At 33.9% G+C, this 72,089-nt stretch overlaps 2 protein-coding genes across 2 annotated transcripts in view; one reads left to right on the forward strand and one right to left on the reverse strand.

The window, feature by feature from the left end:
* Positions 1-29,489: 29,489 nt before the first annotated feature.
* LOC104094965 (protein RGF1 INDUCIBLE TRANSCRIPTION FACTOR 1) lies at positions 29,490-33,257 on the reverse strand. The gene is made up of 4 exons (XM_009600988.4): positions 32,840-33,257; positions 30,807-30,881; positions 30,597-30,737; positions 29,490-30,083 (listed from the first exon to the last, which is right to left on the reverse strand). The coding sequence occupies exons 1-4, from the start codon at positions 33,014-33,016 to the stop codon at positions 29,748-29,750; spliced, it is 729 nt and encodes a 242-aa protein (XP_009599283.1). The 5' UTR covers positions 33,017-33,257; the 3' UTR covers positions 29,490-29,747.
* A 33,405-nt stretch (positions 33,258-66,662) lies between these two features.
* Positions 66,663-72,089, forward strand: part of LOC104094966 (UDP-N-acetylglucosamine diphosphorylase 1-like) — an 8,138-nt gene continuing 2,711 nt past the window's right edge. The window contains exons 1-11 of the mRNA XM_009600989.4: positions 66,663-67,037; positions 67,354-67,408; positions 67,524-67,675; positions 68,988-69,027; positions 69,454-69,546; positions 69,618-69,727; positions 69,834-69,908; positions 71,004-71,043; positions 71,241-71,323; positions 71,433-71,510; positions 71,838-71,981. Of these exons, the coding sequence (XP_009599284.1) occupies positions 66,870-67,037; positions 67,354-67,408; positions 67,524-67,675; positions 68,988-69,027; positions 69,454-69,546; positions 69,618-69,727; positions 69,834-69,908; positions 71,004-71,043; positions 71,241-71,323; positions 71,433-71,510; positions 71,838-71,981 (1,038 nt within the window). The 5' untranslated portion in view covers positions 66,663-66,869. The remainder of the gene's footprint in view (positions 67,038-67,353; positions 67,409-67,523; positions 67,676-68,987; positions 69,028-69,453; positions 69,547-69,617; positions 69,728-69,833; positions 69,909-71,003; positions 71,044-71,240; positions 71,324-71,432; positions 71,511-71,837; positions 71,982-72,089) is intronic.

Raw genomic sequence — 72,089 nt, forward strand, 5'->3', positions numbered from 1 at the left:
TCCCAATCTTCTGTGCGACAGTTCATCATCATCATCCACATCACTCAAACATGTAAGATCCCTATTGTTTAAGGACTCAAAGTCGGCAACATAGATGTTTTTGAATTTTTTCGCCATTAGAACCACTTCACCAGTCACAGATTGGTGACAGTGCAAGGCTTTGATAAGAATTCCACTTGGTTTTCTTTGTCGCAGATTTGAGAGACACTCAGCATGCTATATTTCGGGTCATTCACATAATACACATTCTCAATTGAGTGAGTGGGTGTCTTTCCAACTCTTCCAACTCCCAGAATGTATCCCTTTTTGCCATAGCCAAAGGATACACTCCCACATTGCAAGGCTTTAAGTGAAAGAAAATCATCAGTACTTCCAGTCATATGTTTAGAGCAGCCGCTATCCATATACCATATTTGGTTGCTTCCTTTTACTTCTCCCTGCACAAGAAAATCATAGATTAGACTTAGGAACCCAAACAAGTTTGGGTCCCTTGTAGCGAGGAAAAGGGCGAATTAAAACCCTTCTTGTTCAAGTAGGCATCACACATTTTTTATTGTAGGGACCAGGTTCCATAGTAGTATATACTTTTTCAACAAAAACTTTATTTTTCTGTTGGGATTGAACTCTAATTTTACAGGAATCTTTAAAATGCCCGGTGTTACCACAATGAGTGCAAAGCTAGTTATCAGGGATAGTAACATACTTGTTATGTGGGTTGTAAGGAGCCTTTTCATTTTGGAACCCAATTCCCTACATGTTCCCCCCATTACTTTTATACATGAAAGTGATTGTATTAGAGGACCAGGTTCACTTTAGAGATTTATCTAGGTCAGTTTTAACCCTGCTTAGATCTTCCTGAAGTTGTCTATTTCTTTCAAGTTCAGCACGCAGACTCAATTTTACCATTTTGAGTTTATTTTCAAATTTAAGGTGTGCCTCACTCGCCACTTCCTTACCTTTTGAAGAGTTCATGTCATTCTCTATTGAAGCTTTCACAGAATTATTTTCCCTTTTTAATTCCTCCACTGGTTCCTTTAGATCCACAACTACTACCAACAAGTCATCTCTCTAATGCTCTACCATTTCAATTTTCTCAGTTAGAACATCTCTTTCATTCTTTAAATCCTCAATGGTTTCTTTTAAATCAACAACTACGACTAGTAAATCATCGCTCTCACGCTCTACCTCTCCTAATTCCACAGTTAAAATATTTTTATCAATGATAGGTTATGGTAAGCATCAATCAGAACATTTACTAAGGATACAAGCTTCTTTTGAGAGTGAGACTTCAAATTTCTTTGAACATCTAGAAAGTTTACCTCATCGTCATCATCATCTTCATCCTCGTCAGATTTTTCCATCATGGCAAAGATAGAGTCTTATTTAGCTACTTCGCTTTCAACGACCATCATGGAGGTGTCTCCTTGTTCATCATCTCCCTCAAATTAACTAGAGGAATCTCCCCATGCAGCAAGAGCTTGTTTCATAACATTATCAGCGATATTTTTTCTCTTGAATTTCCTTTCAGGATTCGGGTTCCTCTTGGCCGTCTTGTTTGTGTTGTGCTTGTACTAGTCTTGCTTGTGGAGAGGACAATCTTTGATAAAATATCTTGGCTTCCATCATTTGTGACAATAATTATAGCCTTTTGTTCTACTAGAGCTGTCCTTCTTCGAAATACCCCTATTTCTGCGAACCATTTTCTGGAATCTCCGTGTCAAATAGGCCGTGTCAACATCATCAATACTTGAGTCACTGTTGTATGCCTTGAGAACTAGATTCTTCTCCTTTTTGGATTCTCTTCTTTCATGGTCCTGCTTCTTCTTCTTCTTCTTCTTCTTCTTCTTCTTCTTCATTTCGTAGGTCTTCAAATTTCCAATGAGTTCGTCGATCGTCAGCTTTTGCAAATCTTTTGCTTCCATGATAGCATTGACTTTACTCTCCCAAGAACCAGGTAACACACTGAGTATTTTCCTGACCAGTTTGTTCCTTGGAATGATCTCTCCTAGAGAATGGAGCTCATTGATGATGGAAGTGTAGCGAGCATGCATGTCCTAAATGGACTCATCATTCTTCATCTTGAAGAGTTCATACTAAGTAGTGAGCATGTCGATCTTTGACTGCTTGACTTGGGTTGTTCCTTAATGTGTGGTTTGAAGAGCCTCCTAGATCTCCTTGGCAGATTTACAAGCCGAGATTTTGTAGTACTCGTCTGGTCCAATACCACAGACGATGATCTTCTTTGCTCGGAAGTATTTCTCTATAGCTTTGCGGTCATCATCATTGTAATCCTTCCTTGTATTTGGTATTGTCATTGTTGTCTCGCCAATGGTCTTAATAGGGACGAAGGGTCCATCACAAATGATATCCCAAAGCTCTGAATCTTCAACCACGATAAAATCATGCATTCTTGTCTGCTATCAGTCGTAGTATTGTCCATTGAATCTTGGAGGTTTGTAGGTTGATTGACCTTCTTCAAAATTTGGTGGAGTATCCATGTGGATCCTTTCTAGGTGTTAGTCTTATAGAAATAACCTGCTCTGATACTAATTGATGTAAACTAATAGTCCACCAAACTGTATAAAGAACCTGATTCTCTATCAGTTCCCACAGAACACACACATACACAGTAGTAAGTAAATAACACAATAGTATTTTATGTGAAAAACTCCCAACTCACGGGATTAAAAACCACGACCTACACTCATAGGATTTCAACTTCACTAACCGAATAACTTTAGATTACAACCTATGAATTAAACTCTTAATCCCTCACTTGCAATAACTCTATTGCAAGCCTCTTTGTAATAACTCTATTACAAAGCTCACCACTTTGACTAACTCTAGCCAAACACAAACACACGATTTATGATTTACAAGATATCCTACAAGATGTTTCTAACTAAGTTGAGTAGGAATTATAAGTGAATAACATTAACAAAGATACAACAATACTAAGGACACACTATGAACTCAGTGTTGGGATCTAGTCCTTTGTTCTGTTGCTACTTTGTTCTTCAAGCCTTGGAGTGAATGAAGGTGGCAACACACTTGAGAGAGACTTAATGATTTAAGATTTGTAAGTGTGTGTTTTCCCATGCCTCATGTTAGTAATATATAAATGAGGTCATTGGGATGATGTAAGCAAGTATCTGGTTCACAGCATGCTCCAAAAATTGACAGTTGCATTGTTGCTTGTGCAGTGCAACAACGCAACAGTTTTAACAGCCGTAAGGAGTTGACTTGTACTATGACCGGAAGAACTGATAGCCATTTGTTTCCTCTGCCGTTCATTTGACTGATATTATTGGAACTTGTGCCAGATATGCGACTTGTTGTTTTGAGCACTTGAGGCTTTGCAATAGGTTCCTTATCTGGTTCTCATATGAAGTTTGTTAAATTATCAAAACACAAAGGCACACAACTTATCACTATATAAATAAATTGGAATCGCTTATGTGTAGGCGTATATATTGACAATTTAAATAAATTGGTATTACTGTTGTAAGTTATTGTACATTAAACTTTAAGTTTGGTTTTACAAACAATGCATATATACTCTCCATTACTCTAAGGAAGGGAAACTATATCAATTCTACTGGTTAAAGTAGAGAAACGTAAGAACAGTGGAGGAAACAAGGAAGTTGAAACAAACATTATTGCTATTTTACTCGCCGCGCTTAGAAACAAGGAAGATACTCGCATACTAAGTTTACACCAAACTAAAGGTTTTCTAAAGAACAAATTAAAGTGAGATTACTTATATTTTAACCATAGTTAAGTAATGAAAAAATTCATATGAAAAATAGAAATGTATCTTGCATTCATTGATTAGGCTAGCGTAAACACTAATAACTCGTTTGGTACGAGGAATAAAAGATAATAAATTCCGAGATTAAATTAGAGATGAGTTTACACTATGTTTGGTTGACATAAAATCGTGGTATAACTAATTTCGAAATTAGTTATCGCGAGATTGTAGTGTTATTTTTATTCCTATGAGAGGATGAGATAACAATCTTGGGATAACTAATCTCAGGATAATTAATTTTGAGATAACTTGTTTCCCAACCAAACAAAGTGAACATAGATTTTTATTTTTTTTTCCATAAATAATCCCTGGCAAGAAAAGTGAAACCAGAAATACTCAATTGGGAGAGCATGTGATAGTCTTCAATTGATTGAAAGATCTTTCTTCATTTGAAGAAAGCAGAGGGACCTAGGAAGAATCAATCTTTAAAAGGTAGCAATTGAAGAAATGGCATAAAAATTTAGGGACCCAACAAAGAAATGATTGTAGAGTTCACAACATGAAAATACAGGAATTAGGGCCCCATCATTTTCGTATAAACTCAATTATAGAAAGTTCTTCATTTTCTTTTGTTTGACCATAGTGTTTTTGCTTCATCAATTTCTCTATTTCCATTTAGGTGGAAAGGGGACAAAAACATATCATGTGAATACTATGTTCTTTCCTGAATTTCGATCAGTATCATTTGGGGATTTGAACGACTATTTGACATATGCTCTTCTTCTTTAATTGCCATTTATGTTGTACATATGAACTATCTCTAATCATTTGAAGCATAATAATTTATCATTATGAGTTTACGATTTGTAATTGAGTCTGATAATGTTATAAGAAGAATAGCTGTGAAATTGAGTCAAATGTCGGACGATCCATGGTACGGTAATGAGGATTTGAATGAATTGATTATAATGACTATTGGTGATTGTTGTCATTATATGATATTACGAGATTATATTATGAAGTCTACAAGATGAGGTTTATGAATTTAAACTATAACTATATTATATGTTGAGTATTTAAATGTTTTTCATTGAATATGTATACAAAACTTATATATTCCAATTTGGTCATGAATTAATTTATTATTCACTGAGTTTGTTGATTCACCCTACTCATTTATTAGTATACAAACTCATGTGCCGACGTTGAGGCTGAGAGCTGATCAGTTGAGCCCCACACTTGTTCTCTGAGGCTATTTGCTGGGGCAAGTAAAGGCTATTTGCTGGGGCAAGTAAAACAATTGCTTTAGGCCCATATTTGTGGGCCTCATTTTTTGTTATACCTAATAAGTTATGTATAAATTTAAAAAAATGAAGTGAAAAAGATTGATTTTTTTCTTTAACAAGTATAGAGAAGAAGGATTTGCAACTGCTTTGATTTCTGCCAAGAAAATTACACTTGAAATGAATATCGAACCCGAATTTCATAAAAAAAAACGTATGAAATAAAGGGAGTAACAATTTGATGAGAATGTTGATAAGAAAATATCAAAATCTTTCGAAGACTCCTTTGGAATAGATTACTTTATATATAGTAGACAAGACTATTTTTTTTTTACTTCAAAATAGATTTGAATAATTCGAAACATATGAAAATATTTTTGGTTTTCTATTTAGCGGTAAAAATTAAGATCACTGGATGATGAAAATTTGAAAAAATATTGTCGTAATCTTGAATGTTCCTTAAAGTATAATAATCAATTCGATGTTGATGGTTTAAATTTATTTTTGGAATTATTTAATTGATACACTCGGTCAAATAAAAAGATTTGATTCTTTTTCCAATGCCTATATTACTTATGGAATAATGTTAATAACTCTTGTTTATGTCGCTTCAGCGGAAAAAAAAAATTTAAAATTAAAATTGATAAAATCTCACCTAAGATCAACAATGTCTCAAGAAAGGTTAAATAGATTAGCTATATTGCCAATTAAGAAAAATTTATTTGGAATTATTGATTATAAGAAAATTATTAATAACTTTGTATCTAAGAAACGCTAGAAATATAGCTACCACACATAATAAATGTTCTGAAATAACTCTGACTATGTGTTTATATAAGAGCTAGAGAGGGAACCTAGCTGTAATTTACGAAACCCTGATGGACCCTCCCATTACGGGCCTCATCGGGTTGAGTCTACATTCATCGCCGGACTAGATCTACCAAGCACATAAAGTGCACGGCCCAACAACCAATTATCATACTTATAATTGGGTTCACGTTTATGGACTATCATCAAACCTAAACATTTAAATATAAATAAAATATTTAATAATGTAAACCCATTTTTCTTACGTAATATTCTAGAGTTTGCTTCATGAATTTCATATTAGCATTTCACTTGGATTGAGAATTTACTTAATCTGAAATTGGTTTATAGCATGTAGGGAATTTTTAGCTAAATGCTTATGTGTAATAAGTATAGGTTATGTGGTGGAGTTGTATTTTTTGGGGGGCGGAAACTCTAATTTTCATTGATTGACGAGGCTTTCTAAGATAGTTTACTGGCCTATCCGTGTCTAATTCCGCATCATGCCAGTAAGAAAAAATGCACATCAATTGATTTCTTAATCATTTAATCCAATGAAATAAGATAAATAGAGATTTGTTACCAAGAATGAGAGCAGAAACTTATGCTAATTTACACAAGGAACAAAGTTGATCATTTGTGGATTTAAAGATAGTTTTATTAAAGGATAATATGTGTTTGAGCAGAAAATTGATTGAAAGTATGTGTAATTAATCATATAAATATGACCTCATTTCTGGAGACAGTATCTTGAATTGGGTACAATGGAAGAAGCAACAGTTTTAACCTATTTGATGAGATGACACTCTAGCTAGTGATAATAGACCTGCAGACCAAAACTGCATAAGGTGATTTTGTTTGATGGGATGGTCCCCATTGCCCATAGGTCCATTTGCCCCTCCTCAGTCCTCTGCTCTCTCCTCAGTTATTCTGTCACAAACTGTTCATTGTTGATTTGAGAGCACTTGTTGACAAGCATATACAGGTAATATTAGCACCTCCCCCTTTTATCCAATCACTTGACTACTTCGACTTCCCGTTGGGTATGATATACTAACTTGGCGTTTGGACATAAAAATTAGGAGTATAATTTTTTATATATAGACAAAAACTTTTTTATGGACAAAATGGTAAAAGCAAGCGCTCAGTGTTTCATTTTCAGTTCTCGAACTCAAATAAGGATAAAATAATTTGATCCATCGTACTCTTTAGTGGTCAATTACACAGCTTTGATAAGAAAAGAAAAATGGTATATCTAAATTACCTTATGCACCTTAGAGTAATTCAAATAAGCAAAGATATAAATACGATTAAGGCTACATTATTCCTGAAAAAGAGTAGAATTAAACTTTCAAAAAAATTAGCACTTTTGTTGACTACAAGATATATAGAGAATTTCTTTGCACACTTCTAAAGGTTCTTTTTACTTCTCTTTAAGGCTTTGCTATCACACTTATATTAGACTATTCATGAAGTCAACTTTTTAGAGTAGTGAGAGTAAATAGTAATTACTAATTAGTTTGATTCATGGCATTTTTACAAGAGCTTACACTATTCAAAGGAAAAAAGATTGCAATAATAATAAATTCAGTGTAATTTCACAAGTGATACGTAGAAAGGGGATAAAATAAGGGGGAAAAAAAGGTGAAAACGAGGTTGAAAAGGTATCTCTATGTCCTCCCTTTTTGGTTCTCTCTGCTAGTGATGACAAAAGCCAAAGATAATATCACTTGTGAAGGGAGGACATATACCTTACCACAACAACATTAATAATCCAGCTAAATATCACAAGTGGGGTGTGGAAAGGGTAGTGAGTACGCAGATCATATCTCTACCTCGAGGAAATAGAGAGACTGTTTTCGAAAGATCCTTGGCTCAAGCATAGAGATACCTTACCACAACCAGACTAATAGCTTGTTTGGTCAAGTTACAAAAGTTAGCTTATTTTGAGAAGTACTTTTTTCAAAAGGCGAGAAACAGTTTGTGTTTGGCTAATAAATTTAAAAAATACTTCTGAGCAGCAATTAGTGTTTGGCCAAAACTGTTTCTGCTTCTACTTAAAATCACTTTTTTTTTCTAAAAGTTTGGCCAAATATTTCAATTTTGAAAAAAATATATTTTTTTTTATAGAAAAAAATTAAAAAAAGGTGTTCTTGGCTTTAAAGAAGCTTGGCCAAAGAGGCAAATAAATCAGTGGCTTTCATTTGCTTTAAAATCATCCTTTCTCATGTAAATACGATGTCCAACAATTAAATCCTAGGTCCATTAATACTAATTAAGTACCAACATTATTAAAGAAGTCTAAAATTGGCCTTTGATTAGTACCTTGGAATGCTCATTGAAGCCCATAATTTGCTTCTGTCTCTGCAATATGTGTATGGCAAGGTTATGGAGCTCATGACTTTGGAGGCCCATTTATCCATCCAATTTTTTCTCTATTTCTTCCTTTTCCCCTCCCCTATTACAATTTCTTTTGTCAAATTTTTTTTAATTCTTTCTTCCTTCCCTTTTCACCAAGGAGTGTGGTGAAATAAAAAAAAATCATTTGTTCTTGTCATATGTTCGAACTTTAGGAATAAAAAACTCAAGTAGAGAAGTATCCTCTTTAATAGACTCCATGTGTCCAAATCCGAACTAGTCCTATCTATTAACTTTCAAATGCCGAATGGTTTCAAGAAAAACTTTTAACTTTTTATACCATATAAATCAAGAATCTGTAGGAAATTTAGGTAAGATACGATCTTGTAAAACACGAACCAAGCACGACAGAATCTTATAAAATAAAGTCACTGAAATCTTTAAGAGTAAAAAATTAATGAAAGGTGGAGTGAGTAATTTGCAATAATGATCTCTTACAGTTCTTAATAAAACAGGGCATAAATTTTACATTTTTACTGATGCCACATTGGGGCAATATTTTTACATTTTTACTGATGCCACATTGGAATTAACTTTGAAAAGAAGAATAAGAAGAGAGGTATTTGTCGGGAAGGGGAAAAGGAGGACTCTTAATTGACCAAGAACATTATTGAATTTAAAGAATTCTCGTGTCTTGCGTATAATAATAATAATAAAACAAACGAAAAAGAAAAAAAATTGTGGAAGACAATTTGAGGTTATTTTTGACAGATGGCAATTCCCTAGTGATGCCACTTAGGTAGGCTAAGAAGCTTAGCTTGGTTCAATTATTAAAGGAAACATATGACAAGCATGTGAAATACATAGTGGAGCGGTCCTAATCACATGTTATAGTCCATAAATAAGTTAACATGTGGCTTCTATCCGGGAACTGTCACAAACCATATCACTCACGAGACATTCTCATTTGTCCTAATCATACGTACTAAGTTCAATTTTCTATGTTTAATTAGTTTAAATATTTTTAAAAATATTTTTTTTATTAAATTAATTTTCTTCAATTGGAGGAAAATAAAGGAGGAAAAATATTTTTCAAAATTCCTTCTCAATATTTTTCATCCTATTCCTCATTCCCATCAATCCATCTCCACACCCTCCCAACCAACTCCAACCCTCCCCACGCCTACCTACCCCACCCCCTCACCCCAACCCGCTACCCTATCCCATCCTAAATAAAAATATTATTAATAATACTTTTTCTTACATGATATAAAAAAATATTTTTTTCATTTCAACAAAAAAAATACTTTCCTTTTATAAAAAAATATTTTTTTTTTTATTTCAATAAAATGAGTACTTTCTATTATAACGAGTGTCACTACAAGTCAATCTCATAAAATTGCATCAACATATTGTAATTTTAATTACATTTATTCTACTCTTTTACTTTGATGAAATTATAATTATCTTCCTTCGAGGAATTTATGTGAACTTTCTCATCCTCTTGTCGTTACGATTTTTTTGTTGTTTTAATTTAAAAGTATGTCAAGGATAATCCTTTTAAAGATCAAAATCTTGATGTAGAAAAGATCAGTATTCTTGGAGGGAAAACTAAATATTAAAATGTTAGGTACTTTATAGATTTTACCATTTTGTTCATTTATATATTTTTGAAGTAAAAGTATCTACTAATTCTATGTTAATAAGTTCATTTGCAGAGTAAAAACATTATTATGAGATAAAAATCACTATCCTTATTGTCAAACGTTAGTAGTTCTATTGCAGCCGAATTATTTATTTTATTACTAATAAATTCTATTTATAGTTAACGAGAACCATACACAATTTATTTTACTCTCTAATCAAACATTAAAAAATATTTTCTGAAAAAAGGTTTTTCACTCACCAACCAAACAAGGAAAATAATCACTTATTTTCAAAAAAACATTTTCCACGGAAAACACTTTCCTCCGTACCAAACACACCCTAAATTCAACTCCAATGTCTCCGTTTTAGGATTTAACAAATAAGATAATGAAATTTCAGTACAAACTTTTGTTATTGTTACGACGAGCGAAAAGCAGTGCCTTCTTTTATAACCCTCCCGATTCGATTAACTATTGGTAAAATTAATAGTGAAGTACACCATTAATTTCTTTTAAGTCTATTATTTAAAATATATTTAAATTTTTTATATATTTAAAACTTAGTCAATTTATAAAAATTTGTGTACTAAGACGTCTTGAATTTTTAACTTGCTAATTTGGAATTCATGATTGAGTGTCCTAAATTCTGAACTGCTAATTTAAAATTAAGGACATAAGATTCGAATTTGTGGATATAATTTTCAAATTTTAGGACACAACGTCCTAAAGTTTGAACCTCGAGGTTTAAACTTCTGGATGTCGTGTCCTAAAGTTTGAGCGAGTTGGCTATTATTTAAATACATTGTAAATTATGAATATATTTTACAAAAATGCTTCTTACAATACAAAAATAAAAAAGGAAATAAATTCAAAGCTCTATGTCTATAAGTCCGACTAATTGAAAAGTTTGTAGTCAAATAAAAAAATTAGAATTGCTACTCATTTTGTAAAATATCTTTCTTCCCATTATTTTAACGAATTCAGAAAGAGTTAAGTTTTCATCTAATTCTTGATATACTCCCTCTATTCCATTTTAAATATCTCTATAGCTCTTTACACGTTCATTAAAAAAACAATATTTAGTTTATTAAGTTATTCATATTAAATGCTTTTTGAAAATTAAGCAGTATTAAGAAAACTATTACTTCTTTAATATTAATGGTATATAGTTGAAAATAATTAACGAATTTAGTCTTGAAATCCTGACAATTATTTTGTGATAAATATTTTGAGCTAGAACCGACAGTTACAATGGAACGGAAAAAGTAATTTTTTTCCCAACAAAACATCATTACCGGAGGTGAAAACTTTTCTATTTCAAAAACCATATAGAAAAGTGAAAAATAATTTGATACAGAAGTAAGAGGCATTTTCCTAGAAATTAGAAAAAAGGAATTTAACAGGTTGCTTGGATGGTTGTTACATGTCTTTTCATAATGTATCGTATTGTATTATATTGCATCGTATTGTATTATTTGTCGTCGTTTTTTACCCGTAAAACGGTACAGTTGAATTTATACGTGATTTCTAGACAAGTGAACTAATTTGATTCTGAAATAATGCAATAATTGACGAAATATATAATACTTAGCCTTGAAATGTAGACGAAACAACAGAGATAACAATTTCGGGAACACAGTTTCCGGGCACAATAATGATGAGATCAAAAGGAAAGAAAGTAAGATTGTATTAAGCTTTGTATAGAATGTAGTATAAGTTTTTCCAGAAAATTCATGTCCCCTACGATGATAACTCAGCTCATAATTTACAGCTATGTCTAAGGAAGGAGGTCATAGGATCGTGTCCTCCTTTAATGTCAATTATGAGGGTCATTGATGAAGACGCAACGGTGGACATAAATGCCAAATTCTCTGTAACTGACTCGCTCTTAATGCTGCAGAATATCCCCTATTAAATGCTACCGGGCGCAGAGCGTCTAACACACCTTTATGAACATTATCCTTTCCGGTAACAAGTGGAATGGTTGCGTTCAGTTCAGTTATTCCTATCTTGGGTTCCATGTGTCCTCCATTTAGACGACCACGTGTCATATCATATTTCACCCTATACAGATAGTCCCCTGCTTTCCGGTGACATAACTTTGTGTTAACGGGAAGTTGGTAGAAATACCTTTTTGGCGGGAATTACTATAACTCCCTCTAAAGGTTCCCGACAGTTGATTAGATGCACGTCTCTGCGCATTTAATACCCCGAACACGCGTCATTCCATGATTCAGCACAAATTTTGCCGATTATCGAGGTAATCATGGCCATGAATTTAGCCGCCAAAATTTTACTTATACGCCACATTCTTTTCCTTTGTGTTTCATAATTTCTCGAGCTCCTGATTTGCATCTTTGTTTTTCATTCTTTCTCTAGTTCTCTTTCCAAACACAAAACATTTTCCTTCTTCTTTTTCAATGGCTTTTTCCTCTAAGCGTGCTGGTTCTACAAAGTTCAAGAACAAAATCGAGGACTTTATTTCTCTAACGGTGGGTTCCATCATCCCAAGAAAACTCAGTACCACAAAGGACCTTAAAGAAAAATTTCCTACTGCTAACCCTCGTACATTCCTGTTAGTAAGTACCCTTCTTCCATTCATCCTTCCAGTATTCTTGCTGTGAAGGAAGACCGTCGCTGCCATGAGTTGGATATCATCGCTCCTGATCTATCGGAGCGAGTGACCCTACCCAAGAAAGGTTTTACATACTTTTACACGTATCCCTTTACTTTGGGTGTGTTTTCTTTGAGTGGGGAGCTTTATTCTGTGATTGCGGAGTTTTGCCTTCGCTACCAAATGTGTTTGGCACAGGTATGTCCTTCAGTGTGGAGGACGGTAGCCTGCCTCTGACGCTTATGCCAGAAAACTGGATAGGAGCTAACCTTAGCTCATACGATGAATCTTTATTCCCCCCAAAATCTTCCGCGGGGGAATGATAAACCTCTGCTTGCCACCATGCTTTGTCGTCTAGCATGGATGATGACAACGACAATGGGTGGGTGGAACGATTCGTTGTAGTTGCCACCAACGACATGATCCCACCAGTGGGTGGAAGGTTTGGACCGTGGGTGGATGGAACGGATCCCACCAGTAGTGGAAGGTTTGGACCGGTGGGTTCAGAAGATCTTGGACGTCACAACGCCCGAAACTCGTTTTGTGGAAAGAACTGGCCCTTAAATACGGGTAGAAGGCCAAATATTATGGTAATTTTAATTTACTTTTCTTCCGATTTTTGTATATGAAGCACTTGGTTGAACCCTTCTGAGTCTTTCATTAAATTAGGTCTACCTCGGGGCTCTGTTGCTGTCCCCGAGGAGGATATTTTAGCTGATCCTGCTGATGGAGTGAGGCTACTTCAAGAGGCAATTACTTGAATAGGTATCTCCAGGCCTGTTTCAGGCTCAAATATTTCTTTACGGAGTCCCCGGTCGGAGGATAAGCAATCAAAAAGAAGACGTTCCTCCGCGACCGGGAAAAAGAATAAGAGGGCAAAGAATGCTGCCCTAGAGTCATCTCCGGTGGCAATGACGACTGTTCCTCCTTTCGGAACAGTCATAGACATCGTGATGATTGATGATGAGGAGGAAGTTATTAATGAGGGAGCTTCTTTTCATAGAAGGCGATGATCTTCATCATCTCAACAAAATGCTCGACCTGTTGAGATAGTTACACCAACTGAAGACGATGTCTAGGCACTTTGGTGAGAATATGATTTGGTAGAATATTCAACTCCCATTTTTGGGCCCCAATTGTTGTAACCGGTGTTGCGGGGCTGAGTACCGGGTCCTTGCCATTTTTGGTTGCGAGCATTGATCTATGCCAAGCCTGCACTACTATTGAGTAGCGAGGATGGTCGTTGCAGTTTTACCCAACAAGGTCGGGATCGATTTTCACAGGGAGTTAATTGATTTGGAAGTAGGTATTTATCTAAATCTAGATGTGTGTGTTGTTCCTAAATGCACTTCCAAACATGATGGTGTTGATTCTACTTCTATTTCTATTTCTATTTCTATTGTATGCTAAGATTAAAGCTAAGTACAATATTTTTGATGATAGCTTTCAAGTGTTTAAAAGGACTAGGGTAGTGACTTCCGCCTAGGTGGATATCTAACGGGTATCAAGAATCTAGGGCGAGTTTGATTTGATTGGGGTCGTAGTATAGCTATCACACCCAAGTACTCACTCTATACCTCTCGGTAGTTTGAGTGATTTTGCCCAATTTGGCTTTCTCAAGTCCAAATGGGTATTCATGCAATACAAGTGATTTTGCCCAATTTGGCTTTCTCAAGTCGGGTATTACTATCTCTAGGTTTAACCCTTTTATTGGGGCTATCAATTTCTTGAGTTCACCCCAATTCCTTGTTAGCCTAGTTTTTCTAGACTTAGTCCCTCTTTCTCAAGAAGAGCCTAAGTCACAAAGGCATTAATCAGTGTTTGCACACTTGCTTTCGCGGCCACGTAATTCTGATCGCGGTCCGCATTTCTTCACTTCTAGACCTCAGTTGAACCTTGTTTCGCGGACCGCATAATTTCTATCGCGTCCGCGTGAGAGACTTCCGCGGCTGCATAACTTTGATGCAGACTGCCCTTCTTATTTTTGCTTGAATTATGCACTCTTTGAACCTTAGCAACAGCGGTCCGCGAAATTCCCATCGCGGCCGTGCAGGTACTTTCACGGCCGCATCTTCTTGTCGCGGTCCGTGTTCATGTTTGTGCTCAAAAACCATCTCTCTGATTCTTCATATCGCGGACCTCGAAATAATGGCCGCATCCGCATTGATACTTTTACGGCTGCACATGTTTTGTCGCGGTCCGCCTTCCACACCTTTTGACTCCTTTATGAGTTGATTATGGCTCATTTGGATCATTTTGAACAATCCATACAAGCAAGCATATTATGTTAGTTTCCGAGAATACCTTCACGCATTGTTGGCCCAAAACACAAGTAAAAGAGAGCAATTAATAGGCTAAAATTCCTACTTATCAAGCATCCAACAGCTAGCACTGCATTTGATGCAGCTGATTCTCATTCTTCAATTCCATCATCTTCATCTCCACCTTCACCAACACCAGCAACTACTACATCACTTACATCTTCATCCACTATTCGACCATTGATTGGGATTGTGAAGCGGTCGATGCAATTATAATTACCCAACTTTGAGTCGGGGTCGATTTCTCAGAGAGCTTATATTGGATTAGGTATATACTTAGACTAGGTGTATGACATGCCTAAAATGCACTTCCACATACTTAGTTATTTCCTTCTGCTTCTAAAATCTATGTTATTGTTTGTAAATGTAAACCTATAGAACGATATTTTTGGTGTTGTTGTTTTTCAAGTTTATAAAAGATCTAGGGTTATGACTTCCACCTAGGTGGTTACCTAACGGGTTGTGGGCTTTAGGGCATGTTTTATTGGTCGGGGTATAATATAGCAAGCAACACGCGATTACCCACTTGATACCTCTCGGTAGTTAGAGTGGTTTTGCCAAATTTGGCTTTCTCAAGTCCAAATGGGTAATTCACAAAACCGTTGATATATGCTCAAATCGGGTCTTATCTCTAGATTCAATCCTGTAATTGGGGATATCAATTTTTTGAGTTTACCCCACTTCTTGTTAGCCAAGTTTTCCTAAACTTAGTCTCTCTTTCTCAAGCAGAGACTAAGTCAATTAGGCATGAATCAATGTTTGCAACCATTAATTCCTAAATTCAAGCAAGAACTAGGCTAAATATCATACACCCAACCTTAAACAAGCCCTAAATCAAACACACATTAGGTACCCACACTAGGGTTGGGTCATAACCCTAGCTAGCAATTTAGCTACTCATAGGCAACAATGAAGAAACTAAGGATAAAAATAAGATTAAACTCATAATAAATGATAAAGGGATGAAAATCCTATGTTAAAATGATAAACTAATACAAAATTTCCCAAAGCAGTAAAGGAAAAACGGCTATTTACTTTCTAGAGTTCAAATTTAACCTAAATTTGACAAAAAGAACTATCTATACATATTTAAAATTATTGAACAAAATTGCCCCTGTGGAGGTTCTGCGGCCGCACAATTCTGTGTGCGGCCCGCACTTTGAAGCTGGGCTTGACAGGATGGACTTCTGCGGCTGCACAATTCTGGGTTGCGGCCGTACGTCATCAGATTTTGCGGACCGCACATTTCTGAGTGCGGCCACACTCTTGAATTTGAGCTTGACAGGAGGGACTTCTGCGAACCACACATTTTTTAGTGCAGCCACACTCTTGAATTTTGCGGCCGCACAATAGTAGTGCGGTTCACACTTCTTCATGGACTCAGAACTCCATCTCTCTGAACCTCATCTTCTGCGGCTGCACAATAATTGTGCGGTCCGCACTTTGCAAATGAATTTTGTCGGAGGTCCTTCATAGTCTGCGGCCGCACTCAATATTGTGTGGTCCGCACTTTGCTCTTTTTACTTGGTTTTAGTCCTTGTCCAAAAATACTCTTTCTTGAGTTGAATTTCATCGTTTTGGCTCTTTTTCCAATGCTCCTGCAAGTAAGCACATTTTATCAGTTTTCGGGAATACCTTTAAGCATTTTTGAGTTAAAACTAAAGTAAAAGAGTGCAAATAAGTAGTTAAAATCCCTACTTATCAACTCCCCCAAACTTAAGATTTTTGCTTGTCCTCAAGCAAATAAGGTAATTCTCACCTCTACATGAAAAAGAGTTATTTCAGCTGGCCTAAGTTGAATAAAACACACATCAATTGGGACCAACATTATCCACACATTCATGAGTTATCAATAAGGCCATGTTTTGAATGTTAAAGCACAAATAGCTCTAATGTGACACTTGAGCCTCAAGAGTTGACTTTACTCATCAAGGAAGTTCGCACTTTCATGTACGTCACTGTGGATCCCAAACTTCTCCTCATCTACTCTCCGTAAGCTCATCTCACTCAAGAATGTAGCACTCAATTCAATGATTCGTGAAAGGTTCGCTCATCACTCTCAAAAGAATGTCACAAGTACGGCTCTAAGTATCATATGTTTGCCCCTCATGTAGATCACCACTAATGTAAGCTTACTCGGCTTGAAATTACGTAGGGATTTTTCGGCATGTAATGAAGGCTTTTGGACTAAGGAGGGAAATGTTGGAATGGAACGGGTTCATCTTTCCTTTAGCACTCCATTTTCTCTTTTTGGCACATACTTTGCCGACTCTTTGAGTCATTTTCTTTTTCCTCAGGGGAACTAGAGAGACTTGACATCACTCTTTCTTGGTCATGATATTCATATTCTCCTTCTTTTTTTTCTCCATGCTTTGCACTTTTGCTTTCTTTTGAATCCCTTCAACACTTAAAATTATTCACTTTCATTTTGTGTTTTTCTTTTGTTCTTTCTTTCTTTTTCTTTTGCCTTTCCTTTTCTTCATTTCTTTTCTCTTCTTGTGCCTTGACACTACTTTCAAACTCCTCATCTCTCCCCCAAACTTATGTTTTCCCCATTTGTTTCTCATGAGTGCTAAGGAAAGCTCGGGTGCCAAGAGAGGGTCACTATAGAACGGGTAAAAGGCTTGTAACATGGTTATCGAATGAAAAAGAATTTAGGCTCAAAAGGGTTGACTAAGGATAACATCATTATAGGGCCATGGAAGGTTTCAAAATGGGTCAAGAAGAGCCTACAATCACTTTTCAAGCCAAGCAAACTTAGAATTTTGCCTAGAAACACATTCGGGGTAAGTTCTAGACTATTCGCATAGGTACTTGGACTTGTACAAAAATATCTCACCTCTCACACAACCGGATTGTTAAATAGGATAGAGTCGAGGGCCTACAACAATCGTATTCAAGATTGAAGATCGCTAATGGTTCAACTAAACCACCCGATGATTGCCTAAGTCAACACAAGAGTCACAAGGTCACTAACTAGAGCCATTTTTTCCAAAAACTTGTTTTTAACCATAAGTGTGTAGTTAAGTGTGTTGGTACCAAGTGAAGCATGATTGACCCTTTTTTATTCATTAACACTATTGTTTCTACCTAAATATAAAAAACGGACTCAATCCCTTAAGAAGGTTGTCATGCCATCCATCGTTGGGAAGAACCACCCGGTTCACACAAAACCCACATTTGGAAAGAACCGTGGCATTAAGAAAACCAAAGTCTTATTGCTCACTTAAATATAAAAATAAGCTACCGAATTAAAAATAAGCTATTAACATAAATAAGAAGCTAGAGTACTAAGAAAATAAAATAAAGAAGCTATGAAATAAGCAACTGAAAGTAAGACAAATGAATATACAAACAGAGGCGAATAGAATATATACATCAAAAGAGAGGGAGGAATATATACATAATGAAAGAGAAAATAAAGATAAAAGAAAAAATAGTATTAAAGTTATTACAGGCCAATGTCATCAAATCAAACCAACCAAAATAGACCACCCCCTGAATAAAGATAAGCATTGTCCCCAATGCTTAGCAAAATCAAAATAAGGGAGGGTAGAGAGTAAAGGAAACTCCTTATGTGGTCTCAGGGTGCATGGTAGCATCACCACCCTCGGGATCCTCCAACTGGATATCATCATCCTCTGCTCGGGGAACAATGGGGTTGGTGAACATATGAATCACCTTCTCGGGTCCGCACTTTAAAAGTGGGCTTGACAAGATGGACTTTTACGGCCTCACAATTCTGGGTTGCGGGCGCACGTCTTCAGATTCTGTGGACCGTACATTTCTGAGTGTGACCGCGCTCTTGAATTTGAGCTTAACAGGAGGGACTTCTTCAGACCGCACATTTCTGATTGCAGCCGCACTCTTGAATTCTGCGGCCGCATAATTATAGTGCAATCCGCACTTTTTCATAGACTCAGAACTCCATCTCTCTGAACTTCATCTTCTCCGGCCGCACAATAATTATGCGGTCCGCACTTTGCAAAGGAATTCTATCAGAGGTCCTTCATAGTTTGCAGTCGCACTCAAAATTGTGCGGTCCGCACTTTGCTCTTTTTGCTTGGTTTTAGTCCTTGTCCAAAAATACTCCTTCTTGAGTTGAATTTTATCGTTTTGGCTCTTTTTCCAATGCTCCTGTAAGTAAGCACATTTTATCAGTTTTCAGAAATATCTTTAAGCATTTTTGAGCTAAAACTAAAGTAAAAAAGTGCAAATAAGTAGTCAAAATCCCTACTTATCAGGGGCGAAACACGCCCAACTAGAAGAGAAGTATAGGAAAACTATTGAGCATAACAAGCTCTTTAGTTCAACTGTTTGCGACCTTGACGTCAGCCTCAAGTCTGCTAGGTCCGCCTGGGAAAGCCTTTCTACCGAGGTTTCCCAACTCAAAGAAGAACTTAAGCGTCGAGTGACTTCCCTCGTTGTTGAAAAAACTTATGCCATGTACGACATGTGGAGAAAAACCTTGGAAGAAGCCAAAGCTGGTATCATTGATTTTGATGTCGAAATTACTAAGGCCCGAGAGTTTGAGTTGGCTGCTAAAAATGGACTCCCAGCGCAGTCGGATGCTCCTGGTTCTTCTGGTTCCGATTTCGAATTTTCGGGAACTGAAGAGGGATCGAGTTGGCTGCTACATCTCCCGGGAATGCGGACACTTCTCTTCCTCATGGTTCAGGAGGCGCTACAGTTTAGTTTTTCTTTTCTTTTTCCCATTTTGTATTTTTTCCGTTTTGGCACATTCTTGTAAATAAAGACATAGTTTTTGTTCAAGTATAGTTTGAGCCTTACTTTTGTTTGAATATCCATTCAAGTTTTTAACCTCTGTACTTGCTCAAGAATTTTGCGCATATTTTTCTATTCGCACTTTAGTATGTGTAGTCTCGGATGCATTCTCCTCGAAGCATTTTGGTTCCGAGTATTATCTCTTTTACGTTAGGGTTTCTATGAGTATTTGCGCAAGTTTACTTTTTGTGTCCTTTTCATATGCAACTTCAGGTGTATTTTTCCCCGATGGAATTTTAGATTCCGAGTATAGATTCTTCCGGAACCAACCCTTTAATGTGAGGATTATAAGAGAAAGCCCTCTTATGTTTACGATGCTCTTGAAGAGGACGTCTCCTGTTCATTACGGCACTAACATTTGAAGTACTTGTTTAACTTTCAAATGACAAAGTTAGCTCATCGTTAAAACAAGAAACAAGATAAAAAGCAAAAAGATTTCATTTTATTCCTTCTATTTTCAAAAAATACATAAGCATTTTGCTATGGAGAAAAGAAATTGTCATTACTTATGGCTACAACTTGTTTCTACGGGGCTGCTTACGCAGTCTCCGGTCCTGATGATGCATTTAGTTTCCGAATATTTGTTCCCCGGTTGACGTGGTAGTCATCATTGCCGTACCCTAATATCATTCCCCCCAGTGTTCGAATGCGAAGAGTGCGAATTGGAATACTGAAAGTCTTGTATCTTCGAAGATTCCACTAATGAATTGCTAAATAATCCTCAACTTGGTAACACAACTTTACTTCCCTTCAGGAATGTATGCTATCGAGCGAAGGAATATCTAATAGCCCTCTAGTGGTTTGTACTCGTGAATGGTTGGGTAATATTTATTCGGTAGTAAACTTAACTTCCCAGTGGGAATTTGCTATCGAACCAAATATTATCTAACCATCCCTGAGTGGAAGCTTGTTTGTTTGCCTTGCTATCAAAGGTCTTATTGCCGCTGTCTTCATAATATTCTTTATGTTGCTGCCTCGTTAAAAACCTTGCAAGAAAAACCCAATTGAAAAAAAAAATTGAACGAAGGAAAAAAGACTGCAGCACATATTTTTCGCTTGATTAACGTTCATCAGCGATAGTATCTTTTGAAGTGTGCCACGTTCCAGTTGCTAGGAAACTTGTCTCCATTCTGGTTCTCCAACTCGTATGAACCTTTCCCAATGATAACTGAAATTCGGTAGGGACCTTCCCACGTTGGATCTAGCTTTCCCGCGTTGAGCTCCCAGGTATTTTGGGTTAATTTGCTTAGAACCAAGTCTCCTACTTTGAAATAACGGAAGTTGGCTCTTCGATTATAATATCGCTCCATTCTTTAATTTTGAGCTACCATTCTTACATGCGCCAAGTCCCTGCGTTCTTCGAGCAGTTCCAAGTTGATTAACATCGCTTCGTTGTTCGATGACAAAGTAGTTTTTGAGTTAGAACCGACACTTACAATGGAACAGAAAAAGTAGTTTTTGTTTTCAACAAAACATCATTACAGGAGGTAAAAACTTTTCTATTTCGAAAACCATATAGAAAAGTGAAAAATAATTTGATACATATGTAAGAGGCATTTTGCTAGAAATTAGAAAAAAGGAATTTAACAAGTTGTTTGGATGGTTGTTGCATGTCTTTTCATAATATATCGTATTGTATTATACTGCATCGTATTGTATTGTTTGATAAATACAATATTTGGATAGATTGTATTGTTTATCGTCGTTTTTGTTTACCCGTAAAACGGTACAATTGAATTTATACGTAGTTTCTAGACAAGTGAACTAATTTGATCCTGAAATAATGTAATAATTAAAGAAATGTATACTAGCCTTTAAACGTAGACGAAACATCAAAGATAACAATTCTGGGATCACAGTTTTCGGGTATAATAATGATGAGATCAAAAAGCAAGAAATTAAGATTGTATTAAGTTTTGTATAGAATGTAGTATAAGTTTTTTCACAAAATTCATGTCCCCTACAATGATAACTAGGCTCACTATTTATAGCTATGTCCAGGGAAGGAGGTCATTGGATCGTGTCCTCCTTTAATATCAATTATGAGGGTCATTAATGAAGACGTAACGGTGGACATAAATGCCAAATTCTCTGTAATGGACCGTCGCTCTTAATGCTGCAGAATATCCCCTATTAAATGCCACCGGGCGCAGAACATCTAATATATCTTTATGAACGTTAACCTTTACGGTGACAAGTGGAATGACTGCGTTCGGTTCGGTCATTCCTATCTTGGGTTCCACGTGTCCTCCATTTAGACGACCACGTGTCATATCATATTTCACCATATATAGTTTATAATGTCAAACACCAATAATATGAGAATAAACTTGTTATATTACTAAAAAAATACGAAGTAGAATTATTATATAAAAAAGTTCAATAAAGGAAAAAATAAGGTAACGACGAATTTAACGATACGATACAATAAAATTTAAGAAATAATCAAAATAAATTTTATATTTAAAGTAACAATAAGATACAATACAATATGTAATAACTATCCAAACAAGCTGTAAAAGAAGGCAGAATGGCCTAGTAGACTCTTATACATGTTTAGGTTTGTCATCTCGATCCTTATATTCTACAGAGTTTCATCTAAACACTTCTAGTTTATCAAAACCTATTTTCTAAACCTCTCTCACCGTTGACCGTGCTTAGTTGGCATTTGTTTTGTTGAGTCAGATAATTGCGTGGTTACACGCTCTTAAAAGCGTGTGCGTCAAATATTTTGATTAAAGAAATTATTAGAAAAATCATAAGAAAAAAATAATAAAAATAAATAAAAAAAGATTTAAAAAATTCCAAAGACCCCAACACCTTCCACCATAACCCCTTCCTATCATAACCCCTTCCAACACCTTTGTTCCCCTCTTCCTATCTTCTTCTTCCCATTCCTTTCCGCCCAACCCCTTTTTCTGCCCTTTTCCCTTTTATTAGGTTTTGATATTAAACAAAATTACCAACATTAAAATATTTTATTAATTCACTTTTAAATCCCCTGCTGGCCTCCTCCCCTTCGTCATCCTCCATTTTTAACTGTCATCCACCACCAATAATGAGGCTCTTCACTAATGATTTGCCACCGTGAAATATTTTTCGACCAATTAATTTCGATGAGTTTCTGAAGAAGAATATGAAGGTTTATATTGTTTTGGTAGGTTTTATGGTGTTTTGGGTGAGAGTGAAGGCAAAAAAGAGAAGAAAAAAAATCGACCCTGTTTTATCTTTATTTGAGATATGTTTTCTGCCTAAAATATGATTTCAGATCTATTTAGAGGGAGCTTTTGAGAAAATAGGATAGCGGAATAGATTATGGAATAGAAAAGGAAGGGAAGGAAGGAGTTTCATGGTGGCTGGATAAAATTTTCGGCCATGACAGTGGAGAACAATAAGAAGAAAGTCATGGCGGGGAAGGAAAGAAAAATAAATAAAAAGTCAAAAGAGAAAAATGATAAGTCAAAGTTATTTTAGGTTTTCTGTCTAACAAAAAAATAATCTGGCATATTTTTATCTGATGTGAATTCTGACATAGCGTGATTGAGAAACACACAACGTCAGAAGAATTTGAGAAACTCATTTTGATTAGATAAAAGTGTTTAGACGAAAATCTAAAAGGACCGGGATAACAATCCAGGAAAGTATCGGATAGGCTATTCTTTAATAGAGAGTGTACGGCAGGAATCTCACCTTTTATTATAACGAGGTGTGCGTTCTGCTTTTTGTGTCTTGGAGCCGTACTATGGCTATTAAAATAAATACAGTCTGAAAAAAGAATCAAGTGTCATGTAAAATATCTCGGAAATTTGGCTTTGTAATTCGTTACGAATAATATATTAATAATATAACCTTTTTCACGTTAAATCACAAGAGATAATACTACGAAAAATCTGTAAAAATAACCCAAGATTTTATTCAAATTGCAGTGATTATAGGGAATTATTTTCTCAAAATTTATTGATAGTGACATCAATATTCGAAAGTTTTTTTTTCCTTATTATGCATTTCATATTCTAAATTCATTGACTCAACTTATTCGAATTCATTAAAGTATAGTGTCGTGTGCATAATTTTTTTTATAAGTATTGTCAATATTTAAAGTGGTGAACAAATAATAATTGTTTACTAAAAAACACAATTCAAATCATATTAATAAACCACAATTCCAATACACTTCTACAATTTCCTACAGCTTTTTTGAGACAATGAAGCTAAAAATACTTTTTTTTAAAACGTGAGTTTGAACCTTTGACCATTATTTGGGATTATGAAAGAAGAATAAACTCAAATCGCCGCCCAACTATTCTCTTAAACTATCAATAGTCGGTATTGTATGTGTGTGCGCGTCTAAAATTAATGTGTAACCTATGTAAATCGGCTAGAAAATGTAAATATTGAACCTGACCAAATAATAAATACTTCAATGTCATGCGAATTCTATTTGTAAAATTAATAAAATTTCCCAACTGCTTATGCTAAGGTGCATTCGCCCCTCGAAAAGTATTCAAAAGTTAAAAACATTACATATGAAATGTATGTTTGGTATGAAAAATGTATTTCTCAAAAATGAAAATTGTCTCAGCGGCACCAATCCATTCACTTATTCTTAATATCGAAATCAAGATTCAACATATTTACGCATATATAATACGTCAAATGCACAGAGTATGTGTTAGGATCGGGTTATAGGGTAGTGCAAAATTTAGCCAAATAACGTTATAATAACAATAACAAAGACAATGCAAGTTGATAATAATGGCAACTAAAGAAGATAAAGAAGACACAAATTTAACGTGGTTCGGTCACAAGCGGAGAGGAACAATTTTACTATACCAATAAGAGTACAAAATTAGAGTAAATATTCTAATTAGTCCCAAATACCCCAAGAGAAAAACCTCACAAGATCACTCCAAAGAAAGGGTTCACACAAGTGTTTCACAACACTCACTCTCTTACAAAATACTCTATAATGAAATAAAGGAGGAGAAAGAAAGACAAAAGTGAAAAACTCTTGAATTGGTGTGTTTGCAAATGAGGAGAAGCTCTTCTATTTATAGCAATAAATCTTTGGCCTAATAGTGGATATTATGTCATGGCAAATGTCATGATCCACAAATTTTGTTATAATGGATATTATGTCATGGCAATTGTCATAAAAATTTGGCCATATTACAAATCTCCACCTTGGCCTAATTTCGGCTTATATATAGTAAATTTGCTCCACCTTCTCTGCAAAAACCCCAAAGGGCAAAATCATTCTTCATAAATGTCAATCAAGTTCACGCAAAGTTTGAACTTGGACACTAGAAGAGGTTTTGTGAACATGTCAGCATGATTGTCTCTAGTGTTGATCTTCTGAACAGAGACTTTTCCTTCAGCAATGGTTTCTCGAATGAAATGATACTTAATATCAATGTGCTTCGTCCTCTCATGATACATTTGATCTTTAGTCAAGTGAATGGTACTTTGACTATAACAGAAAATGGTAAGACCACCTTGGTGTGAACTCCGCAAATAGACCCTTCAACCATAAGGCTTCTTTGATTGCCTCTGTCACTGCCATATATTCTGCTTCGGTAGTAGATAAAGCTACTACATGTTGTAATGTAGCTTTTCAACTAATAGCGCAACCACCGATGCAAAATACATAGCATGTCAGTGATTTTCTTTTGTCAAGATCACGTGCATAATCTGAGTCTACAAAACCAACCAAAGTATTAGTATTTATCCCAAACTCCAAACGTGTGTTTGAAGTACCTCGCAAGTAACTAAGAATCCATTTCACAGCCTGCCAATGTACTTTACCAGGGCAAGCCATATACCGACTTACCACTCTAACTACTTGTGAAATGTCTGGACGTGTACAAACCATTGCATACATAATACTGCCGACTGCACTGGAATAAGGAACATGTTCCATGTACCTCTCTTCTTCCTTTGACTGCGGAGACTGAGCAGCTGATAACTTAAAATGAGCAGCAAGAGAGGTACTAACTGGTTTAGCATCTTTCATGCCAAACCTCTCCAAGTACTTCTTTTGGGTCGGGAATAATCTGTTGGCTTTTCGATCTCTTTTGATCTCCATGCCAAGGATTTTCTTAGTTGCTCCCAAATCTTTCATCTCAAATTCACTTTTCAGCTGACTTTTCAAATTGTGAATTTCCGTTAAATCCTTAGCAGCAATGAGCATGTCATCAACATAAAGTAATAAGTACACAAATGCACCATCATTTAACTTCTGGAAGTAAACGCAACTATCATACATGCTCCTCGAATAACCATGAACCAACATAAAGGAATCAAACCTTTTGTACCATTGTCTTGGAGACTGCTTTAATCTGTACAAGGATTTCTTCAACAAGCAAACATGATCTTCTTTTCCCTCAACTTCAAATCCTTTGGGTTGATGCATGTATATTTGTTTCTCAAGTTCTACATGTAAGAAAGTTGTCTTAACATCAAGTTGTTCTAATTCCATATCATGCATGGCAACGAAGGCAAGCAAGACACGAATAGAGCTATGTTTAACAACATGTGAGAAAATATCATTAAAACCAACTCCTTGTATCTGACTATAGCCCTTTGCAACTAATCGTGCCTTATACCTCGCATCTTCAACCCCTGGAATGCCATCCTTTTTCTTGAAAACCCATTTGCAACCAACAATTCTTTTTCCTGATGGCGGCTTCACAAGAGATCAAGTACCATTTTTGTGGAGAGACTCAATTTCTTCATTCATTGCAATCAACCACTTGGCTGAGTTAGCACCAAAAATTACTTCTAAATATTTTGATGGTTCTCCAATTTCTTCGATTTCCTGTGCAACTGAAAAAGCAAATGCAACATAATCTCCAAACCTTAGTGGTTGTTTACCTTCTCTTCTTAGTCTATGTTTGGCTATAGAATACTCATCTTCTTCTGGTTCAACTTCAGGAGTCTCAACTTCAGGAATTTTAACTTTTGTCTCAACTTCAGGAGTTTCAACTGTATTTTGCTCTAAAGTTGATGAGTTTGCACATAAAGAATATCAATCTTAATCTCCACCTGGTTTTGTGTACTCTTTCCTTTATCTGTATTATAAGAACTAGAAGACTCTTTTCTAGAATGTAACATAGAGGATTTATCAAAGGTTACATCTCTACTAATTGTAAATTTTGGTGTCGTGGGATCAGGATATCATAGTCGGTATCCTTTCACCCCAGATGCATACCCAAGGAAAATACACTTTTTAGCTCTTGGCTCTAATTTTCCATCATTTACATGCATGTATGCAGGGCAACCAAATATCTTTAAATCAGAATAATTAGCAGGAGTACATGACCACATTTCCTCTGGAGTCTTAAAGTTCAAAGGTGCAGAAGGAGCTCGGTTTACAATATAACAAGCTGTAGAGATAGCTTCTACCCAAAAGGCGTTTGTCAACCCAGCATTTGAAATCATGCAACGAGTCCTTTCCAAAAGAGTTCTATTCATCCTTTCTGCCACACCATTTTGATGAGGTGTCATTCTCAGAGTACGATGTCGAGCAATTCCTTCATTCTTGCAAAATTTGTTGAATTCATCATTACAAAATTCCAAGTCATTATATGTTCTAAGCCGTTTAACATGTTTTCTTGTTTGCTTCTCAACAAAAACTTTCTATTGTTTGAAATTTAAGAAAACATCACTTTTATTTTTAAGGAAATAAACCCAAACTTTCCTTGAATAATCATCAATGAAAGTTAACATATACCTGGCACCACTTTTTGATGGGGTACGTGAAGGACCCCAAAGATCTGAATGAATGTAATCCAAAGTACCTTTTGTTCTATGAATCGCTGGAGATTTGAAGCTGACTCTTTTCTACTTTCCGAACACACAATGTTCACAGAACTCCATATTTTCGGTACTTTGGCCATATAAGAGACCTCTTTTGCTAAGGATGGAAAGACCGTTTTCACTCATATGCCCCAATCGCATATGCCACAATTTGGTGATGCCAGAATCTGATTTATCTAATATTGAAACTGCTACAGCACCTGTAACAGTAGATCCCAAAAGAGTATACAACGTACTAGATCTGCGTGCTTTCATAATCACAAGAGCACCATGAGAAATTTTCAGAACTCCACTTTCACATGTGTACTTGCACCCAAGAGATTCTAGAGTGCCCAAAGAGATGAGATTTTTCTTCAAGTCAAGAACATGTCTAACATCGGTGAAAGTTCTCACCACACCATCGTGCATTTTGATTCGGACTGTACCTTTTCCAATAACTTTGCAGGCAGCATTGTTGCCCATCAAGACAACTTCACTTCCAATAGATTCATATGTGGTAAATAAATCCCGATTGGGACACATATGATAAGAACAACCCGAATCTAAAATCCACTCATTGTTAGATTTGAAACTATTATTAGTTGCTAAAAAATAGTTCCCTCAGTCTCATCGGCGGCTACACTTGCTTCGGCAGTGTCAGTATTTTTGTGCTCATTTTTCTTTTCTATATGCTTTTCTTTGTTTTTCAATTTAAACATCTAGAAATAATGTGACCTTTTTTATGACAATATTTGCACATGACATTTTTGTATCTGGATTTTGACCTTGATTTAGGTTTCTCACTACTTGAATCTTTCTTATTGGATCTACCTCTTATGAATAAGCCTTCCCCTTGGTTCCCACTAGTTTTTCTAGTAATATCTCTATCTATTTGTTTTTTTGATTTCAAAATAGATTTGATATCTTTATAAGAGATATTATCCTTTCCATAAAGCATATTATCTCTTATATGTTTAAACGACTAGGGTAAGGAAACAAACAATAACACAACTTGATCCTCAACTTTGATTTCAGCATCTATGTTACTTAAATCCATAAGAAGAGAATTAAAAGTATCAAGATGTGTAAGTATAGAGGTACCTTCAGCCATACGAAAAGTGTAGAGTTTTTGCTTTAGGTAAATCTTATTTTTTACTGTTCTTTTCATTTATAGGGTTTTAAGTTTTTCCCATATGCCTTTGGCTGAGCTTTCTGGTGCAACTTCATGCAAAACCTCATTTGAAAGATTTAAAATAATACTTGCTTTTGCCTTTTGTCTATGACGACAAACTCCTCGTCCGTCATTTTATCCGGCATCTTCTCTTTTTCTTGCAGTACCAAATCTTAGCCATCCTGAATTGGGATAGCTTCCATCTATAATTGTCACATTCCGAAGTTTGCACTTTGGTCAAATTTCTCAACATAAGACTTTGTTAGAGTCATTTTGGATATCTAAACTAACCCGGTTAGATCTGGCTTTGATACCAATTTGTTATGATCGGGTTACCGGGTAGTGCAGAATTTAGCCAAACAACGTTATAATGACAATAACAAGTGAAAAGCTCTTGAATTGGTGTGTTTGCAAATGAGGAGAAGCTCCTCTATTTATAGCAAGAAATTATTGGCCTAATAGTGGATATTATGTCATGACAAATGTCATGATCCACAAATTTTATTATAATGGATATTATGTCATGACAAATATCATAAAAATTTGGCCATATTACCGTACGGATAATTGCAGGACGAGCGAACATTTAAAATTATCTTTAAAATTATCTTAAATATGTTGAGACTGCGCCGTCCGCTCAAAAAGGAAAAAGAAAAAATCACATGTTCATCTAATCCAGTAGATCACACGTTTTACAAATCAAGTGGCAGTCATAAATCTGAATTAACATAAGATAATTGAACAATAGAGAAAAGAAATATACACATGTCACTAACCAACAATAATAATATATCCGGTGTATTCCCATAAGTGGAGTCTGACGAGGGTAATGTATACGCAGATCTTATTCCTATCTTATGAAGGTAAAAAAATTATTTCCGATAGACTTTCGGTTCAAGAAAAATATAATCACAGTATTTTAAAAAAGATATACAGTAGAAAAAGAGATATTGTAGTCAGTAACCACAACATAAAAATCATATAGATTTTAATCATATTTATATGTTCAAGTTCCATCGAGCCAGTACAAAATTGGTGATAATTAGAGAGCTTAAATATCTTGTCGAAACCTCTCTAATCATCAACCTATGGCTTGCAATGGAATCACTTCGGGGTAAAATTACACGCATAATCCCAGAGAACTAATAATACTGGAAATATTACAATAAGTACTAAATGGAGTAATTTATTAGCGGATATTCACTAATTAATTTTCAAGAAAGAGGAGATCTTTGAGGGGCTCCCTTTCTCCTATTGCTCAACGAAAGAACGAGTCCAGGGAAAAACCCACTGTTTTTCTTCTTATTATTTTTCACCATACGGGCATCATGTGAAATACCAGAATTGCCCATGCCATTATTTGAGCAAGATGAGCCTCTGCATTCTAATGGATCTTCTAAGATGGAGTTGGGAGTAATTTGGCTTTCCTCATCGAGCAAATCAGAGGTGTCCACGTGGAGTCCCTCAAATTGGGAGAGTGCAAAGTCAGACTCATCAAACCTATAGAGAATGTTTGATAGATCTTCACCTTGATACACCATATAATCAACCTGCATCATAGTGTTGCTTGCATTTTTAATAATTATTTATTTCACAGGGCTAAAAATGTAATATGACAGCATGCTTAGCCATAATTTTTCCATCCATATAAATATTTGGTAAGAATATATATGCGCCGACTATTTGTAGCTTGATGATACTTTCAATAAACAGTTATTCATATTTAAATTTCCATTAACATTTCTTTCTCAAAGAACTATGTCGTGTATGAGCAGAGGTAGATGGAACCTGAATTGAATGAATCTACTAAATTCAATATTTTTTGTATGAAGTATGACTATGTAATATAAAGACGTAATTTTTGCAATTTCAAAAGTGTAATTAGTTCAACAATCAAAAACTTTATAGTTGAATCCATCAAATTCAAATTTTGAATCGGCCTCTATCCACCGGATGGTTGTTTTGGTTTCATAATTTGTAGTGGGGCGGGGGCGGGTTGGTTTTTATGTGGGGGGGGGGGGGGGAGGGTGAGAAAGATAAAAGAGAAAGAATAGAAGGTGGACCTTGCAAGAGAGAGAACAAAAGTTGAAGGGATCCTGAAGAACTCTGTCACAGGTAAAACAAGAGTTGCCAGAAGCCTTGCATGACCTTGATTGTGCTCTCTGGTTCAAGAATATAACTTTGGCACTGTTTATTGTGTAGGGCTGTCAAACAAATAATAACCATTATCATATTATATAACTTTTAAATAAGAATTCTACAAAATTTAATACCTGAATGTAGGAACAGTCAATTAACTTCTCAAGGTCATCCAATCTTATAACATCTTGGTACACGTATCTTCTCACCTGTAATAGAAAAATACAAACCAAACTATTATATCAAGTTTAATACGTTATTCTTTAATTTTTTTTAATCTTTTTCCTGTCTCAATTCATAGAATAGTTACTTTACATCACCAAGAATAATGAGATCCGAGTACGAGAATAAATGCTTCAATCAGAACTAGTAGAATTAATCAAAAAAATTCAACAAGGATAAATTGAAACTGGTAATCTTTAAATTTTAATTAAACAAGCAATTTTGTTCGATAATTTTATTACAGTAAAGCTAACAGGGGCGTATGTAGCCCTATAACACCGTGTTCAATTGAACTCATAACTTTCGACGCAGAGTAAATTTAGATGTAAAAAATCACTAAAATCATAATAAATTATAGATACGAGCTTATAACTTTAAGGATATAATGAGTTCAATAGTAAGATCCTAAAAGTTGAACCCATATAGTTTAAATACTTAATTTGTCTCTTATGCTAATATAGAGAAAGTTGGCAGACATCTTAGTATTTTAAGAAAAATGAAAGAACTTGGGAGTTATTTAAAAGAAAAAAATGTCGCCAATTTAAATAAACAAGAAAATAAGGAATTTCAGTAAACGAAACAGAAGAACTTGGAGATGAAAGGAAGTTGATATTTACAAAAAAGATAAAATTAAGGAAATAAAGCTCTTCTTGGTTTATTTAGCTTCTTTTTTTTTGCCTTGTCCTGTAATTCATAGAAAATTCAAGTAAATGGGAAAGGTACATGTTTTTGGAACACGTTTTTCTATCCTTTAAATATCTGAAATTTCCTGTGAAAGTTCTCTTCATTAGCAATTTTCGTTCAAAACTCAAGTAGTAGAATTAACAAAGGTGTTAAGAACACTTTTGCTCTTAAAATAATTATGGGGTTAAAGTACTTATTTAACTAAATTTAAGGGGTATTATATCATTGATTATGTAATTCTCCTACCTAAGAATTATAAATTAGAAAAATTCTACTGTAACAACCTGAAATCTAATAGGAGTAGTAGGAAAAAGTAAGGTAGTCAAGTTTGAATCCAAGAAAAGTAAATGTGAATAAATGAACTGAAAGAATTGGGAGAGAGAAAAGCATACAGAAATGAGTACTGAAAATGTTGAAAAAGACAAAATAAACTAAGAAATTAATCTTTAATTTTGATTTTTGAGAATTGGGTCAAAACTGTCTTTGAAAGCAACAGGTGAGGAAGCTTTGCAGGGGGAAATTGGGTGTAAAAGAAATCTTCTAAAATAGGAAAGCAAACAGCTCCAAAAAGAGGGAACTATAGCTCCCAAACACACTACTTTTAGTAATTGACAACACAATAGAGAAATTCAGTATACAACCAAACATGAATCTTGGAGATTGTAAGTAAATATCCAAAACATTTACCCTTTAAGCTCCACAACTACAAATCCACTTAATTCAAGAAATCATTTGGAATATACTCATAAATAATTTCACAAATATTACTACCAACAACAATTAAACCTCAAGTCCAAGCAAATTGGAACGGTTATATGAATTCTCAATGCCTAGTTTAAATTCATCAGTTTAACAAATAAATAATTCAAAAGAAAATAACTTCTTTTAATTTCAAAAATATATAAAATAAAATAAAAAAATTCTAATGTTTTACGCAAATTAGAGACAGTTCCCTCCCTCTCACTTCCAACCTTCCACAAAGCAAAAGAAGAAGAGAATTAGAAATTTTGATATCACCTAACAAGAATTACCTTATGAAGCAAGCTTCTTAGTTCCCCAATTTATACTCTTAAAAATTCAAACTTATTCTCGGATAAATAAAAATAAAATTCAAGAAAATAACAAAATAGCACATATACAAGACATGTTAATAATAAAACTCTCAAAAAGGAAGCAAAAAACTCAAATGAATAATTAAAGTTTTATCTACTACATAATTATAGTATAAAGAATTTTTATGTGTAGAGAGAGAAATAGAGACCTGAAGAAGAGGATGAGAGTGATGAGAAGGAAGGCAGTGAGGGCAAAAGCTTTGACAACACTCTAAGCAGAAGATGTTTTTCTCATTTTTTCTCCTATTCCCGTGGACCCCACATCCTGAGAAGAATTTCTCAGCCATTAATCCTTCTAACCATGCAGGTTTCATCATCTCTTCCATCTTATGATCCTTCTTCTTTTTTATAATTTGTTTAAATTCTCTTAACAAATTAAAAGTAAGAAAAATAGTAGTATGTAGCTGCTATGCTATATGTAGAAAGAAGGTCTCAACTCAACAAAATTATGTATCTATGCAATTGTGTGCAATAGAATTATACTTATATTATATATATAGAAGGAGCTAAGTAGGGGTGATGGGGTTGGAGGTGTGTGGGTCTGAGGACTGAGGGGTGGCTATGGTACAATATGGCTTTTTGGTTTTAGAGAGACCCTCCATCTTTCTATTTATATTTATAATATTGCTGCTTCCAAGAAAACCACCTCTTTTTTTGCATTTCTTTAGTCCAGAGATTAGAATTTATAAAATATAGAAAAAAAAGTACACAAATTAAGAATAACATTATGGAGAACTGTATAGACAAATGGACTAATTACTATCATTTGATAGGTATACCACATCAAGCATGTTCTTTGAAACAAAAATCAAGGTGTATATCGCATATACCATCTTATAACAAAGGCGAGCATAAAAGATAAAGCGTTACTACGAATACCATTTGTTCGCTCTTCTCATGTTGTGCCCACTGCCCAGCATACAAGTGCGTGATCTAATGTATCAAACTCAAAACCTTAGCATATACATAGGTTCGGGGCGGAGACAGAAGTCGAGCTATGAGTTGCTCGAAAGTGTATTTGTACAAAAAAAATTATTAAATTTAGAATTCAATCATTAACACTTGAAGTCTCGTTCTAAAATTTAAAATTCATAAAATTGAAATACTAGCTTTATCTTTGATAGGTCAAAACTTAATCCAAATCAGTTTGGTTAGCAAGGGAATAACCTATGAATATTGATAGAGAAGGTTGCAAAGGATTGTGTCCGAACTTGTAGCATGATATTACTATGTGGTTTTGATGATCTTTCCAAAAGTTCAAATTCCTCCAATTATATTATTTTTTCCTTGTTGTAATTAAGTAAAGTTGGATTTGCAATGTCCAAAATCATAATAAAAAGAGTCGTCATAATTGGGCATGGTGAGGGATGACTATTGCAAAGCCATTAACTTGTGTGTACTTATCTCTGCATCCCTCCCCCACTCCCAAAAAAAACCCCACAAAGAAAATATAGGTATCATCATTTTTAGCCCGCGTCAGAAACTATTTACATCTGATAATCGAAAAAATATATAAAACCTGTATAAATTTTGTATATAATATACATAATGTATATATAAAAAATATATAAATTTTATATATTTTTTCGAATATTATTTTTGCAGCGGCTATACAGTGTCATTTTTTCAAGAAAAAACACACAAATCCTGATTGTGGGACAGGTTTATTTTGAAGCAGCCCATTTCTTGACAATCCTAGCACCTCTAAAGCCCAACACTCCTTTTTTTCCCCCTTAACCACAAGTGAAAGCCGGTGAGAATTGCATTATTTTTTCTTTGTGGCCAAATTACGTGATACATCAAACATATACAATATATTTATCATTTGTAGCTATATTTTTAGCAAATTTATCATTAGTACCTATATTTAATTTTTATAGCAAATTCATGAAATAACAAATTAATTATTTTGAACTGGAATAAGAGAGCAACAAGTTCTTGTAACTTAGTTGGTTAAAGTGCTTGCTTAGTTAGCGGAGGTCTTGAGTTCGACTCTCAAAAAGAGTATTTTATTTTTCTGTATTTCTGTATTTCACCTTAGTTGTATTCGTTGAGCAAACGAATACAGTCGATATAGGTTGTATCATTTATATACACCCATGTATACAATCGATATTGGTTGTATCCTTCGTATACACCCTTGTATTTCGTCTTGGATACAGTTGATACATGTTGTATTCATTGCGCAAATGAATACAATCGAGCAAACAAATACAGTTGATACAAGTTGTATTCGTTGTGCGAACGAATACAATTGACATATTATATTCGTTGCACGTTTGAATACACGTGATACAAGTTGGTAACAATTGAACAGTAGCTACGAATGGTAATTAGGCAAACTATAGTTACTAGGCTCTAAACTATAGTGCTTTATGAAAATTTCTCTTCTTTCTTTGGGTTCTTCATTTGTGGACGGGTCACGAATTCTAAAAGTAGAAGACGTCACTAATGTTTGTATTAGGGTAGGTTGTTTGAATTATATCCTTAGGAGTGCAGCTCGTACCCAAAACCTGCATGACTACAGAATGCTTGCACCGAGATGTCCTTTGGTTCTTCATTTGGGGTTGGTGGGGGAAGAGGAGACATGGGTTGGGGCGGAGCTAGAGTGCGGGGAGCGGGTTCGGCTGAACCCAATAGATTTGGTTCGAATCTTATATTTGTCTTAAAAAAATCCATTAAATATATACAAATTACTAATTTAGAACCTAGTAACTTAAAACGAATAGAATTCCGAACCCACAATCTTGATTTTTCTTGTTGAAGTAGACATGATTGATCTAAAGAGTTTACTTAAAAATATTTAAGTGATTTTGCATTACGAAAGATTCATATCATAGTTGTAGTTTCGATATAATGAACTTGAACTCTTTACTTCATTCCAAATTTGTAAAGCAAATTACAGAGTGGACCGATCAACACTATGCTGAGCTTTTAGTGAAAAGCCCACCTTGTCATTGAAAAATGGAAGAACTTTACTTTCTTCAGCTTTGAGAGAGTTTAGCTTATTTGTTCATCATTCATATAATGCTCTTTGGGAGGTAGTTTTTCAATCAACAAATAGACTTGCATAAAATAAAATAAAATTTAAAAAAAAAAGAGACTTACAAATATAACACTCACGACTAGGATTTGAATTAAAAACCTATTTGATTATTAAGGTTGTACGGTTAGGTTTCCGTTAAGCTATGAGCACACAAAAACCTTATGGTTGGTTAATTGTACATTTTGGTCTCTAGTCTTTTTATTTATGTAAATAAAACCCCTTTAATTATTTAGAATCTATATATTTGAGGAATATGATTGTGAGATAATTCACTGATAAATGAATATATATATATATATATATATATATATATATATATATATATATATATATATATATATATATATATATATAAGTTCCTTTAAAATAAAGAAACAAACTCAAAAAAGCAGAGATTTTAGCTAGTGGAAGTTATAGAATCTATTTGGATAGTTCTAATATTTTAAAGACTTACAAATCTTTTGAAAGTGAAAAAAGAGTTTTTCAATGAGAGACATCCTCAAATCACTTCTTCATTTAAATTTTCTTTTTAATGAAAAGCTTCTTAAAAAACAACTTAAACAATAACGCTCTTCAAATATTTTTGAAAAATCTGTTCTCAAACAAATCAGCTCCCAATTTTGTCTGTCTTATCACCTTTTCTTTTAGTGTCCATTCTAAACGTGAACCTCTGGTACAAAGGATGGTACACTGCATTCATTTCTAATGTTGTCCATTCGTAACTTATCTACTCCCTCGATTTTAATTTATATAACATAATCTAATTAGGCTGAGATTTTAAGAAAACTAAAAAATTGACGATATATGTCATAATGCTTGTATGTACATAAAAAAAATTAAAACTCGTTATTTTAAATATTCTTTAACAGTTTTGTAACTGTAAAATTTTTCATAAGGGTAAATGAAAAGTTCAAGATTAATTAAATTCAAATTTTAAAAAACTCCATTTTTTTAAAGGACTAGTAAAGAAATAACATCATTTTTAACGGGGGTGTATTATATATCAACTTACCCTTCTAAGGAATTCATCATCCACTTAGCTCCTTTGCTTCAATTGTTGTCCAATTAAGAAGATTAATTTAAGAGGGAAATTCCGTTTTATTCTTTTCTGTCTAATTTCGTTCTAATCATAATTTGTCTAATATTGATGCTATATTCGTAAGATCATTTCTTTTAAAAATCTTTCTTTTGCTCAAATACCCTGCCCAATTTTCTAAACCTTATCATGAAATAAAAGGAATTAAAGGATATATTGAACCCAAAAAAAAAAGGAAAAAAGAGGGAATTTGTTCAAATTTGAACACACACCTTGCAAGTTGCATCCCATTAGACATTATTCTCATTCTCTTTTTAAACAATATATTTTCACCTTTTTGTCAATAAACATCATTCTTTATTTTTTTTACAATTTATATAATACTTGGCATATTTGTCTCATTTTAGTTTTTCCTCGAAATGGAAGCTTAGACTGGTGGACAGATGACAAAGTTGTCCTTGTTAATAGTATTAATAATTTGTAATTTATCTTTTTATCGTTTATGTTAAACTTGTAAATCTCATTGAACTACTACAATAACAAGTGCACAAAATTGTTGTTGAATGACTCGAAAATCCAAATTAGTGTCCTTTTTTGTCTTTTTATTTTTGGAACTTGTGTAACTTAAGATTAAAAATTATAACTAAAGCAGTTGTATGTGATCGTTTTTTGGTAATGACGAAAATGTCAACCTATTAATCTCGAGAAGAATATGCCGTTAGAATTATACAAATTATACAAAGAATAGAACGCATAACGGCGAATCAAAGCATTAGGGAATTTCACAGATTGGTCGGTGTATTTTGTTGTTAATTTTACTATGCAAGAATTCTAAAACTTTAAATTTTTTATTCTTACCTTATTCTTGGACAAATAATAGAATCTAACTTCCTTGTAAGTAATTAAATTACTCAGGAGCAAACATTTAATGGTTGATATGATTCAAGTGAATTCACTATTTTAAACTTATATCACGGAAATATATGTGATTTTTTTGAAAAGTATTATAATATTAAAATTTAAACTTTTACTTCATTGAGTTGAGAACCTTAAACCCATCTAGCTTGAATTCAAAATTTATATAAGGGGCGAACCCAAATATTCTGGCAAGTAACTCAAAAAACAATGCACCATATATAAAAGGAATTCAACAAGTTATATATATATATATATATATAATTTTTTTTACTTATACATAGTACAATTTTCGAAAAAGAGATTCAATTGTCCCTTTGCGCTTCGCCATTGTCTGCATCTGCATGTGTGTTTTAGAGTTTCATGCATAATAAATTATGTTAGAACAAAAGCACTCCTAATTAGCCCATATGAACAAAATAGTTCAAACCAAACACCAAATTTCTTAGAGGCTTTAAAATGCTTTAGTAATGACAAAGCTTGAGCACTAACATCACATAAATAGGCATAATTTAAGGAAAAATTCTAGAGACGTAGCATCAATAGTTATTTTACACACATGGCCACTAGTAATTATATTTCTAGCTAATATTTTTAAACCATGTACCTATAATCACGCACCCAATGCATTTATTTCCTTAATGAAAACGTTCCTAGTACTTTTTAACATTTTTTCCTATATTTTCTCTTGAAACCAATCTCTAACATATTTAATGGTAATATATTTTCCTACTTTTTGGTTGGAAATCAATTTATTCCATAATAGATTTTCTACATTCCATACATGGATCTTTTTATTTTAAAAAAAAAGTACATGTACCTTTTAAATTTTTTATACAATATTATCTAGTGAAAGTATACATCTTTATATTATTCGAAAAAATAAAGTACATTTGTTTCAAGAAAAGTGTAATGTATATTTGATATATATATATATATATATATTATAAACCATGTAATTTTATATCATGATTATACCAAGGAGTACTTTCTTATTACAAAGATCAAAGGTATATTATTACCTTAGTATACACAGTATTTCTCATTAAATGGTATATTCTTAAAAGTGTCACAGAAGGTATATTCTTACATTAATATACTTATTATATACATGGCATTTCTAAAAAGAATTATACCATTTATATGTAATATAAGCATTATAACATATATTGAATTATACTATGTATATTAATACATTAGTATACCTCTAAAAATGAATTATACCAAGAATATATAATATTATAATTCAATAAAAATATAATATAATTGATTATACCATGTATATTACCTTTTCCTCTATATTAATATAATAGTATACACATAATTCCTCTAAAAAGTTATACTAAATATATATATATAATGAATAATTGAATATATAGTATTAGTTTCATAATGATTAAGTGAATAAATTGAGTGTAACGGTTAAAGAAGGGAGAGAAATATAATTAAAAATATGAGAAATGTAATGAAAAATATAATTGAGTCAATTTAAAATATGAGAGAGTGTGAAAAAATAAATATCCCATAATTTGTGTGTTTTGGCTGTTCATTAATTACATGCATAATCTCTATCTACCATTAGTGTAAAGAAAATTATCATTTATGGAATAAACAAAGAATAATATTATTTTCTTAAATATGTTTTAAAAAGTGATCAGCTGTGTATTTTTTTCCCCATTCATTTCACTAGTTTTACCAAGGCGAAAATTAATTACTGTAGAACTTTGCCGTGAATGAGACTAGATATGCGCACTACGAATGGATTTCATTGAATAGTAGAACACAAAGAGAAACTGGGCCTTAAAAAAGAGTAAATATCGAAAGAATGTATATTTTTAGCCACTTCTAAAATAATAGCTAATAAAATATATATTTTTATATATAATTTATATTCTTTTTAGGATAATGAATACAATTAATTTCATATGACTGACCAATTTTATATTTTACCCTTAAACTGACAGGAAAGGGGAAAAGGTCATTAGGAGAAATTTTGAACAAAAATTCTAAAATTAGGTAGTTGCGGTAGAATGGGAGAAAGTACACAAATAACCATTTGTCCTGAAAATTTGAACTAAAAACCTCAATTTTAGGATAATTCAAGACATTCGTGTCCTAAAAAATTAAACAAAAAAACTCAAATTCAGGAAATATTTGCTAATTCCTAAATAGCCTTTAGAGTGGCTACCTGGTGTAGGTAGAATGGATCATGTTTCATTAGCTTTGGGCTGGAATTGTGCGTTATGGAATGGGCTTTTCATTTTTTGTATTCGGGAATGAAGACTGAGAAAGCATGCCTGACTCTTCTCCCATTTCTTTCTTCTTCTTTTTTTATTTGTTTTAAATTTATTATTTTTTTCTTTTTTTCGCCAATTTATTATTTTTCATGTGAAGAGACTAAATCATACAAGTACATGAAAGAAAATATAATATAAACAATTAATATTTAACTATTTACCCAAAATTTGAGTAGTTTATAACACAGAAAAACGAAATATTTAGAATGGAATTGCTTATCATACACCAAAAAAATAAAAAACAGAGTTAATTCTATACATGGAAAAAATGTAAAAAAAATTCTTCTTAATATATCTTAACTTAAATAACTGAAGATAAAATGAAAAATATAATTAAAGAGTCAAAACATCAAAAGAAAATATTTTTCACTGTTGCTTTAAATAATGACATCAAAACTAATCCTGTGAATTATTAATACTAATTGAAGATTAATCAATAAATTATTTTAAATCTAAAGGTAAAATTTGGGTGTGTACAACTGTACATAATAGTCAAGTAACAACTAGGAGTACATCATTTCCCTTCCATGAATGATATCATCAATCACACCCTAGATAAGGAACTAGATTCACACATTCCCTAAAATCCTTGATATTATCGATAAATCCAAGCATGGGGAACAAAGTACCCATCTATCATCCTTCAAGAAAATATTATTAGCCTATGAATCCATGGCACACCTCAATACAGTGAATCTATATGCCTCACAATCCCCTAACAATTCAGACGATCAAAGAATCCAGAATGATACAATTATGGAAAGCGTGATGCTGGGTATCCCTACAACCAGTACTAAAGGCATCAAAGAAATAAATGTACTCGCCATGGAAATACCCTTTGATCAACTTATCGGGAAACGAATCCTACATCAATATTTAAAGGAGAAAATTACAAAACTTTGGAAACCTATTGAACCCATGAACAACCCTCAAACCAATCTCAATCACAACAGGAACCCTTCAACCTTCCTCCTAAGGAAAACGATGGCTCAATGTCCCCCATTTGCACTATAAATTTCGTTCTATTCCCTAACCTTTGTATCTCCACCCCCTCTTTCCAACCAAGACCCTCAAACTTGGATAGAACAGGGGCTACAGGGACACGCATCCTTCTTCCCAATGACCATCAATGGTCAAAAGGTATGAATTGTTCTACAAATTCGAACTTTCTAGCACAATTGACCTTGGAAGGAATGACCCTAACTATGGGGAACTACATAAACCATGTATGTGTGGCTAGCCAACATCCTAGACCCACTATCCCCAGCTCTAGCTCCTGCCCTTGTTCACAATATGCAAGCACACTGGAATCTCCCACACCATTTCAACCCCCTCAACAACATGGAGTTACTGTACTAACTCCCATTCTTCAATCTTGTCAATCAAGTGATGAACCATCCTACCTTTTATCCATGGAGACCAATCCCACGACACAATCTGATCCCTCTAGATATCCACAACCAACAACACCCTCACAACGAGTAAGAAAAAGATGATCAAGAGATAGTAGATGAAATAATAATTCCACGGGTCAGGGGATCGTTCACCGAAATTTCAAACATCATAGAAGCATATCTCATGTTATTCTAGGAGATGGAGGATAGAAAGTACATATTCAAGTGCCCAGTAGCTCTCTACAAATGCTCCATCGACATCCGACATCCAATCATCGAAGCAATAGGGAACTCTGCAGTAGTTCTGAGCCTGAGCCTGTCTCTGAGGAAGTTCACTCAGCTCTCGTAGTAGGGGCTAGGAAACACCAATCTCAACACCAACCAAGTTCTAATGAATATGCCAATGAGGCTTGATGTTTGGAATATTAGGGGTGCTAACAATGATGACTTTAAAAGAAATTTTAGAGAACTTCTTAATACTCATAATCTTTGCATGGTTGCCTATTTGGAAACTAAACATGACTGACTACACTATTCTCCGCGATGAGTTCCACTTCACTAACATGCTTGAGGTCCCATCCATAGGCTTTGCTGGCGGGATTGTGATCTTTTGGTTTGGAAATTTTTGGTTACTATCAACCTTATTAGCAAGTTGCACCAAAAAATTCATACAATGCTCCAGGTATATCTTAACCAACCTCCATGTCTTATTAGTATTATCTACGCTAATACTTCTCTCAATCTTCATAATAACCTTTGGAATAATCTCTGCTCCATAGACGACACTTATTATGGCCCTTGGCTAGTGGGTGAGGACTTTAATGAAATTCTTTCACAAAATAAAAAATGGGGTGGTAAACTCATCAACACTCACAATTCCTCATGTTTCTGGTCATGTGTAAATTATTGCAACTTAATTGACCTAGGCTATAAAGGAGCAAAATATACTTGGACCAACCTGATCTCATCCAGTTTCACTCATTATTTTGAGGTTATGAAAACGGTCGATGCAATAGTAATACCTAACAAGAGTCAGGGTCAAATTTTGCAGGGAGCTATTTGGATGGGTGTTATTAGTATATATCTTAGCGCGTAAGTTTGCATATCTAATTTGCACTTCCGCAATATTTGGTTTTGTTTAAAAATCTAAACTAAACTACGATTGCGATTCAAAGAATGAAACTAAAAAATTGTTTTTGTTGTTTTCCAAATGATATAAAAGGCCTAGGGCTATGATCTTCACCTAGGTGTTTGCCTAATGAGTTGTAAACTTTAAAGCTTGGTTTATTGGTCGAGGTATATTATAGCTATCAACACTGAAGTACTCATTCAATACCTCTTGGTCAGAGAGTGATTTTGCCCAATTTGACTTTCTCAAGTCCAAATGGGTATTGAACAAAATATTTGATAAGAAGCTCAAGTAGGGTTTTACTATCTCTAGGTTCAACCCTTTAATTAGGCTTATCAATCTCTCGATTGACCTAATTTCTTGCTAGCCAAGTTTTTCTAGACTATGTCTCTCTTTCTCAAGTAGAGACTAAGTCTAATAGGCATGAATTAATATTTGCAGCAATTAATTCTTCAAATAAAAATAAGAACAAGGCTAGATAATAAACACCCAACCATAAACAAGCAATTAATCAAACACCCATTAAGTTTATATACTAGGGTTGAGTCATAACCCTAGTAAAGTTTAGCTACTCATGCTTAAACTAGAAGAAACGGGAGATGAAATGATAATTAAACCCATATTGATAATTAAAATGATGAAATCAATAATCAAAAAGCAAAATAGCAAAAACTACTAAAACGAGCAGAAGAAATCGTCTATTGTAGCAGCTGATGTAAAAAATTAACTTAAAAAAGTAAAACTATTCTATTTATACAAAACTGGAATTTTCGGACAAAAATGCCCTTTCGGAGATTCTGCGGCCGCACAATTCCATGTGCAGTCCGCACTTTTCTTCATCTTGACAGGAGTGAAAATCTGCGGCTGCATAATTTTGATCTGTGGCCGCACTGCTTTCTTTCTGCGGTCCGCACAAAGCGGTCGCATGGCTTTTCTTCTGCGACCGCACAATAATTGTGTGGTCCGCACTTTGAGATGCAGGTTCTCTGAACTTTTGCTCTAACCCAGCTTCTGCGGCCGCACAATTTGTGTGCGGTCCGCATCTTGCAACATTCTCTGATGGAATTGCTTCACGACCTGCGGTTGTAGATGATATTATGCGGTTCACACTTTGAGCTTTTGTGCCTGTTTTCGTCCTTGAGTTCAGATTACTTTTTCTTTAGTTGGATTTCATCTCGGGAGCTCATCTTCCAATACTCCTGCAATAAAGTACATTTTATCAGTTTTTGGGAACACAATTAAGTCCAATGGACTAAAACGAAAGCTAAAAAGGCTCTAATAAGTAGTCAAAATCTCCACATATCAACCCCAAAACTTAAGGTTTTGCTTGTCCTCAAGCAAATAAAGTAGTTCCCTCATCCACAAGTTAAGAGCTATTCCCGCTAATCAAAGGTGAATCAATCACACATCAAACGGGACCAACAATTACCTACGACACTTATGAATTATCAACAAGGCAGCAAGTTAAACTTTTAAGCACGGATGGTTCTAATATGACACTTGAGCATCACGAGTTGACTTTATTCATCTAGGAAACTCGCTCTTTCATGTAGGTCATTGTAGATCCCAAACTCCTCCTCCCCTACTCTCTGTCTGCCTATCTCACTTAAGAATATGACACTCAATTCAAAGATTTGTGAAAGGTTCTTTCATCTCTCTCAAAAGAATGTCGCAAGTACGGCTTTAAGTACCATAGGCTTGCCCCTCATGTAAATCACCAATAATGTAAGCTTACTCATCTTGAAATCACGTAGGGTTTTTTCGGGATGCAATGAAGACTTTGGACTAAGTTTGGATAAGCTATGATAGAACGGGTTCACCTTTCCTTATCGGCTCTTGCTTTTGCCAACTCTTTGAAGCATTTTCTTTTCCTTAGGGGAACTAGAGAGACTTAACATCACTCTTTATTGGTCATGATATTCATTTTCTCCTTCTTTGCTTTTTCCATGCTTCGCATTATTACTTTTCTTTGAATCCCTTCAACTTTTCAACTTATTCACTTTCTTTTTGCATTTTTCTTTTTGTTCTTTCTTTTTCTTGCCTTTCCTTTTCTTCATTTTTTTCTCTTTTGTGCCTTGATAAACTCTTTGTTTCTTCCTCAAACTTACGTTTTTAGCCAATTATTTCATAAGAGTGTTAAAAAAAGCTCGGGTGCCAAGAGAGAGTCATGACAAAATGGATAAAGGCTTGTAACATTGCTGTCAAATGAGAAAGGTTTTAGGCTCAAATGGGTTGACTAGGGATAACAACATTGGTGGGCAATGAAAATTTTTAAATGGGTCAAGGAGAGCTTACAATCACTTCTCAAGCCAAGCAAAACTTAAAATTTCGCCTAGAAACACATTCAGGGCAAGTTCTAGACCATTCGCACGGGTACTTGGACTTGCAACGACAACATCTCACGCAACTGGATTGTTAAAGAGGATAGAGTCGAGGGCCCATAACGACCATATTCAAGATTGACAATCACTATTATTCGACTAAACCACTTGATGATTGGCTAAGTCAACATTGTTCATATCATTGTTGGGGCACCCTTTTACCATTGTTCTATACCTTTCCCATATCTCGTGCAGTGGTTAATTAGGCTCTTGCTTGAATGCTAGAATTTTATCCCGAAGAATAGCCATGTACCCGAGAGAGAAGTACTTTGAAATATATTTCTCCGCTAGTTCATCCCAATTATGAATGGAATGATTTTCAAACGTTCCAACCAATCTAAAGCTTTTCCCCGTAGAGAGAAGGGAAAAAGCCTTAGCCTCAAAGCATCCTCGGAGACATTTGTTTGTTTGCTCCCCCAACACGTACCTACGAACTCCTTCAAATGTTTATATGCATTTTGACCCGGTGAACCGATGAAGAACCCTTGTTGCTCGAGCAGAGTAAGCATTATGTTGGTTAATTCGAAGTTGCCCGCCCTAGTACGAGAGGGACTATAGTACTTGCATACCCTTCATTCGGCAACACTCGGTGTGGAGCCGCTCGTGGTGGAGGTGGAGGTGGAGCGGGTACATTGTTTTGAGGTGGTCGGCCTCGTCGATTGGCCTGAGGTTCAAGAGGGACCTCATCCATTTGATCATCCTCAACATCCACATCCCTCACAACTATCTTTCCGAGATCATTTTTTGCCGTGATTGCACCTATAACACTCACACGTTAGTAACAACGAAGGAAAAGAACATATCCCAAACACATACCTAACTATATAGCTAACACCGATTTTTAGCTCCCTAGCAACGATGCCAAAAATTGATCTCATCCAATTTCACTCCTCACTTTGAGGTTATGAAAACAGTCGATGCAATAGTAATACCCAACAGGAGTGGGGGTCGAATTCCGCATGGAGCTATATGGATGAGTGTTAGTAGCATATATCTTTGTGCGTGAGTTTGTATATCTAAATTTGCACTTTCGTAATATTTGGTTTTGTTTAAAAATCTAAACTAAACTATGATTGCGATTCAAAGAATGAAACTAGAAAATTATTTTTCTTGTTTTCCAAATGATATAAAAGGCCTAGGGCTATGACCTTCAGCTAGGTGTTTGTCTAATGGGTTGTAAACTTTAAAGCTTGTTTTATTGGTCGGGGAGTATTATAGCTATCAACACTCAAGTACCCACTCAATATCTCTCGATCAGAGAGTGATTTTTCCCAATTTGGCTTTCTCAAGTCCAAATGGATATTGAATAAAATAGTTGACAAGAAGCTCAAGTCGGATTTTACGATCTCTAGGTTCAACCCTTTAATTGGGTTTATCAATCTCTCGATTGACCCAATTTATTGCTAGCCAAGTTTTCCTAGACTATGTCTCTATTTATCAAGTAGAAACTAAGTCAAATAGGCATGAATTAATATTTGCAGCCATTAATTCTTCAAATTAAAACAAGAACAAGGCTAGATAATAAATACTCAACCATAAACAAGCAATAAATCAAACACCCATTAATTTTACACACTAGGATTGAGTCACAACCCTAGTAAAAGTTTAGCTAGTCATGCTCAAACTAGAAGAAATAGGAGATGAAATGATAATTAAACCCATATTAATAATTAAAAAGATGAAATCAATATTCAAAAAGCTCAAAATAACAAAAACTACTAAAAAAAGTAAAAGAAACTGTCTACTGTAGCAGCTGATGTCAAAAATTAACCTAAAGAGGTGAAACTCTTATGTTTATACAAAGCTAAAATTTTCGGACAAAAATGCCCTTTCGGAGGTTCTGCGACCGCACAATTCCATGCGCGGTCCGCACTTTTCTTCAGCTTGACATAAGTGAAAATCTGCGGCCGCATAATTCTGATCTGCGACCGCACTGCTTTCTTTCTGCAGTCCGTACAATTCTGAGTGTGGCCGTACCTTGCTCTTCTGCGGTCCGCACAATTCTGAGTGCGGACGCGTGGCTCTTCTTCTCTGGCCGCATAATAATTGTGCGGTCCGCACTTTGAGATGCAGGTTCTCTGAACTTTTGCTCTAACCTAGCTTTTGCGGCCGCACAATTTGTGTGCGGTCCGTATCTTGCAACATTCTCTGATGGAATTGCTTCACGACCTGCGACCGCAGATGATATTCTGCGGTCCGCACATTGAGCTTTTGTGCTTGTTTTCGTCCTTGAGTTCAGATTACTCCTTCTTGAGTTGGAATTTATCTCGGGAGCTCATCTTCCAATATTCCTACAATTAAGTACATTTCATCAGTTTTCGAAAATACAATTAAGCGCTTTTGGACTAAAACGAAAGCTAAAAAGGCTCTAATAAGTAGTCAAAATCTTCACTTATCACAATCGTAGAGTTAACTCCAACGATCTTATTTTGGAAAGACTAGATAGATGTCTTGCTAGCACTACTTGGCTAGACCAATATCCTGACCTCTATCACTCACCTACCTATAACACACTCAGACCATAACCCTCTACTACTGAATTTTACCAAACTCGCCCCTCCCTTTAGTAAGAATCTTTTTAGGCTTGAAACCTTTTGGTGTTATGACCATGATTTTGATAATATTGTCAAGGATTCTTAGCATGGGAGATAATTGCTCGAAGCAACTAAGTGTTTCCAATATAAGGCTTTGGATTGGGCCAAATCTACCTTTGGTAATACTAATATGAACAAAAATAGAATTTTTGCTACGCTCAATGGAATTCAATCTTCACCATGCTATCCTACTAGTCACTTTCTACACCTCCTGGAAAATGGCCGTATAAACGGCTATAATAACCTCTTAAAAATTGATAAAGACTACTAGAAAATTCAATCTCGTATTAATTGGCTCAATGACAGTGATGTGAATACAAAACTCTTCCACCTAAGTGTAGTGAATCGTAGGAGGAAAAATAGTATATCCTTTTTCAAAGAGAGTGATGGTAACTTGATCAATGACCTAGCGCAATCCTTAATCATACATTAGAGTTTTTCCAAAAGGCGTTCCAAACTGATCATATAGATATACCATGAAAAAATAATCTTAATTCACAAACTTGTTTTGATAACATAGATCTCTGAGAACTAGATCGTCAATTGAAAGATTTTAAAGTTATCTGTGCAGTTTTTTTTCCTTTAAGCCTTTTAAGGCACCGGGCGCTGATGGAATTTACCCATTTTTTATAAAAATATTGGCATGTGGTCAAAGATTCCGTTTTAACATTTTGCCATAATATCTTTAAAACCCTCTAAGTCCCAGAAACTCTAAACTCTACCTACATCTGCCTCGTTCCTAAATTTCATAATTCGAACAATCTTAACAATATTTGCCCTAAAGACCTTTGCAACACTATCTACAAGGTTATTATTAAGATTATCATTAACAGAATTAAGCCCTACCTTGATAGGCCGATTGACCTTTATCTATCTAATTTTCTCAAAGGTAGACGAACTAGTGATAATTCCATAATAATTCGAGAGATTATTAACTATTTCTAAAAAATTAAGGGTCTCCATGGCAAAGTCCTCTTAAAAATTGATCTTGAAAAGGCCTTCGAAAGACTTGAATGGTCATTTATATACTGAGCCCTCCTTTTCTTTAAATTCTTTCCGCGAATCACCAAGCTTATCATGAGCTGTATCAGCACTTCTAGAATTGCTATTTTAGTTAATGGGTCCAAAACAAGCTTTTTTTCATCCATCAAGAGGTATTCGGCAAGGTTACCCAATGTCACCATATCTATTTATACTAGTATGGAACTACTCTCCAAAAATATATAAGTCACCAAGTTAACATTGGTCTTTGTGATCCAATCAAGCTTAATCCCACTGGTCCATTATTCCCCTATCTATTCTATGCGGATGATTTAATCCTTTCAGTTAATGCCAATTTAAAATCAATCCATACCATAAAATGAAGCCTGCAATTCTTCTCCCATATTTTTGGGCAAAAAATCAACAATACCAAGTCCAAAATTATCATTTCCAAGAACTGTGATTCTTAAACCAAAATCACCTCGCAAATATTCTCAATATCAAAATTAGTGAGAACTTTGAAAAATACTTGGGATTCCCTATCCTCTCTTATAAACCTAAGGCTTCTGACTTACGCTTCATCATAGACAACACGAATTCTAAACCAACTAGTTGGAAAACAAATTTTCTTTCAATTGCAAGGAGAACAACATTGGCTAGATCAACTCTCAACTCCATCCCAAATCACTCAATGCAATACCTCCTTCTTCCCTCCTCCATACTTAAACAAATCGACAAAATTCAAAGAGATTTCATTTGGGGCACTACCACTTTGAAGAAAAAAATTCACTACATTAAATGGACTTATGTTACCCAACCCAAACAAGCTGGGGGCCTAGGTCTTAGGAAAGCAACAGACAAGAACATGGCCTCGCTTGCCAGCCTCTCTTGGCGGCTCTTCACCAACCCAAGCTCCATTTGGGCCACCGCACTTAATAGCCAATATAGCCATCAGAGAAACTCCACCTCTCAGTCCTTCGTTTGGAACAACATTCTTACAGGTTGGAAAACCTGTATTAAGGGTCTTGAATGGATAATTAGTCCGGAAAATATTAGTTGTTGGCTCTCCACATGGATACCTAACCTCCCACCACTAAATACTTTAATCTAAGGACCGCTGAATCAATCAGACCTATCTTTTAAAGTAAAGGACCATTGAAAAAATGACCAATAGGATTTTTCTAAATTATCCTTTGAACTTCCTCGAGATATCAAGATCAGAATTCTCTCCATTAATCGCATTAGCACCAATAATATTAGAGATATCCCAATTTGGGTGCTTACTCCAAATGGTATCTTCTCTGCAAACTCTGCCTACAAGCTAATATCCCATCCACCATCCACTAACTATAAGTTCTGTTGGATTTGGAAACTAAATACACTCCATAAAATCAAATTCCTTCTCTTGCAATGCTCCAATAATCGACTTCCCACTAAGCACTACCTCCACCACATTGGCATCGACATAGACATTATATGTTAAATTTGTAAAGGTGCTGAGGAGACCATTACTCACATTTTCTTTGAATGCCCAATTACTTGAAATTTTGGAATGATGCACACCCAAACTTTCTACCATTGAATCGCTACTCTGAACACTGGCTCACTTTACTCAAAGACACAAGCATTAATACGAATCATTTGGGTATCACATGGGAAGAATTCTTTCCATTTGCTATTTGGCACCTTTGGCTTAATAGAAACAATAATTCCTTTAACAACCTCTGTAGCCAACTTTCTCTAAATATTATAGTTATGTGTTGTAAGGAATACAAATACTGCTCTAACTCTTCACGTTACACCCCTCCCACTTCAACCATCACAATCAAATGGCTCCCGCCCACAACAACTTCCTTCAAGCTTAACATTGATGATATCTTCAAGGATAAGTATAAAAAAGGAGGTATTGGCGGAGTTTTTAGAAATAATCATGGGGATTGGATTATGGGATTTTACAATTTAGCTTATGCCTACACTCCTGCTTACATGAAACTGCTGGCCCTTAGAACTGGTCTACAATTAGTTTGTGATTTTTTTTAAGTTTGGAGATTGAAACTAATACTACGAATGTCATCCGCCTGCTTGGGCTTGACACTTGTTCACTTTATACTAATTTGATTACTGAGTGCAAGTCACTACTGAAGAAATCGGGGAATTCGCCGATCCGGCATAACTTTAGGGAAGGAAACAAAGTTGCTCATTATTTGGCTGCTGAAGGATCCAAGCAGGCAAGCAACAACTCACTGTCTCTTTGGACGCACCCTCCTGATGCCTTTTTGAAGCTTCTCCATGAAGACAAAATCGGCTCTATTATCTCTACACTTGTATCTACTAGTATTCTTAATAACTTGATTGAACTTGGAAATCTTTTTGTTAATTGTAATCCTACTATCAACAACACTATGACTGTAATTATCAGTGATTCTAATGGGACTCTAGCTTTATGTAACCGTACCATCTAATGAATGAAAATTTTGTATGTCTACCATAAAATAAAAAATAAAATTAGAAGTAGATCATATTAGATAAAAGTAAAAATAAATTAAAATAAACCGTGTGAATCTTGTGAAAGTAGGAAAAAATTTTCATACAAAGTAATCACAATTGAATTAATAGATATTTTATTACGAAAAAATAGATAAGACCAAAATCAAGAAACCAAGTCCATAATTCAAAATCCAAAACATGATTTTAAACCATACAGGTTGATATAGTCAAAAATTAACGAAATTCTTAGGTGCAACAACCCAAGCTATGACTAAAATTCCAAAATGTAGTGGCCGACAGCGTTGAATCCGTCTTTAATCACTAATCCGCTTGAAATTTCACCAATTATTGAACTTTGCTTATTGGAAGTATAAAGACAAAGGTACTTTTTCTACTAATCATTCATTGGTCATTAGACAGATTACTAGCTACTATCTTCGGTCCACAATAATTAATTTTTTTGACTGTTTTTACACAAATTAAAAAATTACCTTTTAACATTAATTAGTAATGAAATTGACCATATTAATCTTTACTATTCTTTCACATAAACACTCCTAACACATACTCCAACACTATTTACTCCAAAGGCAATATAGAAAAAAAATAATTAATTCATTCTTAAAATCTAAAAAATCAAATATTTTGAATCACAAAAAAAGGGTCAAAAAATCACTTATTGCGAATCGGGGAGAGTAACTAGTTTCTATTTATCAATTAGAGTAGTTACGAACATTTCTTCTTCAATTAAACACCATCTTTGTCTCCTATTAATACTACAATAACATACTTAGTATATATATATATATATTCCCGTAGTATGAGATCAGAGAAGTATATTATGTACGCAGATCTTATCTCTATAGAGATAGAACTATTATTTCCGGTAGATCCTGCTCAAGAAAAGTAATTCTTAATTTTAAAAAGAAAAATAATAGTGTATCATAATTTTTTTCTGACATTAATGTCGGCTAACGTTTTTTCCAGAAAACAATTTGACTATTTATCAGAGTAAACACTAAACAGATGAATGAGTATGTCAAAATTTAGAACTACATAAATAGTGCACCACAAGTTTAAAAAAGGAAAAAAAATTGAGATTTGTTATAAGAAATATCAAATTACAATGTATGTCTATTCTTCTTTCGTGATCTTCATCTCAAATGATTAATAATATATTCAATGATATATTTTCTATGTTTAATGACATATTCAATGACATATTTTCTTCACTTTTCATGCTTATATAAAGGCTTTATAATAGATAGAAAAATACACACAATTGAAGAAGAAATAAGAATCTCTTCTCTCTTTCTCTATATATCTCTTAGCTTGTTTTTCCTTGTTCCATATTGTTACTTTGAGTTATATTTTATAACACATTATCAGCACAAAGTTATAGCCAATTGAGTTGTTATGATGCGGCCAGTACCGGTATCGTCATTTAATGTTAATAATATGGTAAGAACGATGGCGGTATAAGGTGTACAACGCTGGCATATATTGGGCCATCACAATTAGCCTTTTCTAATTAGTTTTCAAGTTTCTTTACATTTTACTATTTATGTTTCCATACATGAACAAACTTGCTTTACGGAAAAGTTTTTCTTGAAAGTTTATCAAATCATGTAAGGATTTTTGGTATAAAGAATGATAAATATTTTTCCTATAACAAGTATTATGTTCTTATATGTTAATATTAAGAAACACGAAGTGAAAACTTTTGAGAGAGCACATATTTTTCCTTTCTATTTTATCACATAAATAATTATCACAAAGGACACATAGATTTTAATTGATTATGTGTTTTTCTATATCTGCTTGATACTTTTTATTTGATTGAGTTCAGTTAATGAAAGTTCGCATATGCAAATTAAATTCAATCGCCACCAATAGTGGAAACCCGTCCCATAAGTCTAAAATAAGACATGATATTACAGTGGAGGTATGAATTGATGTGGACATAGTAATGGATGAAATTATAATCGTCATCATTATGGTAATGAGAACAATAATGACTCTCAAAATAATCCTTCACTTTGTGAAAGTGATGTTTGCCATTGATATGGCATGAGATTTTATAAAGCACACATGGATTATTATGTTCTATTCCTGAAGTGAATGTGAAAACAATGTGATAATCATTATGAATACATATTCATTCTTGCAAGAATATGAATGTGCTAGTGGTAGTAAATATACCACACTCACCTCGATAAGGGGGTTTGAGATGAAATAAGAAAATAATGTCATTATTATAGTATGAATGATCATTGGTCACGTACCTATTGTACGCCAAAATTTTTGGCAATGTGATTATTAAAGGACAACAATAATGCAAGAAACAGATCTTGCATCTAATTTTGACCATGACCATAATGGTATAACTTTCTCTTTAAAAGAGATATTCACCATATAGATGTTGATGAATATTTGGTAGTACAAAATTAATTGAAGGCTCTTGAAGAGCTACTATAACTCTGCCTAAGGAAACAATACTTATCATAGAGAATGCAATATTTTCCTCCAAGTCCAAGAGGAACTTGTTGAGTTTTAAAGATATCCGCCGAAATGAATTTCATATTGAGACAATAGATGAGAATAATCTCAAATATCTCATCGTTACTAAGAATATCTCTAGCTAGAAAAGGGTTATTGAGAAGTTCCCATCTTTATATTGTGGCCTGTATTGGACAAGAATTAGTGCAATTGAGACACGTTCTATCGTAAACCAAAAGTTTACTAATTCCAATACTTTTGTACTTTGGCATGATCGATTGGGATATCCCGCATCAATTATGATGAGACGAATTATAGAAAACTCAAATGTGCATCCGTTATAGAATAAAAAGATTCTTTTAAATAATGAATTTTCTTGCACAATCAAGGAAAGTTGATTATTAGACCATCACCAACAAAGGTTGGGATTGAGTGTGTAACGACCCGACTTGTCATTTTAAGAATTTAAGTCCCGTTCGGCGGCATAAGGCCCTGAGCAACTTTGTATTATGTGTATTGACTTGCGTGCGTGGTTGAATTCAATTACCGGGTGATTAGGAGTGATTTGGGACACTTAGTCCCTAAAATGGAAGCTTAAGTCTTAGAATTTTTACCGTAGTTGGAACTGTATGAAGACGACTCCGGAATGGAGTTCCGGCGATTCCGTTAGCTCTGTTGGGTGATTTTGGACTTAGAAGCGTGTCCGGACAGTAAATTTGAGGTCTGTAGCTGATTTAGGCTTGAAATGGCGTAAGTCAAATTTTTGAAAATTTTGACCGGAAGTGGACTTTTTGATATCGGGGTCGGATTTCGATTTCAGAAGTTGGAGTAGGTCTGTAATGTTGAATATTACTTGTGTGCAAAAAAAATATTGAGGTCAATCGGACGTGGTTTGATAGGTTTCGGCATCAGTTGTAGAAATTTGAAGTTTCAAGTTCATTAAGTTTGAATCGGAGGGTGATTGTATTTTTAGCGTTGTTTGGTGTGATTCGAGGGCTCAACTAAGTTCGTATGGTGTTTTAGGACTGGTTGGTATGTTTGGTTGAGTTCCCGGGGGCCTCGGGTGTATTTCAGATAGGCCACGGGTCATTTTCTCCTATTTTGAACTATTGTTTTCTGTCATCTAATATTCTTCTTCGCGATCGCGAAGTGCCTTTCGCGTTCGCATAGTGTTCTGATGACCCGCTTAATATTCCTCCTTCACGTTCACATTCACGTTCAAGCTCTCGCGTTCGCGAAGGTATGCCATTTCCCTCCTTCGTGATCGCATCCGCTTCTTAGCGATCGCATAGTAGAAACCATGGGCACTAGTGACCATTTACTCTTCGCGTTCACGTTCAAGCTCTCGCGTTCGCGAAGGTTCCTGTTCTTATTCTTCGCGTCCGCGTAGGTCAGTCGTGAGCCATTAGATTTTTCCTCTCCGCATTCGCGAGCGACCCATCGTGTTCGCGAAGCACATCTTGGCAGCCTTCAGTTTTCTTCTTCGCGAACGCGATCAGTCTTCCGCGTTCGCAATGCTATGATGCCTGGGCAGAAACATTAAGTTCTGAAACTTCGTCACATTTTTCATTTTTACCAAAGTGGAGCTCGGGAAGAAACGATTTTCGGGAGATTTTCAAGAAAAATAACGAGGTAAGTATTCTTAACTCAATATTGGTCAAATTACCCGAATCCATGGTTGTTTTTAACATTTAATTGGTGAATTAAATTGGAAGATTTAGAAAGCCCTCTTAGTTTAAATTGAAGATTTGAGGGTCGAGTTGATGTCGAATTTTAGTAAAATTTGTATGGTTGAACTCGTGGTTGAATGAGCATTCATATTTTATAACTTTTATTGGGTTCTAAGATGTGGCCCCCACGGGCGATTTTTGGGTTAAATTTCGGGTTTTTGTAGAAAATTTATATTTGCATATGAAATTTATTCCTACAATTTATATTGATTGAATCGAATTAATTATGACTAGATTCGAGCCGATCGGAGTCGAAAAATCGAGGAAAGGGCATACTACTTGGCTGATTGAGCACAGTTTGAGGTAAATATATTGCCTAACCTCGAGTGAGGGAATTTTTCTTTAGACATTGAGTCTTATGTGCAATTTATGTAATTGAAAATCATGTACGCGAGGTGGAGAGTACGTACTTGATTTTTATGTGCAAATTTTATTGATTAAAAATCCTTAGACGCCCTTATGTATTAAATTAAAAAATTATTGGCACTTATTAAATACTCTATTTGTCATGCCTAGATCCTTGTTTGTTAAAATTATTTTTACATAATGATTTAGTGTGATTGCCACCTTGATTTTTATGTGAAATATTATTTTGTTGAGTTGTTCACTTCCGGATATTTTGTTAAGATTTTGTGCACATTATGATCGAGTCATGGGCTCCTTATTGTGGAAAATGAGGTATTGTTGATTTTTGTGGCAAGTTGTGATATTTGAGCACTTGATGTGCAATATGTGATAAGTTGTAATATTTGAGCACTTGATGTGCAATCTGTGATAAGTTGTAATATTTGAGCACTTGAGGTGCAGTTTATGAGATGTGATATTGGCACGTTATATTATTGGGACTTATGTTTGGGTGTTTGCACGAGGTTTCTGTCGTGCTATTATTACTATTAATTTATGCACATGCGGTGTGACAAGGCGGGCTATATATATATATATATATATATATATATATATATAGAGAGAGAGAGAGAGAGAGAGAGAGAGAGAGAGATTTGCGCATGTGACGAGATAAGGTGGGAATATTATTATGCGTGTGCGGCGAGACAAGACGAATAATTTACTTTATTATTGCGCACGTGGTGAGACAAGGTGGGATGTGTCGGGGATTGAATTGTGATGACTTGTGATGGTCTGGGGTCATTGTTGTTATTGCATATTTACTTTTGGGACTACGAGACGGTATCTCGAGAGTGCTTTTGTTGACATTTTCTATGGTTGCACTTGTATTCGGTTATTTTGTATTTCCGTGATAAGTAAATTGTTGTGTTCTTCTATGATGTAATATTTGATTTTATTACATGTTGTATTCCTTATTTTAATGTATTGGCTTTGGCTCTTATACGAGACTCTGAGGATTTGTGGTTCTAGTCTTTATCAGTTTTCAAGGTAAAGTTGTTTTGAGTAAAAGAAATTGTTGTATGCTTTAATTCTTATAAGTTTTACATCCAAATCAGCAATTATCAGGTGCTTCATTTTAATTGAAATGTTATTTTCTTCACCCAAATAATTTTTAAAATAAATTCATTTCTTTGTTGATTTTCTTACTTGATTTAAAAATTTTAAACTTACCTTGTTGGAAATAAATTGATCGTGTGGATCTTACTTGATAGAAATATGGGCACGAGATGCCGTAAAAATATGAAGGTGGGTTGAGACCCGTATTTTATGATTATGAAATGAGATGTCACATGGTGACTTTTAAATTGAAGAATTATATTTTAAAGATATTTATTTAAAAGAGTTTTATATTCGAAGGATACTTATTTGAAGAAATATATTTGGAGGGTATTTGTTTGAAGAAATTATATGTGAAAGACTTGTTTAATTGATTGTACTTGTATTTTTTCTTATTCGTCTGAGTAATAATTATGGTGTTCTTGCTGCCTTACTGTTTATATCACTAGTTGATTATTGTTGCTATCACTGCTATTTGTTTTCGATTATTTTTAGTATGACGCAGGTTATTTGACTAGTGAGTGTATTGACTGTACCTCGTCACTACTGCACTGAGGTCAGTCTTGATACTTACTGTGTATCGACTGTGGTGTACTAATACTATACTTCTGCACACTTTTGTGTAGCCAGGTAATGTGGAGTCGGTTGACCGCTTGCTAACGGTACAGATCTGGTTGTGGAGACTCAAGGTAAACCTGTTGCTATGTTTGCAGGCTTTGGAGTCACCTTCTGAAATTGTACTTGCACTATTTTATCTCTATTTCGAAACAGTTGTATTTATAGGCTTTCTACTAATTTGGTAGAGCTTATGGCTTGTACTACCGATTTTGGGATTGTAAGTATTGTATAGAGATTTCTACTTCGCATTTTTCAGGCGTTAATTAATATGGTTATTATTTTCGTAAATGTTAGGCTTACCTAGTCCCTAAGACTAGGTGCCATCACGGTACCCAACGGAGGGAAAATTGGGTCGTGATAGAGTCCCCTACGTTTTTGGAACGTATACAAGGGGATATTTGTGGACCTATTCACCCACCTAGTGGGTCGTTTAAATATTTTATGGTCTTAATAGATGCATCTTCTAGATGGTCTCATGTATGCCTATTGTCATCTCGCAACCTGGCATTTGCAAAAATAATAGCACAAATAATCCGATTACGGGCACAATTTTTCGATAATCCAATTAAGTCTATTAGACTTGATAATGCCACTGAGTTTTCATCCCAAGCATTTAATGATTATTGCTTATCAATTAGGATAAAAGTGGAACATTCTGTAGCTCATGTTCACACTCAAAATGGCCTTGTATAATCTTTGATTAAACGTCTTCAATTGATAGTAAGACCATTACTCATGAAAACCAAGTTACCCACTTCAGTTTGGAGTCATGTTATTTTGCATGCAACAATGTTAATTCATCTCAGACCGACAAATTATCATAAATATTCCCTGTTGCAATTAGTTTTGGGTCATGAACCTAATATATCTCATTTAAGAATTTTTGGATGCGTTGTATATGTGCATGTAATACCGCCATATCGCACCAAAATGGATTCCCAAAGAAGGTTATGAATATATGTTGGGTTTGAATTGCCCTCCATTATTCGCTACCTTGAAATATTAGCGAGAGCTTTGTTCACTGCTCGATTTGCAGATTGTCGATTCGATGAGGTATTTTTTCCAAAATTAGGGGGAGAAATTGGTGAAACCAAACATGAAAATTTGTGAAAAAGTACATCATTGTCTAATCTTGATCCACACGCCTCTATTAATTTTATGGAAAAATATATCATTGTCTCATCTTGATTCACGTGCCTCTATTTGTAAAAAAGAGGTGCAAAAGATTATCCATTTGCAGAAAATAGCAAATCAAATGCCAGACGCATTTATGGATCAGAAAAGGATAATGAAATCACATATCCCTGCAGAGAATATTCCAATCCGTATTGATGTTCCTGTTGGATAATCTTCTAGTGTCATAGCGAATGAGTCAAAAGCACACCTAAAGTGTGGCAGACCATTGGGTTCTAAGGATCGAAATCCTAGAAAAAAAAAATAAATGATCAAGTTGACACTATGAATGAGTCTCATAAAGAAACCCATGATTTAACCAATCCTGAGATTCATGAGAAAATCAATGAGACTGAGACTCAAGAAAATAAGGAACTATCAATAAACCCAATCGATATTGAGACAGATTTGAATCGATTAAATATAATGGTAGATTATGTCTTTGCATACAATGTTGTATCTAGCATTATGCAAGATAATGAGGACTTTGAACCTCAATCTATTGGAGAATGTCGACAAAAACGTAATTGGCCAAAATGGCAAGAAGCAATCCAATCCGAGTTGGATTCACTTGCAAAATGTTAAGTTTTTTGGGCCTGTAATCCAAACACCTAATGGTGTTAAGCCTGTTGGATATCAATGGGTCTTTGTACGTAAAAGGAATGAGAAAAATGAGGTACAAAGATATAAGGCACGCCTTGTTGCACAAGGATTTTCACAAAGGCCTTTCGTCGATTATGAAGAGACGTATTCTCCTGTTATGGATGATATAACGTTCTGTTATCTCATTAGTTTTGCTGTCCATGAAAAGCTTGACATGCATTTAATGGATGTGATTACTGCCTACCTTTACGGCTCACTTGATAATGAGATATACATGAAAATTTTCGAGGGATTTAAAATGCTTGACGCACATAATTCAAAGTCCAGGGAAATATTTTCAATCAAATTGCAAAGATCTTTGTATGGTTTAAAGCAATCAAGAAGAATGTGATATAACCGCCTTAGTGAATATTTATTAAAGGAAGATTATATAAATGATTCCATTTGTCTATGTATTTTTATAAAGAAAATAACATCGGAGTTTGTTGTACTTGTCATATATGTTGATGACATAAACCTTATTGGAACTCCTACAAAACTCAAAAGGCAATTGATTATTTAAAGAAGGAATTCGAGATGAAAGATCTCGGAAAGACAAATTTATGTCTTGGTTTGCAAATTGAACATTTGGCAAACGGAATTTTTGTTCATCAATCTACCTACACAGAAAAGGTATTAAAACGGTTTTACATGGATGGAGCACATCCATTAAGTACTCCGATGATTGTTCGATCACTTGATGTGAACAAGGACCCGTTTCGACCTCAAGAAAAGAATGAAAAACTTCTTGGTCCTGAAGTACCATATCTTAGTGCAATTAGTGCACTAATGTATTTTGCTAACACTACAAGGCCTGACATAACTTTTTCAGTTAATGTCTTAACAAGATATAGCTCTGCTCCTACAATGAGACATTGGAATGGTTCAAACACATATATTATGGTATCTAAAAGGGACTATCGGTATGGGCTTATTTTATGGCAATGATTGCAATCCCGATCTTGTTGGTTATGCCGATGCTGGGTATTTATCTGACCCACACAAGGCTCGATCTCAAATAGGCTATGTGTTTACATGTGGAGGCACTGCCATATCTTGGCGATCGACTAAGCAATCAATCATGGCTACTTCTTCTAATCATGCTGAGATAATTGCTATTCATGAAGCAAGTCGAGAATGTGTTTGGTTGAGATTTATAATACATCTTATTCGAGACAAATATGGTTTGAAGTGTGACAAACTACCCACAATTTTGTATGAAGACAATGCAGCATGCATAGCCCAATTGAAGGGAGGATTCATAAAGGAGATAGGACAAAACACATTTTACCAAAGTTATTTTTTACACATGATCTTCAAAAGAATGGTGATATCAATGTGCAACAGATTCGTTCAAGTGATAATATGACTGATTTATTCACCAAATCTCTACCGACGTCAACCTTCAAGAAACTAGTATATAAAATTGGGATGCAAAGGTTCAAGGATGTGAACTGATGCTCTCATCAGGGGGAGTTAATACACGTACTATTTTTCCCTTACAAGGTTTTATCCCACCGAATTTTCTTGCAAGGTTTTTAATGAGACAACCAAAAAACGTATTTCTAAACATGTGTACTCTTTTTCCTTCACTGAGATTTTTTTTTCTAATAAGGTTTTAACGAGGTACATTATCTATGGACATCCAAGGGGGAGTGTTATAAGAAATATCAAATTATGGTGGATGTCTATTCTTCCTCCATGATGTTCATCTCAAATGCTTAATGATATATTTAATGACATATTTTTTATATTTAATGAGACATTCAATGACATATTTTCTTCACTTTTCATGCCTATATAAATGCCTTGTAATAGATAGGAAAATACACACAATTGAAGAAAAAATAAGAATCTCTTCTCTCTTTCTCTATATATCTCTTAGCTTATTTTTTTTTGTTCCATATTGTTACTTTTGAGTTATATTTTATAACAAGATTAAAAAAATGAATAAACAATCATGGTGTAAAGTTAGAAGATCTTCAACCAACGACAAATAAATTGAACGAAAATTTTAAAAAGAAATTAAACAATAGTTTCGAGATAAGCGGAATAACATCATCGACTAGATTTTTTTAGTCGGTTCTAAATGATGAATACTGATAACACAATTTATAAGTTATTCATTAAAAACAAAATGGCATATGTTTTGGAATTATATATTCCGCTTGTGTTACTCTATACTTGCCTTGAATTCCACTCCTATGTATAAGAGAGGGTGGAATATCATTGTTCTTATTAGTTCCATAAAATTTCTTGTCAACAACTAATTATATTTGACAAGTCTCCTAAAAAAGAGGACTTTTGAAGCAACTTAAACTAATAATACTTGGCAGTTACCATTGTGGTGGAGTAAAGAAGTGGACATTCTTATCCTTAGGCTTTTATTATTCTAGACTAGAATTTTTTTCCCGAATTAATCTGTAAATTAGGATAACAAAATAAACATTCAATGATAGTTCAAATATTTAAAAGAAGTACTGTTACAATAGTTTTATTTTCAGTAGCTAGATTTTAAAATTATCAAAAAGTAACATGTATTTTCGCTTTTGGGACCATTTCTTATGTATCGTAATTTTACTTTCCCAGATAAAAGTAGCATTTAGTAACTGAAATATAATAAAAAGACAATCATATTATTTTATGAGAAAAATCTAAATAACAAAATATATTATCAGTATTATCTATCTATTTATACTATATTAAAAACACGAAGGCCCGTAGCAAAATGTCGTTCGCCTTTTTTACCATAGAGTTCACACTAGACAAAATAGTCATTTAATTATTTCCCTAATATTCTAAAATTTTACTCATTAAAGTTTTCCTTATTTGTAAAACTACTTAATTTGTTTTTAATATTTAGAACATTTATCGATTTTAAATCTTTTTCGCACCATGCATTGTTTCAGTCATTTCACGAAGTAACCATCTCTATAACTTTTCCATACTCAACAGCTTCACAGATGTTGCTCAACATGCTTTAAGTATCAGTTTTCAGCAAATAACATGGTCATGGACATAACCTCTCTTTTTCTTATCATTTTTTTTTTACTTTTTATATTTATTGTTGGCTTAATTGTATCCTAATAAAGGTAAACTTTGAGCAACTTCAAACGACATGAAACATGAAATTCCAATCTTGCTCGAAAATCGAAATAGATAATTTTATGGAAAATCTAAATGTCATTAGTCTTATTTTACCTTTTTAAAATAGAGTTCACATTAGATAAAATAATTATTTAATTATTTTTTTAATATTTAGTACTTTGAAGTCAAACTAAAACTTTACTTATTAAAATTTTCCTTATTTGAGGGACTACATAAAAAATCATAATATTTAGGACATCAAAATCAATTAAGTTTACCTTATATTCAAATAATTCGATTTATTCTGCGTATATAAAAACAACGAACGCGTTTGAGAAAGTATTTCAAAAATTACTTTTTCTCCAATAAAATATTTAAACTATCGTACACACATCAATTTATATAGTTATTTACTTGAAAATATATTTATACCATTAAATGTAATTCATGTTTTTGACTACTTATAACTTTAATCCATTCTAACCATTTAAAAATCATAAGTACTATACAAAACTTAAAACCCAAGTTTTGAAATAATGCGGGACAACTATCTGTAAAAATAATAAAGAATATAAATATACAACGTATTGTAGTTGGAAAATAAGGTAACTTAACTTAATCATTGGAAAAAACTATAATTTAATTATTTATTTAATATTTAAAACTTTTAAATCAGTTAAAAATTTAGTTATTAAATAACTCTTTATTTAAATTACGTAGGAAATCCTAATATTTAGAACTTTAAATCAATTAAGATTTTATCTTAAATAAAGTATTTACTTATTTGAAGTGTGTACTATAACTATAATACCTTCCATGTTAATATTGTTTTAATATTTAGAACTTTGAAATCAAAAAAAAAATTATTTATCAAACTTTTGTATAATATTTGAAACTACACTCAATAATTATGGTGAAAAATGATGCACGTATATTTTGTGGCTATAAATCATTGCATAAAGATAAATTATTTCCAGATATAAAAAGGGGTCATTCGTTTTGGCATGAACTCAAAAGGAAATAGGCTCACATAAATTAAAACAGAGGGAGTACATTTTATTTTTATTTTTATTAAGCTCAAAGATATTGTTTAATATTATTTATGTGATTTTTAAAGAATTATTTATTTATTGACATTGGGTACACGCGCAAAGAGCGTACCCTAAGACTAGTACTATATTAAACACGTGAAGACCTTTAGCGAAATGTCGTTCGCCTTTTTTACCCTTTAAACATAGAGTTCATACTAGATAAAATTATCATTTTAAATATTTTCCTAATATTTAGGAGCTAGAAATTCGTTGAGATTTGGTTATTAAATATTTCCTTCTTTAAACTAGATACCTAAAATTTAGGACTTTAAAATTGATTAAAATTTTACCTTGAATAATATTTAAAAAGTCAATTAATATTTACCTTAAATAACTGTTACTACAAAATTTATAGACTTGAAGTAGTTCTATATGGAACTGAAAAGTGACAGCGTAGTGGTACTCCATTTATTCATGATGAACAAAATAAATTTTAACAACGATGAGTAATATTTTTGAAGAATAATTTTACTTTACTTGGTATTTGCTATAAATTACATTAATTTATTCTAATTACATGATAAATAATATGGGACTATAATTAAAAAAAACTACAAAATATATATTTTTTTAAAAAAAAGTGTTTCACTTTACTTTAAATTTTATCTTCTTCAATCAATCTAGACTATAATAAAAGCCCGAAACTTCAACGAGAAATTGATCAACCTTTTTATCATTTAAATAAATTTCATATTGGAAAAAATCACCGTTTATTATTACTTTTAATATTTAGGTCATTAAATTTACTAAAATTTTGACTCTTAAATCTTTTTTTATTTGAACCATATAGAAAATCATAATATTTAGAAATGTAATCCGAGTAAGATTATTTATATAAGTCGAGTAAGTTAATTTTCACAAGAATCATAATTTTAGGAATTGTTATCTCACCCGGAATCTATGTGACATTAGAAGTATTCCATTTCAAGATACCAAGAGATAAAAACTTAAAGCAAATTGTACAGAAAACATACTCATGAGCTAACAACTATTTTCAGATCGCTAAAATTTTATAGATTTAATGTTGGTAATGTAAAAATATTAGCTATTTCATGCTATTCCTTTTTAATAAAACACTTTCCAAAAATGTTATCATAGAGTTTCGTATCTTCTTGTAGTGTCGATAAATCTATTTAGCGGATAAATATTGCATGTAATCCAAATGTCAAATTAGGAATGTGATTAACTGGCAACATTCATCATTTTTTTCCAGGAATTTGGATTTTTAAAATTTTGCAATACTTTTGAAAATAATATCTATGTAATTTTCTTAAAATTTGTATTCATTGATTTAAAATACACATGCAATGCGTATTATTATGTTGGATTTGGATATTTATTTGTTTTATGCATTTTCTTTGCTCAATTTTGTTGTTGTCATTATGTTTTATTATTTGATGGTGTATACATACGTTTGACTGTATGTAGCACATTAAATTTATAAGGAATTTACCACAATTACAAAAGGATAGAGGTCTAAAGCATATGAGAAAAATTTAATTGAACCCGAAATATCAAACTCAATGTATATTTTGTTGTCAATATATTGGAGTATGTCTGCGCGTTTGTATCATAATAAAATATAGCCGAGATAATTAACTGAATTTTTTTATCTTTAAAAGTATATTTAATATTAACTCAAATTACCATAGGATATGTACATCATTAAACATTCTTATCCTAAATTTAGGTTATCATATATTTTGCACTCAAATGCTATTAGTTGCAAAGTTGCATATGAAAGATTTGCTTAAATGTTTCCACTTGGCTTCAACTAATTCTTATTTTCTTTAAAAATAGGCAATAATTTAAAATTTTGATGAAGAAAAAAAAAGTATTATATCGAATATGCTTGCAATATAAACTTTGTTTGTTATTGGATAAAAAGAATAGGTAGGATAGCAATATATAAGGGATTTATAACTCAAAAAAGGAGCTTAGAAAATGGGATCACCTAAAATTTTATATATTTCTATACAAATTTCATACTAACTAGCATGGACAAATTCAGACGTTAATACTAAATTGTTTATCTCATAAGTTCAAAAGATATTCAATTATTTTTTATTTAACTATTACGTAAACATAATAAATGAGTGTTGCATCTTCTTTAACGTACCTTACTATTACATATTAATCGTTTTCTTGTACATGTTTTTTAGTTGAGTGACACGGAATACATGTGCAACACACGTATTCTAAAACTAGTTTACTTTGAAATGCTTGAACTAATAGATTTACAAAATATGTTAGTTTCTCCTAAAAAAAATCTACGTACTCCATTTATTTTGGTACTGTCGACTATTTAAAGAAAAGGGCAATTTCTACTAAACTTTTTTAGTTGAAAGTCAAATGCTAATCATAATTAACTTAATGAGCTGAAAAGTAGATGAAAATATTCCAGCCTCGGATAATAGCAATGAACACGTGCACATACTTTATGGGTACCCACGGTGTCACGTGACTATGGATCAAGAAAATTCACGACATAGATCCAATGCTGGTGACCAATAATTATTTCTTTTCTCTTTTTGGCTTTTATTGTTATTTATTGTTGAAATTATTACCAAAAATTATTATGGAAAGTTGTCGCAACTTTTTAAATTCCTCCAAATAATGGCCAACCTATCATGTACTAAATGATTACCTTGGATCTTGTTCATATTATATGTTTTTAAATTGGCGGTCTTCATTTAGATGAGATATACTTTAAATTTAATTTCTTGTTTATTTTCTTTGAAAACTCAAATAGTCAAATGTATAAAGCCTATGCGAGAAGATTCTCATTGAGCGTCGGTTGGAGATGGAGGTCTATTCTGTACATAATTCTTTTCTAGATAAAAGATATAAGAAAGTACTCTTAAAATTTAGAAATTGAAAGGTCAAACAGAAATTTTTAAAAATTAAAGTAAGAAATTATTTATATGTAGTGAATTAGAGAAAAATGTTTGGAAAGTTTAGAGAGAAACAGTTTAAGTTACCTTGCGTTTCCAAATAGCATCAAGAAATTAGTTGAAAGTTTGACGGCGTTACAACTGTTTGAAATAATGCTTTATTTTTAATATAAAAAATATATTTTAGAGACATCTCTTAAAATTTGACATATTAATACTAATCTCTTATATGATTTGCTAGATTATGGTTGGGTGAATTTGATTTGTCTGCAAAACAATTACAATTTGACCAAGTTTCCTTTTGCTAATACAACACTCCTTTAATTATTTAATTTACGAATATCTTCTTAAAGAGATTCCTTAGAAAATTGATTTGCGAAAATATGAATTTAGAAAACATAAAAAGGGAAACCAATAATAAATACAACAGAAATGGAAATTTGAGTATTTGGAATTTAGAGGGCAAATTGGTCATTAGACATGCGCCATACATACTCGATTCTTGTCTTCCTTCGTCGTCACTGTTGCTCTCTCTCACTCTGAATGAAATAACCACCAACCGTCAGCACAAATACAGCTCACACACAAGACACACAAGGGGGGGAACAATAACACAAATAAAACCACTCTCTAAATTCTCCCACTCCTAACACACTCCTTTCTCCTTCCTCTGTATATATAGATCTAGAGAGAGAAACCCAGAGATCTAGAGAGAGAGAGAAGAATGACGGAAGCAGCAATGGAGAGTGGTGGCAACCCAGTATTAGTATCTGCTTCTGCTCCGCCACAAGCCTTACTTGAAAGGCTCAAAGATTATGGCCAAGAAGATGTTTTTGCTCTCTGGGATGAGCTTTCCCCTGACGAAAAAGATCTCCTCGTCAAGGATATTGAGGTCTTTTAGATCCCTTTCTCTTATTCCTAACCAATTTACTTCATTTTTTGAAGTATAATTTGTTTCTTTGAATTAGGTTTTATTTGTTTTTGTTACAATGTGAATTACCTGATAACTATTGCTTATGTTTTTCTTTGATTATTCAGTAGAATTTTGGTTTGATTAGTTTGGTCATGAAATGTTTAGGTTGAATGTTATGGATGTTACATTTGTTGGATTATCTGTCAGTTGATATTGTGAATTACATTTCTTTTTTTAAAAATTTAGGTTCTACTGATAAAGTGGTGACTTTTAACATGGAAGTAATTTATTGCAGAATATAGATCTCCCTAGGATTGATCGGATCATTCGGTGTTCATTTCATTCACAAGGTCGGTGCAAACAACACTTCTTTTTTTCTAATGAAGAAAAAAAGAAAAGAAAATATTGTTTACCTTAAAACTTAATGAGTATATCTGAAACAATCTGTTCAATGTTGGGTTTCAGGACTCCCGGCAGCGGCAATAGAGCCCGTGCCGGAGAGTTGCGTGTCGACTGTGGAAGAGAGGACAATGGAAGAGCGAGAGAAGTGGTGGAAGATGGGCATGAAGGCCATGGCAGAAGGCAAATTTGCCGTGCTGCTTTTGTCTGGTGGTCAGGTAAATGTTACTTAAGACTTAGGACATTCTTGGCTTTTAAGCATAGTAGTCCGTTTGATGATTTTTACTCGGTCCAGTTTGGAAATGTAAAGGTGTCATAAATTTGGTGGCTGACTTAGATTGGTTAACTACTTTGGTATGCATTTGTTATCATGTAGTCTCATGAGGATCTATGCAACAATTATGGAATTCTTGACTTAACAGAGGCTACGGAAGTAGGCTATGATAATGGTTATGCATAGCAAGTTGCTTTAGAAGATGTTTTCTCTAGTGAGATCTGGATCTCGGATAATCATTTCATGTATAAAGTAAGAATAAGTGTAGTAGCATATTCTTTAAGTAGGAAAAAGTGTATTAATGTGGTTGAGGTTCTTATAAGAATGGGGACACCACGGCCCCTACAATGTGATTTATTACTATCTGTCTCATTTGATATAGATTGTAAACTTTGCTTTGATTTATTTACTATCTACTCATTTTGATATATATTGAAAACTTAGTGCATGTATCTACTGGTGGTTTAACCATCTCACTCAACTTACCATTTCGTGATCCTAAATATTTTATATTATTTTTGTAGTATATCTACATAAGAATTGCCTCTTTTTTGCTTGCTCTTTGATGGCCTGATTGGTGTCTTCTCGCTTGGTGCTTGTACTTACAAAAATAGTTATATCCGTTCAAATTAAAAAAAAGTTATATCCATAAAAATATCATAATAATAATAATAATAAATTTATTAGCTTAGATTTAAAGATAAATATTCAAAAATATAAGATTAATTTTTGAATGTTTTAAAGAAATTTCCTGACAATGTTCCTGTCAATAATTAGTTAATTCTTAGTTTTTTCAGTAATATCTGGTTTATTCAAACACTCAGCCTTCGTCTTTTTCCTTTTCTTCTCTGAGGGCAAGCAATAATGTTGTCCTTGTAATCAAGATGCCTTTTTCATTTTATAATTGGAGCTTTCTTTTCCTAGTTTATTTTTTTCGCTTTATCTAAAATGTTGTGCATTAGGATTGAGGAGAAGTTACAGATCACCGTCACTGGTTTAACTCGAACAATTTTCGTGTGCATTAAGAACTTCTCCTTTTGTTTCTGAAAGAAATTATAGTGAAAATAATATCAATTGGAGCCTGTTATATCTTTGATGGGTATGGCATGACATTGGATGATTTGTCCTAAAACTTTTGGCTTGTGATGCTTACTTTGTTATTCCAAAGTTCTAATATAGGTGATTAGGTGTTCTGAGTCTTCTGACTATTCTGAATTCTCTAGTCTAAACCTTGAGAATATGACTTTTTGATGCAGGGAACTCGACTTGGTAGTTCAGATCCCAAAGGATGTTTCAGTGAGTAATTTTTATATTCATTTAACATCTTTATGAGTTGCCACATTTGCTAATTTTTTGGTAGATTTTTTGTGGTGGTTTCCTTCAATCACACTCAATGATGTAGCTTACAAGATGTACAACATTTGCTATAGTACCTTATTCATAATGATTTCCTGTTAACAACATGTTCCCACAGTTGTTGGCACTTGGTTAATTCTGTGGTAGCCATGCAGAAAATATAAAAATAGGTTGATTTAGAAAGTGCCAAAGATGTTGTTCATCTATTTTTATAATATAACACTTTTTTCACGTAAAACTTCATTACTTTCTTTTTGGTTGGATTGACATCTAGCTTCCTCCTTTTCTCTGTAAAAGGGAAGGATGGCTGGAAATAGAATGGGGAAAATAAAGCTTCTACTTATTCGTGTTATCTTTTTCTACCAGATATTGGACTTCCATCAGGGAAGTCACTTTTCCAACTTCAAGCTGAGAGAATTTTGTGTATTCAAAGATTAGCAGCTGTAACTGCAAATGAGGGTGAGCTTCTCCTTTGATGCCCTTGGATGTTAGCTCATGCGTACACACTCTAAGTTATCCTTAGTGTTCAGGTGCTGGCATTGTTCCGATACAGTGGTACATCATGACCAGTCCGTTCACTGATGAAGCTACACGTAAATACTTTGAAAGTCATAAGTATTTTGGCCTTGAAGCAGAACAAGTAAGATTTCATTTCTTTTTTTTTCCCTCTCATTTTATCTTTATTAATCTGAGAGTATTATGGTTTTTAATCTTGTTGGCATTAAAGAAATCCTTTTCTAATCCAGGTCACCTTCTTCCAACAAGGGACCATACCTTGTGTTTCAAAGGATGGAAGATTTATTATGGAGACCCCGTACAGGGTAGGTCACTTCTTTCTTTAAACAAAAAAAGGTTCTATCACATGATTTCACAAAGTCAGGTATCAAATCTCAAGCATATCTTCAAGCTGCATTGTTTAGTGAAAGCATTTTACAAGCATATCTTCAAGCTGCAATGTTTAGTGAAAGCGTTTTACAAGCATATGCAGACTTTTTACTTCTACTGATGAAAACTATAATTGTTCCAGAATTAACTTTGCACACGTGAAATATACCCTGCTTGTTTAACCTCGCTATCCTAGAGTTCCATGTCCTACTAGAGATGATTTCATTACTTATTTTTTCCTGATTACTAGAGATGTTCTGCTTACTTTTTAACCGTATGGACTAAGGTTGCTATCTGTCTTGAGAAGTCAACAACAACAACAATATCTGTCATACCTATACATTATTCTGTTGTCATCCATATTGACCATTATATTAAATTTTTCAATCTTTACTTATTAAAAGATGGTTACATATCATTGCTGTCATTTATTTTTTTGATTGCCAGTCAATAAACTTCTGTACTAGTAACCGATGAATTACATCAGCATTATGACTTGATATCCTTAGGACTGGATTTACTGCGGAAATTTTGTTGCGCTTGCTGATTTGTGTCAGAATTGTACAAAGGGATCTGGATAGTTTGAAATCCCTGGTAAAAGAAGTCTGTGAAATCAAATAGAGCTTGTGAGGTTGATTCCCTTGGTTGGGGACATTAGAAGGTCTGCCAGTAATTGAATTCAATTACACATAATTTTCCTTGAATCTCTATAACAGAATTAATAATCTGTCATTTCGGCTGTGGATGGTTCTTTCTCTCTCTCTCTAGCCCCCTCTGAGAGGTAATTTGAGGGAGCAAAGAGGCAAAGAGTGCAATGACCTATTGACTAAGCAATCTCTTAATTTTGTATTTTTCCTGCAGTTGCTGATAGTAAGAGTTATACCAGTTTCTACTCGTAATATTTCTGTATTTCCATATCTATTTTCTTTTGTTTTATTACCTTAGTTTTATCAAAAACATATCTATTGTTGCTCCACTTGTGGCTATATTCTACAGTGTTAATAGTTATTAAAGCTTTTCTATTGAAGCAGGTAGCAAAGTCTCCAGATGGAAATGGTGGAGTTTATACAGGTACTATACCTAACTCTTTTTTTTTTTTATAAGGAGCTAGATCTTACTTTCTTTGGGCTATATCTCACTTTAAGGGTGATGTAGTCTCTCAGTGCGGTAGAGTACTACTTGTGAACTTGTACAATTGGACAGCTGTTATTTGCTTGTAGTTTTCATACTGTATTGAAGTAATCCAATTGAAGTTTGAAATTGTCCAGCATTGAAGTATTCAAGATTACTGGAAGACATGAACTCAAGAGGCATTAAGTATGTGGATTGCTATGGAGTTGACAATGCCTTGGTAATTTGTGCTTTTCTTACCCATCCATCTATAATATCATTTTCCCTTCAACTGAAATTCTAGCAATTTATTATGTTCAAAATACTTAATAATTGTTTTGTGGAAGCAGGTTCGAGTGGCAGATCCTACCTTTTTGGGTTATTTCATTGATAAAGGTGTCTCTGCTGCCGCAAAAGTTGTACGGAAGGTGAATAGTTTCCTTTTTTGTTTTTTCCAGAAACATTCAACTCTTTTTACATTCAATATAGAATTTGAGAGGGACAGAGGGTAGGTAGTAGCTATAGAATTTGAGAGGGTAGAATCTGATTTCCAACCCCGTATCTGCTCAGGATGCCAATCAGAGGTTTCATGATATTGTTGCTTGAAAGTTGTTTGGATTTTACATTTCTGCTATGCTTACCCCTCTTAGTGTATCACAATTTAGAACTCTCATCATATAATTCTTGAGTAGGACACTATTCTAAAAGAAGTTATCGTGTATACGTATATTGATATTTATCCACTCTGATTGTAGGCCTATCCACAAGAGAAGGTTGGTGTGTTTGTCCGTCGAGGTAAAGGTGGACCACTTGCTGTGGTTGAGTATAGTGAGTTGGATCCTTCACTGTGTAGTGCAGTAAACCAGGAAACAGGACGTCTTCGCTTTTGTTGGAGCAATGTAAATTCCACAAGTCTTCTTTCTATTTCTGCCTTCGCCATTCTTTCCTTAGATATGTCTCTCTGATTCTTCCCTTTACAAATATTCAGTGGAATTCTACTAACATTT

This window comes from Nicotiana tomentosiformis, chromosome 2 (genome assembly GCF_000390325.3).
Source record: "Nicotiana tomentosiformis chromosome 2, ASM39032v3, whole genome shotgun sequence".
Classification (NCBI taxonomy): Eukaryota; Viridiplantae; Streptophyta; class Magnoliopsida; order Solanales; family Solanaceae; genus Nicotiana; species Nicotiana tomentosiformis.

Excerpts from the sequence above, each read along its gene's own strand:
- LOC104094965 (XM_009600988.4), bottom strand. The coding sequence starts at position 33,016 with ATGGAAGAGATGATGAAACCTGCATGGTTAGAAGGATTAATGGCTGAG. Across the intron at positions 30,882-32,839 it reads ACTCTCATCCTCTTCTTCAG|GTGAGAAGATACGTGTACCA; the intron begins GTCTCTATTTCT and ends TTTCTATTACAG. Across the intron at positions 30,084-30,596 it reads TTTGTTCTCTCTCTTGCAAG|GTTGATTATATGGTGTATCA; the intron begins GTCCACCTTCTA and ends ACTATGATGCAG.